Raw genomic sequence first — 72,089 nt, 5'->3', positions numbered from 1 at the left:
AGAGGGAATGTTCCAGGGCAACATTGGCAGATTGATTTCTCGGAACTTCCTAGAAAAGGGGGGTATCGATATTTATTGGTGTGGTTAACTGGCTAGCTGAAAAGGGTCACATAGACATAGTCCAGCTGGCTGGACAAAAATGCACATCGCTCTCAGCTTATCTGAAGTAAAGCAAAAATACACTATCCTTGGCTGTTCTTGTTACACAATAACAGGAAGATTTCGGTGGGAAAAGAATGTTGCAGGTGGGAACAGAAAACTACAGAAGAGAAACTAGGGGCAGGCTTGATATTTAGGCAACTAACCAATAATGAGCTTAACTTTTGTAATATGTATGAGCTAATTATAACAAGGTATAAAAAGTGACTGTAAGGCACAATAAACGAAGTCTGCTGATCACTCATATTGAGTGACTGTGTCTTCCCTCCGTCGCGACATATTGGTACTAACAGATACCTTTTCAGGTTGGCCAGAAGCCTTCCCGTGCAGAACTGCTAAAGCCTGGGAAGTGACCAAAATACTACTCCAAGAGATAATACCTAGGTTTGGAGTCCCAGCGGTAATGTCCTCGGATAGAGGACCACATTTTGTGTCCAGAATAGTGCAACAGATCAGCCACCATCTAGGAATAGATTGGCAATTACATACCCCATACAGACCACAATCGAGTGGCCAGGTGGAAAAGATGAATCATCTAATCAAACAACAGATTGTCAAGTTAGGTCAAGAAACAAATCTAACTTGGCCCCAGTCTTTGCCATTAGCTCTTACACGAATTTGAACTAGACCAAGAGCAAAAGAGGGGCTTAGCCCATTCGAAATTTTATATGGACGACCCTATGGGGTACAAAAGGGGACGTCTTCACAGATTGGTGAAGAAACAATGACTTCCTATATGGTGGCACTAAACAAACAATTAATAAGAGTTGAAAAGCATGTGATGGGAACACGTAGTAGGGGTCTGGATGGACCTGTTCACAATATACAACCAGGAGACTATGTATACGTTAAGTGTTTTACAGATAAAACCCTGGAACCACAGTGGACCGGACCTTTTCAAGTCCTACTCACCACCTACACTGCAATCAAGGTTGAGGGACAGAATTCTTGGATTCACCATACCCGGATTAAGAAAGCCCCTGCAACTTCTTGGAAAGTAACCCCAGATAAAAAAGAACTGAAACTCAAATTTACTCGGACAAATGGGAACAGTGTGGGTGGCAAGTAAGTGAACCTAAGCGGTTGTGGATCCACCATATGGGAAGGGCACCACAACAAACAATATAGAACAAAAGAGTCGGGGACTGAGCCAGTGGCCAGTCTTGCCCAACTTGTTATCAGTAAGCCCCAACTCAAACAAAGATATTTTGATCAAAACAGATTTTATATATATATATGAGAAACGTTTAAATTGTTAAAATGATCAATAGTGGGTTTAAACCATTTGTGTTTTTTGTACCCTCTCTCTTGCCTACAACCAAGAGCCTGATAACTGGCCTTGGAATCATGCCCAGAAAAAACACACTGGGATAATGGGAAAGGTGGACTCAAAGACAAAACTAGCTATGGTGTTTTTTTCTGAAAATGAGGTGTACCAAAGGAATCAATGGGACCGGGAGGATGTACACAAAGTCGACCGATTATGGGGAAAATTAGGAGATAGGATAAAAGTAGGGTGTCAAACATATAATGAAAAGGATAACACCAAGATTTCGGGAGACACCCTGATTAATGTCAGAAAGGTAGATAAGGAATTTACCCTTCTAAATACAACCATGTGCTTTAATTCACGGGAATGTTGGCACAATTTTACCTTAACCAAGCCCATCTTTATAATATGCCTAGGAAAGGAATCCCCAAGAACAGCTCTGACTTATAAGATTAAAGTAACAATCATGCTAACCACTGTTCCTACCACCACCACAGTTACAACAACCCCATTAACGCTTGATCTTAAATTAACTAAACCAAATCCAAAAATTTATACAATTGGACCATATGTAATCAGAAATACAGGTCAGCAACAAATGTTGTTTAACCCAGAATGGTCTCTTAAAAGAATAGAGTTACAAATACAAGTCAATGTTTCTGATGTTAAGCCATCCTGTTCCCCCTTCTTACGGACCTCTTATGAGGGATGGACAACTTGGTTAAGAAAAAGGGGAAATATTTATCGAAACAGAATAGTGAGAGATGTAACTGGAATGTTGGGAACAGGACTCGGAGTATTAAATTCCATAGATTCAGAGGTGATAATGAATAAACTAGCCGCCACCACGGCCGATCTATCAAAACTACAACAACCACTAAAATCTTCATTATTAGCATTAGGGGCACACCAATGGTTGATATCGAAGGTACTCCCCAGGTGGGAACAAATAAACATGGAAGATCATCAACTCATCACTAAGGCGTTAGGTGGTTTACAGGACGACGTCGCCCTGGCTCTAAGTTGTATCCAAGCCCAAATGTGGATGCAATCAATAGCTGCATCCATAATAAGAGAAGGAGAGGAAGGCATATTTCCTACGGAAATTCGAAAGATGGTTTGGGACAATGCTATGGAGGTAGAAAGAAAACTCCAGTCATGGTGGAGTATGGTGAACTTTACCTACAACCCCAACACACACACAATCACAGCTTTTGTATTAACCATACATAATGCAGTAATAATTACCATACACCCCATTGTAGCCCTTGGAATTAACCATAATGGGGTGCTCCTATATCCTTTTGAACATAGAACATGGGCCAGAAAGATAGGTGACAAGTGGCAAACAGTAGATTTAGAATCTTGTATTATACGAGAACAGTAGGGCTTCCTCTGTGAAAGCAATACTATAATGGCTCAGGATACTTGTTTAGATACAGATCAGAAAATATGTCATTTCGAGGCCCGACCAAATGCAAACTTGAAAACAGTAATTATATATGCAGGGAAGGGATGTGCGTGTTTGAGAACTAAGTGTAACACAATAACCATAGATGGGGAGGTAAAGGAGACTGCACAGTATTCAAATTATTGTATTTGTAATTTTACTACTATCACAGGATGCGATTTTAGTTACTCGGCCCCAGTAGTGTCTCATCAATTCTTAAAATCCAACTTTACCCTATCACAGATGATAATTCCTACCCCCATAGGACTAAATATAAGCAGTATAAAAGAACTATTAAAACATGCAGATTTACAACGTATACTGGAAGAAACCAAAGAAAAGGGACACAAAACTCTTCTTATGATCCATCATGATGTAGAGGGGATCAAGAAAGTTTTAAAAACGGTAGAACAGGATGGAAACCATAATTGGTGGGATACTCTCTTTGGCTGGTCACCTTCTGCAACAGGAATTCTTAACACTATGGTACACCCCATTGTGATCTTATTGATCAGTTGAGGAATTTCCTTAATACTAACCATTATGTTATATTTGTGGGTTTGGAGAATGTTTAAAAGGGTAACACTTATGTATGATGCTTTATATCATTCGGGAAGACTGCTTAAGTAAAAGAATTTACTTAGTTTGATAGAAAAGGGGAAATATGGAGAAATAGTGTGAAATGGGGACAATGGACACAGACTGTGATTGTATACGTCTGCTCGGGAATGTGGGTATGGTGACTGGTCATGGGTGCGGTGTCTGCCCTTCCTCCTCTAACAAAGGGGCTATTTAAAAAAGAATGAGAAAAGGATGAGAGATATTCCAATGCTATCTAGAGGGAGGGAGTGCTAAGTCTCCTTGCTGGAGAAGACCGCTCCTTGCTGGAGACGCAAGGAGACGATCAGGATCGGATGGTCACAAGGACATGAATCACCTACAAACTTGCAAGACCACCACATTCCAGGCAAAGGACTGATAAGCTAATTAACATACGAAGCGGGTTTAGGTAACAAATATGTATAGGCGTTAATTGAATATTCATTTGTTTTATTGTATAAATGTGAGATGGTTTGTCACTTCGGGCATGCACGCTTGTGGGAAGCGATCCCCCGTGCATCTGCGCACAATAAACATACCTACTTTATAACTTTCGAGTTATAGAGTCTAATTCCGCACGTCACCATGGTGCTGTGCCTATGTGCTTTTGTACTCCTATCCACGTGCCAGGACCAGAGCGCGCACAGCCGCTCCATCAGCGAACCAGGGAAGTAATGCAATTAAAAATTACATCCTCCCCAGGGACGTGGTAGAGTCCCCATTGCTGGAAATTTTCAAGATGTGATTAGACAGGGTGCTAAATAATCTCATCTAGGCTCCCTTTCCCACAAAAGGTTGAACCAGATGATCTTTCAAGGTCCCTTCCAACCTGGGCTATTCTATGAAAAACCAACCTGGGAGTGCAGTGAGGAGGATTTGTTTTTGATGGCATTGCACCCTTGACCTGTTTGACTATGTGACCACACAGACACTGGTGGCAGCAGAAGGGTAGGGTGAGAAAGCATGGACACAACCAAAGAAAAGGGAGGAGAAACACGACATTCCTGTTTCCCGCTGAAAGGGTTCTCAAAAGGCTTTAGGAGAAACACCATGTGCTAACTCATTCCTGAGTTTCTACAGGAAAATAATAAATGTGCAATCAGGCCTAAATACTGCTTTCACCAAACAAGTTCTCCCACTTGTACTTGCAAAGATGAATCCCTGCCTCCTGCAAACTGTAATTTACTGGGAGGACATCAACCAGCTCTTTGTGATAGGCAGGTGAAATCAATGCCTCACCACTTAATTTCCTGCTTTCCTTCAAACTTAAACCTGGTTGACTAATAGGTTCTCACATGGATTACCAAACCCAAAAGACACATGTTCCCTAGCTAATACATCACCCAGTGAAAAACAAGACACTTTTGGAGGAGTTCCTTAAATTCAAAAGCTTTCATTTGCTTGCTTTTCTAACTGAGCTGAATGACCTGATTCTCAAGAAATAAGATCTTGTCTTTGCCAAGAAAACCTTTATTGCCAAAGGTCTCAATGTGGGCTGAGGAGGTAAGAGTCAGATTAGATGCAGCAAAGGAACATTAACAGCTAATTAATAGGATGCATCTAGTTTTCCTCTTGCAAAAAAGCAAAATCTACGCAGCACAACAGAAAACTCAGTTGCCAAGGCAAGCAGCTCCAGTGCTGGCAGGATCTGCAGCAGAGTGCTTTAGAGTGGTGCACAGGGGGGTTTCCTAAACCGGGGGGGAGCCAAGGGAACTGCCAGCAGCCTGCAGCTCACAGGACAGCAGCTGACAAGACCTGAGCAGGGCCAGGAGCAATGGTGGCCAAGCTGCCCCCCGCCCCCCAACAAAAGAAGCCCCTAGAGAGTGCAAGCAATCAGTGGGCAAACAAGGCACGGCACAGCAGCTCACAGGGAAGGGCATGCAGGAAGGGCACTGAAGCTCTGCCAGCTTGACCAGGGAGCAATGGTATTCACCTGGCAGAAAGCCATGGCCTCTCTAAGCTCTGCACCTGACACAACTGATGCAGCTTCCCAGACAGAGCTCTGGTGGGAACATGTTACCACCCAAGTGCCAGGCTGCAGGGTGTGCACTACTCTTATGCCAGTACTGGACAGCAGTAGTGAGCACACCTGTGGGAGATGTGCCCAGAAAGAGGAACTCCTCAGCTTAGTGGCAGAGCTCTGGGAGGAGGTGAGTAGGTTGAGGATTATCAGGGAGTCTGAGAGAGAGAATACTGGAACTGCACTCTACCTTCCCTGAGACAAGGCCCAACAGGCAGACAGGATGCATGATATGGAGGACTTCCTATCCTCTCTCCACCTGGATAAACACAGTGACTTAAGGGATAGGGGGCAATGGCGACAAGTTCCTGCCCGGTGCAGCAGGCACATCTCCTCTGTGACTACCTTACCTTCCCAGGTGCCCTTGCATAATAGGTACAAGGCTCTGCAAATGGAACCAAACAACGATGAGGACGATGGTTTATCTAGGTTGGAGGTGTCACCAAGGTTAAGTCAGCCCACGCTCTGCATCAAAACTGCTTCCATAAAGCAAAAAGATGGGTCATTATCATAGGAGACTCTCTTTTGTGGGTAACAAGACCCAATATGCAGACCAGACCCACTTCTTAGGGAAGTCTGCTGCCTCCTTGGGGCCCAGGTTCAAGACATGACAAGAAAACTTCCTACCTTGGTACGGCCCTCAGATTATTATCAAATATTGATTTTTCAGGTAGGCAGAGATAAAGTTGCAACAGGAAGTCTGAGGGCTATCAAGAGAGAATTCAGGGCCTCGGGACAACTGGTTAAGGGTTCAGGAGCAAAAGTAGTGTTCTCCTCTATCCTTCCAGTTGCAGGGAATGATGAGGGAAGAAACAGGAAGAACCAGCAAATCAATACCTGGCTCCAAGCCTGGTGTCACTGGCAGAATTTTGGGTTTTTTGATCATGGGTTAGTTTACACGGCACCAGGCCTGCTGGCAAAAGATGGGGTACGCCTGTCTCAAAGGGGGAAAAGGATCTTTGCATGGCAGTTAGCAGGGCTCATTGAAAGAGCTTTAAACTAGATTTGAAGGGGGAAAGGGATAAAATCAGGCTCACTAGAGATAAGCTTGGGGTCACACCAGTGTTTGAGGGATGGTGTGCTAGCAAGGTCCTTCGGTCTGCCATCGCAGTGAAGGTAGGGGATGGAGATCCATTCAACAGCAAAGATGCAAGGGTTATTGATGTGTTAGAAACCATGGAAGCGCCTGAGAATGGTCACGTAGGAATTAGGGCTTCTCCTCCCAAAAAGGTGGCAGGAACAATAGCCCAGCTAAAATGCATCTACACCAATGCACGCAGCATGGGCAACAAACAGGAGGAGCTGGAAGCCATTATGTAGCAGGAAAACTATGACATAGTTGTGATAGACATGGTGGGATGACTTGCACAACTGGAGTGCTGCAATGGATGGCTATAAACTCTTCAGAAGGGATAGGCAAGGAAGGAGAGGTGATGGGGTAGCCCTGTATGTTAGGGAGTGTTTCAACTGTCTAGAGCTTGATGATGGTGATGATAGGGTTGAGTGTTTATGGGTAAGAATCAAGGGGAAGGCCAACAAGGCAGATATCCTGGTGGGAGTCTGTTATAGACCACCCAACCAGGATGAAGAGGCAGATGAAATATTCTATAAGCAGCTGGGAGAAGTCTCACAACAGCTAGCCCTTGTTCTCATGGGGGACTTCATCTTACCAGATGTCTGCTAGAAATACAGTACAGTAGAGACACAGTCCAGGAGGTTCCTGGTGTGGAAGATATTAAAGGAGAAAAATCACACAGATGTGGGTACCACTAGGCTTGCTTTAATCACAACTCAGAGTTGGGCCACCACCACAGTGAGTGACAGAGAACAAAGAAATGAAGCACAGCTTACATACACTAATCAGATTATTAGTCAATATTCAAAGTTTTCAGAAGTTTTTTTTGGTCTTGTCAGTTCTGCAAATCCATCATCTGATCCTATCCCAGTTGATTCATCTATTCTGGTTACAGTCTCTGCCTCAGTTCCAAAGTCCTCCTCAGACCATGATCTTCTTTCTGCCTGTTTTAACTCACACAGTTCTTCAAGTGTAGAAGAATGAAGCTAGGTTAATTAGCATTGATAATATACAACTGTGGGTTGGCTTCAGGGACAGCGGGTTGGCTGATGTAGATAAGGTGCAGGTGTGACTTGTTAAGTTAAGGGGTTGAGAGCCAATGAAGAGAGAGCAGATGAGGAAGAGAAGGTGAGAGAGAAAGAAGCAGAGAAAAGAGAAAGAACATGCACCCTGGATGAGGTAAGAGGAGGAGGTGGCAGCAGCGGCGGGACTAGCACAAAGTGTATACTGGCGTGAGATGGTAAAAGATCTTGTTGTAGCTTAATAGTTTAGAGAGTGCTGTGATACTTGGTGCCCTGCGTGAGGCCCTTCAGATTATGAGACTGAGTGTAACAAGCAGGTATCAGTGGTGATGGCTGTGCCAGGGCATGTTTGAAACAGTAATGGCAGTGACCCAACGTAGCAAAGACAGGTGGGAATAGCCTGTGATCCAGATCACGTTGAGATAGGTGGGAAGAGCCTGGGGATCTGGATCAGATACTGGTGAAGGTGAGCCATTGGGATCAAAGAGAAGGAAGCCTGACTGCTATGGAATTAAGAGACTGAGGGTAATGGGCAATAGCGGTGAAGTACACAACCAGATGTGGCAGCAGTCTGCAGTGGTGGTGGGTTCAGAGCGGGTCCAGCTAGACAGTGGTGACAGCTGTGCCAGGGGAAGGTGTGGGAGCAGTGTGGTGCTGTGAGCGGCTCCTGCTGTTGCTGCTGCTGCTCGGCCTGGTGGTATTGTTGCTAGCATTTATGTGCTCGTTGAAGGTCTTCCCAGTTGAAGAAGAAATGGGCCACCACAAGGATGTTAAGAAGATTTTTCAGGACACAGAATGATGTGTTAGTGCTGTATTCTAGATTTGTTGCTGCTGAAAAATCACTCAGGTTACCGTCCAGTATGATCCAAGAGGCAAAAGGACAAGGCACTATAAGTTCTTCAGAGCCGCCCTCTGAAGAAATCAAAATCCCAGATGCTAAGAAAGCAGATAAGAAGAAAGATGATCAATCTGCAGAAGATGAAAAACCCAAGATGAAAGTGAAGACGGAATATGAGTATGAGTTCAGGGACAAGTTGTCCAAACTGTATGAAAAGTTTATTTGTAAAAAGGTTGTGATGGTTGGTAAAAACATGAGGTATGAAATGTTAAAAAGGAAAAAAAGGGGATTTGTAGAGGAGTTAGAGGACTGTATGAAAAATGTATTTGTAAAAAGGTTCTAATGATTGTTAAAAACATAAGGTATGAATTTTTTTTTAAAAAAAGGGGGGGAAGTGTAGTGGAATGAAGCTGGGTTAATTAGCATTGATAATATACAACTGTGGGTTGGCTGATGTAGATAAGGTGCAGGTGTGACTTGTTAAGTGGTTGAGAGCCAGTGAAGAGAGAGCAGCTGAGGAAGAGAAGGTGAGAGAGGAAGAAGCAGAGAGAAGAGAAAGAACACGCACCCTGGATGAGGCAAGACAAGGAGAAGGCAGCAGAGGGACTGGCATGAAGAGTATGCTGGTATGAGATGGTAAAAAACCTTGCAGCTTGATAGTTTGGAGAGTGCTGTGACATTCAAGCATACTTAGTTTTGAACAAGCAATTCCTATTCATCTATATTACTTTTTCTAAAAAAAACCCTGCATTTCTGAGAGCACCTGTGTATACAAATTGATCATCTATTGTTTCTCTATTGTTCTACTGATTAGCTTGACTGGGTTTTAAACCAATTTTGGATTAGGGCTACACAAGGGCCAAGGTCTGGTTCTGCCATCTAGCAGCTTCAGCACTTCAAATTTCTTAATTCAAAATACATTTTCTTTAACAGAAGTTAACTCCCTGACACAACTGGTGAGTGAGCCAACTAGGGAAGGCACCCTGCTAGACCTGTTGTTTGCAAACAGAGAATGAACTGTGTTTGATGTGGTGGTTAGAGGCCATCTTGGGCATAGCAATCATGACATTATAGAGTTTTTGATTATTGGAGGAGGATGGAGGGGGGTCAGCAGAACTGGTATCTTGCAGTTCTGGAGGGCAGACTTTGGCCTTTTTAGGGGCTTGGTCAACAAAGTCCCTTGGGTTGTAGTCCTGAAGGGCTAAGGAGGCTAGAAAGGCCTGACATTATTCAAGAAGGAGATCTTAAAGGCACAGGAGAAGGCTGTCCATATGTGCCAAAAGACAAGCCAGCAGGGAAGATGACCAGCCTGGCTGAACAGAGAGCTTTGGCTGGAACTCAGGGGAGGGAGGGGGGGAGAGAGTTTATGACCTTTGGAAGAAGGGGCAGGCAACTCAGGAGGACTACAAGGATGTTGTGAGGCTATGCAGGGAGAAAATTAGAAAGGCCAAAGCCCAACCAGAACTAAATCTGGCTACTGCCATAAAAGACAATAAAAAAATGTTTCTATAGCTACATTAGCCGCAAAAGGAGGACTGAGGAGAATCTCCAGCCCTTATTAGATGTGTTGGGGAAACACAGTGACAAAGGATGAGGAAAAGGCTGAGGTGCTTAATGCCGCCTTTGCCTCTGTCTTTAATAGCAAGTCTAGTTGTTCTCAGGGTACCTAGCCCCCTGAGCTGGAAGACAGGGATGGGGAGCAGAATGAAGCCCCTATAATCCAAGGGGAAATGGTTAGTGACCTGCTTCACCACTTAGACACACCCAAGGCTATGGGGCTGGATGGGACCCACTTAAAGGTACTGAGAGAGCTGGTGGAATTCTTCACTGAGTCACTTTCAATCATTTATCAACAGTCCTGGCTAACTGGGGAGGTCCCAGTTAACTGGAGGTTAGCAAATGTGATGCCCATCTACAAGAAGGCCAGGAAGGAGGATTCGGGGAGCTACAGGCCTGTCAGCCTGACCTCGGTGCCGAGGAAGGTTATGGAGCAAATCTTTTTGAGTAGCATCACTTGGCATGTACAGGACAACCAGGGGATCAGGCCTAGGCAGCTTAAGTTTATGAAAGGCAGGTCCAGCTTGATGAACCTGACCTACTTCTATGACAAGATGACCTGCTGAGTGGACAAGAGAAAGGCTGTGGATGTTGTCTACCTGGACCTTAGTAAAGCCTTTTTACACAGTTTCCTACAACATTCTCCTGGAGGAACTGGCTGCTCATGGCTTGGACAGGCATACTCTTCTGAGTTTAAAAAAACAACACCCCCCCCCCCCCCAAAAAAAAAAAAACCAAAAAAAAAAAACCCAAAAAACAACCAAACCTGTCTGGATAGCTGGGCCTAAAGAGTGGTGGTGAATGGAGTTACATCCAGCTGGTGGCCGGTCACACGTGATGTTCCCAGGGCTCAGTATTGGGACCAGTTCTGTTTAATGTTTTTATCAATAATCTGGATGAAGGGATCATGTGCACCCTCAGGAAGTTTGCAGATGATACCAAGGGGGGGGTGTGAAGTGTTGATCTTCTTGAGGGCAGGAAGGTTCTGAAGAGGACAGACTGGATTGATGGGTCAAGGCCAATTGTCTGAGGATCAACAAGAAGTGCCAGGTCCTGCATGTGGGTCACAACCCCACACAATGCTACAGGCTTGGGGAAGAGTGGCTGGAAAGCTGCTTGGCAGAAAAGGACCTGGGGGTGCTGGTTGACAGCTGTGGTGACACAGGTTGAGGTGGACTGAAAAAACACTGTCTGCATGGCTGGATTTGGACAAAATGGCCTTTATTGCTTACACAAAATATTTTTATATCTTAGACAGTACATGTGTCAGACCCTGATAGGCTTTTGTGTTCTTCTTCTTGCTTGCTATTTGCTGTTGCTGTAGGTGCCCGTATGCTGCGGTTCTAAGTTCCGATTCTTCACACCCTGTTTACATACCTGACAATTTGTGGCTGTCTTAAAGGTACATGGCTAAGTCTTTGAAGTCAACTAACTTGTCTGCAGACCCCAACAGACAGCCAGCTGAGCATGAGCCAGCAGTGTGCCCAGGTGGCCAAGAAGGCCAACAGCATCCTAGCTTGAATCAGAAATAGTGTGGCCAGCAGGGCTAGGGAAGCAATCATCCCCCTGTACTCAGCACTGGCGAGGCTGCACCTTGAATCCTGTGTTCAGTTTTGGGCCTCTCACTACAACAAAGACATTTAGATGCTGGAATGTGTCCAGAGAAGGGCAGTGAAGCTGGTGAAGGGTCTGGAGCACAAGTCTTATGAGGAGCACCTGAGGGAACTGGGGTTGTTTAGTCTGGAGAAGAGGAGGCTCATGGGAGACCTTATTGCTCTCTACAACTGCCTGAAAGGAGGTTTTAATGAGGTGGGTGTCGGTCTTGGTTTTAGTTATTGCTGGCCAGTGTTTACACAGGGTCAAGGCCTTTTCTGCTTCTCACCCCACCCCACCAGCAAGTAGGCTGGGGGTGCACCAGAAGTTGGGAAGGGACACAGCTGGGACAGCTGACCCCAACTGACCAAAGGGATATTCCCTACCGTGTGGCATCATGCTCAGCATATAAAGCTAGGGGAAGAAGAAGGAAGAGGGGGAATGTTTGGAGTGATGGTGTTTGTCTTCCTAAGTACTTGTTATGTGTGATGGAGCCCTGCTTTCCTGGAAATAGTACTGAACACCTGCCTGCTGATGGGAAGTAGTGAATTAATTCCTTGTTTTGCTTTGCTTGCTTTTGCTTTACCTATTAAACTGTTTGTATCTTAACCCATGAGTTTTCTCGCTTTTACTCTTCCAATTCTCTTCCCCATCTCACTGTGAGGGGAGTGAACAAGAAGCTGTGTGGTGCTTAGTTGCTGGCTGGGATTAAACCATGACATGAGGTTAACTACATGCCTGTTATCTTGATCATAATACTCGGCAAAATATCTGAGTGGCTTATATAGGTCTAAATGAATAAAGACTTGAGTATAATTATTACTCAGAAAAGACGTTTCCAGAAAACAGATATTGTAATGATATTGTGGTATCTCTTCTTTGAGCGAGTGCTTATTTGATAAAAGTAACTGTGATGTTATATTCTTAAGCTTTGTTTGGCATTTGACCTGGTACAGTAAAAACTTTTAATTAAAAAAGCTAGAAAGATAAAATCAGAATGTCACACAGTAAGTGGACTGAATAATTGGCAGGCCTCAAAACACAGAAGAGGAACAATCAGCAAACACTGGTGTGAGTGATACAAAGATTGGCAGCATCCAAACTCCCTTGCTTTCAAACTGCACTGAAGTGGGAGGCTAGGTGTGGCTGGGTAAGGAGTCTGATATAATTATAACTCAATAACAGCAGACTGCAATAAAGAATACCTTGTTTAATAACGGTGCTGGAGTAGCACTGGGGATAGCTCCACCATAAGTGCTCCGCCAATTTGGCAAACTTTTAGAGTATCATGAAGTTATACATATTCATAAGATTTATGAGAACTCATTTACATATACATGAGATTTCCTGGAACTCATTAACATATGCAAATGTATCATCCATATGTGCAGTCATCTTCCCCTGTGGTCTTAGGGTGGTCGTTGGGGTCTTCAGATGAAGGCTTGTAGTAGTCTTCACTGTACCCACTGATTGACCTTTACTGCTGCCCAAACTCAGTCCTGGGATCAGTAGACCATATCCTTCAAGGCCACTCTCTCGTAACTTTCTTATCTCTGTGGTCCTGTGTATCTGATCCCAAGACTGAGCTGTCTACCATGAGATTATCCAGGTGTCCCCTTATTTTACTCCCACTCCTTATCCCACAACTATCCAGAGCCTCTTTTGTCCAACTAAGTATCTAAGGTACTCACAACATCTTCCTTGTTTTCAGGGCCTTAACCCTTTCACGAGTGATTCAGATCCTCTGGGGATCAGTTTTGTCTGCTATTCTTTTTTTTAACAATGATCTTGAAGAAGCTATACTGAATGATCACCAAGTCAAATTACCAATTTATGCAAGAATTGGGGGTGTAGGAAATAATGGAGTGACTTGGAGCTGTTGGTAAACAGAGTGCACCTACTGACATATATATATTTAGATAAATATTTTATTTATAGCTTAGATATATAGATTTTTTAAATATATATGTATATCTCAATATAGCCAAATGCACTATCCTAATAGTGGACTAAAAAGTGTAGACTATCATTGCATCTTAAGCACCTTTATTCTTCAATAAAATATGCTACCTGGAAACATATATGGGATTTAGCCTTGATGAGTAGTTTTGAGGTTTTTGGGATGCCACGCTCAAAAGGGCTAAAGGTTTGAAAAGATGCCTCATTGACAGCAGAGCTGAGGGACTCCATTTACTGGGTTTAAAGTTGAGCTTTATGTGCTCACCTGAGCTTAGTCAATGTGCATGTGTGTATATATATGAAGGTATATTCCTAGGGGGCTGCACTAACAATCCGACATGGTCTTGTAGCTAAAAATGAAATCAAGCAGACTTAAGGCTGTAAATAAGGCACTTCTTAAGGGAAAAATAAATATTTATTTAAGAGAGCATACTACCCAGTCCCCGGGTTATGCCACAGCAGGCACCCCTTCCCCCCCCCCCCCCCCCCCGGAGTGTTGGATTAACCGTCCTTCACAGCCACAGGTAACGGTTAATAATAATCAATAACAACCAGTACCGCCCGCACTCACTGAGGAGATTGTGAACCCAGGGCTCCCTATCCCTACTTTCTGTTCTACGGAAGGCTCCTCCCGCCTGCGGCCCTTTCCGGTCGTGTGTCCTCACCCCCCCACACACCCCCCTTCCGCCCGGTGCTGCCACATCCTCTGCTGACGTCAGCCCGCGCCGCCATATTGGAAGAGAAGCTGCCTCCGCCAGTTCGTCCGCCGCAGGTGGGGGAAGCTAGTCTCTACTTCCCTGCTTCTGTCTCCTCTGCCGCGGCCGAGCCCCGTTCCCCATGACTCTCCCCGGCCAGCCGTTGCCCTGGTGCGGGTAGGGTGGAGGCAGAAGCGGCTCTCGTCCCTTCTCCCCCCCCCCCCCCCCCCCCTTAGCTGTCGCTGAGTCCTTCTCTCTGTGGCGGGCCTTTACCCTCCCCGCCACCTCCAGCCATGACTTCCCTGACCCAGCGCAGCTCTGGCCTGGTGCAGCGCCGGACCGAGGCCTCCCGCAGCGCTGCCGTCGACAAGGAGCGGGGAGCGGGGAGCGGCCCAGAGGATGAAGGCCGCTGGGACGAGCCCGGCGACGACGAGAAGGGCGACTCCAAGGAAACGCGGCTTACCCTCATGGAGGAGGTGCTGCTTCTGGGCCTCAAGGACCGTGAGGTGCGGCCGGGGCCGTGGCGGCGGGGCTGGGGTGGGCCGAGGTGAGGGGCGCTTGGCAGGGGCTGGCTGAGGAGTCCCAGTGGTGCTAGGGGACCCTGGGGAAGGGGTGCCTGAGGGCACGCTGGTTATTCGGGGGCTTATGGAGGTCGTTGATGGGGAAGGGGAGCCTAAGTGGCGCTAGGGTGTGGGTGGGATGGGAACAAGGACGCAACTGGGTGAGTTGCTGTGGGTTTGGGGCAGAGGCATTGCTGGGGATGGGGACTGCGATGTTGGTAGGGGTAGGGGCATGTGCTGGAACAGGCTCGAGATTTTGGAGGAGGTGGGGAAAGAGCTTGGATATTGGGTGAAAGGGAACCTGGCAGAGATTTTGGATCTCCCTTTGGATGCAGGGTCTATATAGAGGGGCTCTAATATTTGTAGCATCTCAAGGAAAGCAGCATAGAGCTTGGGGGAAGAAGGAAACCTCGAGCTTCTGACAGCATTGGTGGTTGACTTGGAGGCCCTGGTTAACCTGTGATATTTATGTTCCTATACTAGCTCTAATGTGGGAGACTTGTCTACTCCTATATGTTTTGTCAGACACAATTATATTGTATTTATGGGGTTCTCAGGTGCTTTAGGATGCTTAGCAGCCCTTTTTAATAAGACTTTCCAGACTAATGCATGTTAAAAATGTCTTAAACTTCAGGGAGATACGTTTGACAAAAATGGGCCTTGAATAATAAGTGTGTCAAAATGAGGAAATGACATTATGTAATTCTGTGCTTTTGCTGAATTTGTAGCTTAATTGGGTGTCATGATGCTGTGAATGACAGTCATTGAGGAAGGTATACATCTACCAGTGTGCTGGATTTTTTGTTTAATTTGAAAGAGATAATCAACATAAAAAGCATGCACACTGCAGAAAGTCAGTCCCGTCAGTTTAGTTTGATGTGTATGGTGAAGCATGATATGAGTTTATTTTAGATGTATTATATTATAAATTATGTAATCTGGTTTTTTTTTTTGTGTTAACTAAATTAATGAAGCCAGTTTATTGGTTTGGGTGGAAGTCTCTTAAAACTGTGCATGTTCATGAGTGCAGAATAATGGGGGTGGGGAAGCTGCCAAGTTATATGTTCTTTGACTGTACATTGCATCTAAAATAAATTTGCTGGTTGATAAGGAATAGGTTAAAGAGTAGTTTTCCTAGTTAACATTTGCTTTTTAATGTGTGTGGGTATACCTGTATATATACCTCTGCCACAATAACATTTTATTTCTCTCTCATTGTGTATTTTGGTCCATATCCTTGTAATTCCATTTTTTTTCAGATGGAATTTGCCATGGCATCCTAATAAAGTCAGTAGATTTGTGTTCCTCCACCTGTTGAATCTGAAGACTTGTGCGTATGCGTGTTTCTCTTTCTGCATACCTGAATAGTTTCAGGAAAGTAAGTTAGGCATGACAAGATAGGCAGGATTGCCTAGGAGGTCTTGCCTTGAGGAAAGTGGGATAGACTAGGTGATCTTTCAGGCCCCCCCCCGATTGTGTGCTAAATCCTCCGAATTTGTGGGCATTAGGCTGTAGAGATTTCAAGGCAGGGAATGTTCTGTCTGTCTAGAAAGAATATATGGTGCAAGTATTCCTAGTATATTGAAAGTTAAAGAAATTAACATTGGGCTTAAAACTCCAGCTTTGTACTGGTGTGCATCAAAATTGTAAATCATCTGTTTTTGCTAAGTGCAGCAGTAGCAAATGCTGCAGATGATCTAATGTTTCTTTGTATGGAAAAAGGAGCTAAGTGATTACAGTGGCACAGATATTCATGAATCCCTTGAGATTTTGCAGCTGACACCTCAAACAAAAAGAATGATGATGTCATATCTAGGGTAGGGTGCTTATGTACACAAACTGCAGCATACACAGTTTCTGACCTTTGTAAAGACATGAACCTCCAGAGTTTGTATTTTGGTCTTGTGTCTGCTTGTACCCTTCTCTCTTACACTATGTAAACTGCTTTGTCTCCATGGTTTTTCTCCTTTTAAAACTGAAAATAAAATATAGATTCATTTTCAAAGATGATTTTTTTGTTCTCTATTGTTCTAATGATAAGTAAGCAAAACTTAGGTACTTTATGTGTCTGAGAATGCTTTTTATAAAGTTTTTACTTCCGATAGAATTGATTTCATGTAACATTTGTGTGAGATTTTGTCATGACAGCAAGCAGAGAAAAGCAGTGTAGGGTCTGTAATAATTGTGAAACTACATGAAGTGTAAGGAAAAGGCAAAGGCAGGTATGTGAGCTATAAGCTCAGTTGAAAGCCAGTAAACTTAAAGCTGATAATGTCCTTTCTTTTTATTGCAACAGGATAATATAATTTAGTGTTGAGTTTTAAATAAATAGTCTGAATTTGCCTAAGAACATGTTTCTCTAAAAATAGCTTCTTTCTCAGAAAAGTCACTGATAACTGCATTGATAACTTAGTTTGGGGGGTGTTGGGTAATTTTATTCCTAATATTAAACACTGGTGAATATGGCTTAATACTACGTAACTTGTATAAACAAAAAAAACCCCTCCAATGTGAGCTACCATTTATAATTTTTCAGTGAAGTTACCTTTTCTCATAGGAGAGAGTTTCAGGAAGATTCAGGCAGTGATGGATTGATGAGTTTAGTGTTTCTAGGAGATTGTTAGATATTTATATGAATCCTGCTTTCAGGATAGTGCAATTATTGTAATAACCACAGCCCAAATTTTTGAGTTGTTGCCTGGTTGTTGCTGCAGTATGGGTTCAGTGATGGGAATGTCCATCTGCCCTAAAACAAACACAGCACACCACAATCCCATTCTTAATTCTTGAACACAATTAACTGCATTTGCACGTGCTGGGCATGGTCTTCCCCCCCCCCCCCCTTTGCCTAAGTTTGCCTAATTAAAATGTAGTTTATGTATGTGGGCTGGTTGCTCTTTTTTTCCACCAATGGTTCCTCTTCGGTTTGTATCTTCTGTGTATGTATGACTATTTCTGTTTTCCAAGGTCAAGATAGGTTTTAAGGGCTATGTGCTAAAATATGTGCTTGCTTGCATAACATGACAGATGTGGTGTCCTTGGAGGAGCAGGTAATATACTGGAACAAAAGGGGCATCGCAAGAACACCTGCAACTTATTTGAAAACCTTTCAGAAACATGACTGAGAAAGGGAATCATGTTAATCCATTTAGAGTAGAGCAATAGCCTGTTGCTATAAGAATAAAAAAATACTTACTGAAATAAAATACTTTGTTGTATTAGGTTAAAAATAGTATTGCAGTAGGATAGGTCAAAGCCACAGCAAAAGGGAGGTTATTCTGTAGAACTACTGAAGCATCTGAGGTCATCACTCCCAAAAGGAGTGATAAATATTAGGTTAGCTTATTTAAAAATGATAGCTAAGAGATGAGTATGGGCCAGTTTGTTCATTACAGCTCTTCCAGATATCTTGTAACTCAGTCCCATAGAAAACTGAGAGGGCACTAGGTGGCTGTGCTCTATAACTCACTCTATTTAAGCTTTTTGTACATGTAGGGGTTTTTATGGTTGGTTGGTTTGGTTTTTTAATACAGCAATGCACACAGCTGCTCCTGTCCTCTATACAATGTGCCACAACTAAACAAATTAAAGCAATTATCAAGGCACAGCACCTACTTCTGTAGTTCAGATAATTGTTTAATAAGATAAAATACTTATTTGATCTGTAACTAACTCCTTATTTACTGAAAGAAAACTCACATAAAGTATGCTGAAATAATAGTCATGTACTGCAGTCTGCTGCAATAGTAAATATTTCTGGTTTTATTTATGCTTTCATTGGTGAAGACTGAAATGTCATTTGTGAGAGTGAAGGAATGTTAAATCACTTCATTAGGTACAGAAATTCTCTTGGATCTTTGCTACTCATGTTTGGCTTTCAGAAACTTCATTCATTGCTGAAGATTTAGTGTTACAGCATAGCTTTTTGTCCAAATAGTTCATGTGAAGGTCTCCAGTTTATGATACTTTCCATTGTATTGCAATAAGTTATTAGGGAGCTAGTTTGTCTGCTTCAGATGTGCTCTTTTGTGTTGATCAAATTAGTGCTAAAATATAGTTTCCTTATTCTTACAAATCTGAGTAGCTAGATTTGTTACTGCATTTTATATTTCAATCCTAAAGATATTTTTCTGAAAGGTGAAATAAGAATTTTGAAAACATTAAAAATATGGGTGGCATTTTCCCTGATCTTAAGATTTGGCTTTGTGAAATTCATATTATGATGCAGAATCTGGGAATTTTTTGCCTGTGTAACAAATGATTGAGTTTTCAAAAGCCATCTTTGTATCTTCCCCCCCCCCCCCCCCCCAACATTAACTCAAAAGCTCCCAAGTTTTGCTGGAAAATTTCTGGAGACAAATGAATGAAACATGAAGAGGCCTAACTGCCAAGTCTATCACTAAACTATGTCCCTAAGTGCCACATCTGTGTGTCTTAAATACTTCCAGGGATGGTGACTCAACCACTTTCCTGGGCAAAATGTTCAGGGCCTAATAACAACAAAGTATGTAATGTCTGTGATGAAAAATTCTTTTTCATAGTTGCCTACCTTTTTTGGTCCTTTTTTTTTTTTTATTTCATGTCCATGTATAAATTACAGGCTAGCAGAAGATAGGAGGGATGGGAGGAGTACTCAAATTCCATGTGCTATAGAGATGCAGTAAAGTGTCTCTTTACTTACTGTGCTGCTGAGTAAATCCTGCTTTTGGGCTCTTTGGAGGATGACATGCTGATTTGGAAGCAGCACTTTGGATACAAGTTGACTTTGTGTTGAAATGGTGTTTATATTTCATGGTTCTACATGCAGCTAGTGTGGTTATCCCTGCTCTTGCAGCATGGCTAATCTGTAATCTATATTATTTATTCATGGATAACTTCAAGTGTAGTGTAGTCCCTTCTTTCACGTCAAGCTGTCTAGTGTAGGACAAAGGCAAATATATAGTTAAAGCCTTTCTAGTGATACTTCTCAGTTTTTCTAAGCGCTCTTAAACAAAGCTGCAACTCTTTTCCTTCTGTTCTTATTAAAAGTTTTGCATGAAGTATATTTGAGAAAGTATTGCTGATATTTGCCAAAAGGGAAGTAATCATGGAACTGAAAACTAATGTTTTACATTAAAGAAAAAGTGGTGGTATTTCATGTGTTCTTTGATACTCAAGTAGTTCAAGTACTGCAGCATTTATCTCAGTTATCTACATGTAACGGGTCTTCTTTGCAATGCTAAATTGGCCCAGGCCAAGTGTTACAGACAGTATATTCAAGAATTACTTTCCTACTCAAAGAGCAAATAATTACTATGGCACATAATCACTTCTGTGTTGCGTTACTGAGGGAATCATAGAATGGTTTCAGTTAGAAGGGTCCTCCAAAAGTCACCTAGTCCAACCCCCCTGCAATAAGCAGGGACATCTTCCACTAGATCAGGTTGCTCAGAGCCCCGTCCAACCTGATCTTGAATGTTTCCAGGGATGGGGCATCTACCACCTCTCTGGGCAACCTGTTCCAGTGTCTCACCACTCTCATTGTAAAACATTTCTTCCTAATATCTAATCTGAATCTACCCTCTTTCAGTTTAAAAACATTGCCCTATGTCCTATTGCTACAGACCCTGCTAAAAAGTCTGTCCCTATCTTTCTTATAAGTCCCCTTTAAGTACTGAAAGGTCACAATCGGGTCTACTGGGAGCCTATTCTTCTCCAAGCTGAACAACCCTAACTCTCTCAGCCTTTCTTCAGGCCTCTACTCCTAGAGGTGTTCCAGCCCTCTGATCATTTTTGTGGCCCTACTCTAACAGGTCCATGTCTTGTGCTGAGGACTCCAGAGCTGAGCACGGTACTCCAGGTGGGGTCTCACCAGAGCAGAGTAGAGAGGTAGAATTGCCTCCCTTGACCTGCTGGCCACACTTCTTTTGATGCAGCTCAGGATGAGATTGGCTTTCTGGGCTGTGAGTGCACATTGCTGGCTCATGTCCAGTTTTTCATCCACTGGAAAGATGGGAAGGGGAGGCTAGTCTGGAGTAAATGTGTGGCTCGGTTTCCCCTGAATAGACAAATTTCTCATAACTTTTAGTAAAGAAAGAAAATAATAATAGTTGATTTATTGAGTTTTTCCCAGCTTGCAAATAGCTCTTAGATCAATTTCAATAATTTATTTTCTTTCCTTTCAGAAATATTCATAAAATGCTATTTTATTCATAAAATATCACATGCATGATTCAGACCTAAAAATTATGAGGTTACACATAAAATAGTGTACAATTGTTCCCTTCCTTCAAGTGCATTGTATGTAAGCCTGGATGAGTAGGAGCAAATAGGTGTGTATTAATATGACTAAGCTGTTGGTCTGAGTGCAGACTTATTACAGGTCAGGTGTTCCCCACCTCCCCCAGTATATCTTATACTAAAAAAAATACCGCATTTCAACCCTTCCAATGCTGCTTCCCCACCACCACCATCACTTCTGATGGAGCATTAAGATAATAAGATAGTATTCCTTTTAAGTTAGACCTTTGTAATTGGAGAGCTGTTAAACACTCATAGGTCTTTTACTGTTTGTGGATGTGTCCTGGTTTAATGCCAGCTGGTAAGGAGGAGAATTGGGAATGAATGTAAAACTCAAGGGTTGAGATAAGAACAATTTAATAATTGATATAAAATAGAACCAGTAATAATTCTAATGAAAAGGAGGGAGAAGGGGAGAGGAACAAAATCCAAAGGGAAGGGAGAAAAGGAAACAAGTGATGTACAATACAGTTGCTCACCACCCGCCTACCAATGCCCAGCCAGTCCCCAAGCAGCATTCGGCAGGCCCCAGCCAACTCCCTCCAGTTTATATACTGAGCATGGCATTCTATGGTATGGAATATCCCTTTGGCTATTTTGGGTCAGCTGTCCTGGCTGCATCCCCTCCCAATTTCTTCCTGGTAAGGCCTGAGAAAATGAAAAGTCCTTAATTTAGTATAAACATTACCTAGGCAACAACTAAAAAGATCAGTGTGTTAACAACATTGTTCTCACACCAAAGCCAAAACACAGCACTGCACCAGCTACTAAGAAGAAAATTAACTCCATCACAGCTGAAACCAGGACAGAATTCACCCCTTATTCCATACCATTTATAACATGCCACGCTTTCCAATACATTATCACCTTTCCTGTCTTTTAATATAAAGACACAGAAATCATTCCCTTAGTCTATGGACCATCCCTCTAAAGTCCATTGAGTTCATTTAGTCCATGATGTCGGGCTCCAAAGACGGTATGAGGTGCTGGTTTGTTGCTTCTTAAAGTCAGTTCTCATTCTATCACGACTGTGCTGATCTGGTTTCACCAAAGTCATTCTTCACTGGTATGGCAATTGGAAGGGAGTCAGGTTCGGATCTCCAAATCAAGAAGGCAGGAACGAGTGCTGCAAGGTACCCAGTGCAATAATGGGCATATAGAAGTGACAATATACAAAATTATGTAACAACATCACCTAATTCATTGGCTATTTTCACCCAAAATCAAATCCCCTTGAGGCACACATTAAACTTCCTCATCCTCCCACATTACCCATCAAGTGCATCCAGGTCTTTGAGCAAAACCAATTCCATGAATGCTTTTACCTTCGCCCGAGGCAGGAATGACCCAGACTGTTTTCCCAAGCATAATTTCAAGGTGTAGTACAGGAACTTGATCCCCTTCTACAGTATGTAAAAGCTTTGATTGGGCAGGGCCAGCTTGGTTGGCAGATCCTTTAGTATTGACTAGCCAGGTGGCCTTTGCTAAATGTGTATCCCAATGTTTGAAGGTCCCACCACCCATTTCTCTCAGTGTAGTCTTTAACAGTCCTTTACATTGTAAAATTTTCCCAGAGGCTGGTGCATGATAGGGGATACCCACTCAATGCCATGCTCTTTGGCCCAGGTGTCTGAAGTTGTTTCAGAAATTAGTTCTGTTGTCTGATTAAATTCTTTCTAGGGTACCATGTCACCATAAGACCTGCCTTTCGAGGCCCAGGGCAGTGGCATGGGACACAGGATATGTTTCCAGCCATCCAGTGGTTGTTTCCACCATTGTTAGCATATGGCGCTTGCCATGGTGGGTCTGTTTGAGTGTGATATAGTCAATTTGCCAAGCCTCCCCATATTTATGTTCTAGCCATTGTTCTCCATACTAGAGAGGCTTTAACTGCTTGGCTTGCATAATTGCAGCACGTTTCACACTCATGGATTACCTGTGCAATAGTGTCCATGGTCAAGTCCACCCCTCGATAATGAGCTCATCTATATGTTACATCTCTTCCTTGATGGCCTAAGGTGTCATGGACCCAGTGGGCTATGAATAATTCGAACATGTGTTGCCAATCCAGATTCACCTGAGCCACTTCAATCTTGGCTGCCTGATCTACCTGCTGGTTCTTTTAATTTGCTGCCATCCATGAATCAGTATAGAGGTAAAGTATTGGCCATTTCTCTTATTCAGTAATGTCTAAAGCCAGCTGGATAGCTTTCACTTCTGCAAACTGACTTGATTCACCTTCTCCTTCAGCAGTTTCTGTGACTTGTAGGGGACTTCATACAGCCACCTTCCACCTCCAATGCTTTCCTACAATATGGCAGGACTCCTCAGTAAACAAGGCATATTGCTTCTCATGTTCCGGCAATTTATTATACAATGGGGATTCTTCAGCACGTGTCACCTCTTCCTCTGGTGACATTCCAAAATCTTTGCCTTCTGGCAAGTCTGTGATCACTTCTAAGACTCCTGGATGACTGAGATTTCCTATTCAAGTTCATTGTGTGATCAGTGTGACTCACATATTCCATGGTGTGATGTGTAGAGCAGACCCTCCCTTTAAACATCCAGCCCAGCATTGGCAACCAGGGTGCCAGGAGCTGTGCTTCAATACCAATCACTTCTGAAACAGCTCAAACCCCTTCATAAGCTGCCAATATATCTTACTCATTTGGGGTATAGTGGGCCTCTGATTCTCTGTATCCCCAACTCCAAAAGCCCAAGGGTCAACATGAAGTCTCCCCTGGTACTTTCTGCCAGAGGCTCCAGGTAGGACAATGTCCCTGGCTGTGGTATAAGGCACATTTTTTACATCTTGCCCTATCAGGACTAGCTCAAAGGCTACAACTATCTCCTGTTTAATTTGTTCATAGGCTTGTCATGTCTCAGGGCCCCATTTGAAATCATTCTTCTTCCAGGTCACATGATGGAGAGGTCTTACAGTCCTACTGTAATTTGGAACATGCATTCTCCAAAAACCCACAGTGCCTAAGAAAGCCTGTGTTTCTTTCTAGTTGGTGGAGACAGCTGTTATTTTGTTGATCACATCCATTGGGATTTCACGACGTCCATGTTGCCATTTTATTCCCCAAAACCTGGATCTCCTGTGCAGGTCCCTTGACCTTACTCTGTGTTATGGCAAAACCAGCTTTCAGAAGGATTTGGACTATCTTCTCCCCTTTCTCAAAATCTTCTTCTGCTGTATCGCCCCATATGATGATGTCATCAATATACTGCAGATGTTCCGGAGCTTCACCCTGTTCCAGGGCAGCCTGGATCAGTCCATGGCAGATGGTAGGGCTGTGTTTCCACCCCCGGGGGAGTCCATTCGAGGTGCATTGGACACCCCTCCAAGTGAAGGCAAACTATGGCCTGAACTCCGCAGCCAAAGGGATAGAGTAAAACGCATTTGCAATATCAGTAGTGGCATACCACTTGGCTGCCTTTCATTCCAGTTCATATTGAAGTTCTAGCATGTCTGCTACGGCAGCACTCAATGGCAGCGTGACTTCATTCAGGCCACAATAGTCCACTGTTAGTCTCCATTCTCCATTAGAATTTTGCACTGGCCATATGGGGCTATTAAAGGGTGAGCAGATCTGCTGATCACTCCTTGGCTTTCTAGTCAATGAATCAGCTTATGGATAGGAATCAGGGAGTCTCGGTTGGTGTGGTATTGCCGCCAGTGCACCGCTGTGGTAGTGATCGGCACCTGTTGTTCTTCAACCTTCAGTAACCCCTCAACAGAAGGGTCTTCTGAAAGGCCAGGCAAAGTAGAAAGCTGCTTAATTTCCTCCGTCTCCGAGGCAGCTATACCAGAAGCCCACCTTTTGGATCCTTGAGATACCCTCCCCTGAGACAGTCTATGCCAAGGATGCAGAGCCTCTGGGCCAGTCACAATGGGATGAGTTTTTGCCCCTCATTCCCAATGTGGCTTTTTTCAGCCTCCAATACAGTTAGCTGTTGGGATTTCCCTGTCACTCCAGAAATACTAATTGGTTCTGCCCCTTCATAGCTTGATGGTGTTACAGTACACTGTGCACTGGTGTCTATTAGAGCTTTATATTCCTGTGGGTCTGATGTGCCAGGCCATCGAATCCACACAGTCCACTAAACCTGGTTATGCCTTTCTTCCACCTGGCTGGAGGCAGGGCCTCTCTAGTCCTGGTCGTAGGATTCTCCACCTAGGTGGGAAGTGGTGCAGGGTGGATGTAGTGTTTAGTAGTCCTGCCCACTTATGTCTTGTAAAAATGTATTAGAACTCTTTTTCACACGATTGAGAGTAAAATCAGCCCTTTCAATCTCTCTGGGAATCTGCCTTCTGGAGACTTTAGCAGCAACCTTCATGGAAGACTCCCTGTTCGTGATTGTTTTTCCTTGCAATTCACATACCCGTGCCTCCAGGGTTGAGGTAGGTTTTCCATCTCACCTCCTCATGTCCTCTCCGTGGTCCTGCAAGTAAAACCACAGGGTGCCATATGGTGTGTATTTCTTATATTCTCTCTCTTGAGCAGAAGTGTGCTTGCTTTTATATCTGAGATGTGGGTCCGTACTGGTGGGGAGTAGGATCTGTCCTCGTCGAGTCACTGCATCAGTCTCTCCACAGCTGAGATGATGGGAGTAGAGATGCTATCTTCATAGTTCCGGGGTGGTGAATCACTTCATCCGCTGTTGGTGGCACGTCATCTCTGCAGCTCGTTATTGCCAATGAGTTGGCATATGATGATGGTGCGCTCTGTAAAAATTTTCCACCACGTGGGTCATGTGCATAGGATTTCATTGGGATCTGTGGGTAACTGCATTTTTCTGGTCATAATAAATCATCTGTTTCACAGCTAATTCCCTCAGGTACTGGATACGTTTCTCTATTGCAGTCCACTTTCCTGGGCAACATGTAATATCCTCCTTGAAGGGATACCTTTCCTTAATGCATCGCAGGAGTCACCTCCAGAGGCTGAGGACTTGTGTCCCTTTTCCAATTGCCTTGTCAGTGCCCCCTTCCCTAGAAAGTGATCCCAGCTGCTTGGCTTCCCTACCCTCTAATTCCAATCTATTAGCCCCATTATCGCAGCACTGAAGGAGTCAGGTGACAATGTGTTCACCTGGATGATGGGCATAATCTTTCTGCATATCCCGCAGCTTATTCAGGGATAGGGATCGAGTGGTTATCTCTTGTTCTGCTCCTTCCTCCTCTTCCTGTGGTGGCCCTGCTTCATCTTTCTTTGCTGTACGAGCTGTTTTCTGTGTCCGTTTCTTCTTGTGTATAGAGGCAACTGATACTGACATGGGTTGGTCTTCTGCATCAGTTGTTGCAGGGGCTGGAGTAGCCTCTGTGCCCACCATGGAGGCTAGAGGAGTTACAGTTAGTTGCTTAATTCTCAATCAGGTCCAGGAGGTCAAAACCACATTCAGCATTACTAGCAATAAGATCAGGGCCAGTGCTATGCTGGTTCCAACAGCCCAAAGATAATAAGAATTTCCAAAAGTCTTAAATGCTCCAGTAATTAGCCCTGTGGAGAAGGGGAAGGCGTAGCCTCTGAAACAGAAAAGCCAAACGTGCAGTTGTTAGTATTCCCCGCCAGGGGCCACCCGAAGAACAGGGTCGACAAACAATATTGAATACGCAGATTGGATTAGTTTAATGACCAGCGAGTATATCGTATGAGAAGCCAGCACTATATAGTACAACACAATGATAACTGTAGCCCAGGCCCCAAGGACAAAAATTGGCACAACAGGGAACACATAATGCAAGTCAAGTAAATAATGCAAGCCTGAGCATCTTTAAGAGCAAAGAAATCAGCATCATGGCCAGTGATTATTAATCCAAGACAATAAATAGAACAATGTCATTCTAATACACTCTAGTCAGATCTGTTGTTATCTCAACCCTTTGTGCCCCACATTGGGTGCCCCAAAGGACTGTCATGGTTTAACCCCAGCTGGTAACTAAGTACCATGCAGCAGCTCGCTCACTCCCCCCACCTCTGGAGGGATGGGGAGGAGAATCGGGAAGGAATACAAAACTCAAGGGTTGAGATAAGAACAATTTAATAATTGATATAAAATAGAAACAGTAATAATAATAACAACAATTATAATGAGAAGAGGGAGAAGGGGAGAAGAACAAAATCCAAAGGGAAGGGAGAAAAGGAAACAAGTGATGTACAATACAATTGCTCACCACCTGCTGACCAGTGCCCAGCCAGTCCCTTGTCAGCAGGCAGGCCCCAGCCAGCTCCCCTCACTTTAAGTACTGAACATGACATTCTATGGTATGGAATATCCCTTTGGCTGTTTTGGGTCAGCTGTCCTGGCTGTGCCCCCTCACAATTTCTTGTGCCACTCCAGCCTTCTGGCTGGCAAAGCCAGAGAAACTGAAAAGTCCTTGACTTAGTATAAACATTACCTAGCAGCAACTAAAAACATCAGTGTGTTATAAATATTATTCTCACACCAAATCAAAAACACAGCACTGCACCAGCTACTAGAGTAGTAAATTAACTCTATCCCAGCTGAAACCAGGACAGGATGGTACAGGATTTATTTATTAGGCTATTTGGCTTATTGCATATCTTTCTGTTGCTGATATTCCTTTAAGCACTTGTATGCTACTTATTGCTATACGCTTTCTAGTCATCTGTCTTTATGGTCTTACTAGATAGCATCGTGATTGTATTAGTTAGAGTCCTTAACTGCCAGGCTTGGTGTCTTTTTTATACAGGCTGTACCATGAGGTTTGTATTTAGCAAACTTTTGCCCAGCACATTGCACATCCCTTTTTTACATTAGTAGACTCTTTTTTTTACTCTGGCACTTCCATATTTGACGGTCTATGCCACAAGAGAAACATTCCATACATATTATGTTGCCTTTTCAGTATGTATTCTGTATTGCACAGTGGAGAAGGCAGGTATAACATTTATTGTCTAGGTTGAGGTAAATGCCAGATGGATGTTTGTTCTATAATAAACACTTAGGAAGCGCTAATTATAGCTGCTTTGCGTATGCTGGATGTTTAAATGGGACTTCTGCTTTAGCAGCATCTGCAGTCTGTGTATGAGACTTTCAATTTACAGTTAGTACATGTTAAGTACTAAATGGAAGAACTTGTTCCTTTTAATGTGAGAGCAGTGAAATGAGTGGAATTTTTTTTTTTATAGTGAAAATCTTGACATGTCATTATTATGAGATAGTCTGTTTCTTGAAAAATTTTTGCACCTGGATAAGTGAAACCATTGAGAGACCTGTTCAAAAAACAGAAATGAAACTAGGGGAAGTTTAGACAAAGAGAGGAATTCCTATCCATTACGCTTTTTTTTTTTTTTTTTTTTAACACCCAAAACATTATTCTGGAAATCCATCCACATCATTAGTGTGATGCAAATCACCTCAAAATGAAACATTGTACAGCTCCCCAGTTTTAAATTTTAAATTGTAACAACTGTAGAAGAAAAGGTAGAAGAGGGATAGTTGTTGTATTTGGGGGCAGATAAAGTATATTTATAACCCCAGAGGAGGGAATTGTAGTTTTAATGTGGTCTAGTTAAAGTCAGTGAAACTTCCACCTATTCTTTAGTCAGCCAATATTAGACCTCCATTGTCTACATTAGACGGACATACCAGATTTGGGTTTTCTTAACATTTTTAAGAGGAGTGTACTGGGTCTGGCTGGGGAGAGTTAATTTTCTTCATAGCAGCCAGTATGGTGCTAGGTTTTTGATTATTTTTTTTTTTTTTAAGCAAAACAATGTTGATAACACAAAACAGTGTTGATAACACACTCATGTTTTAACTGTTGCTGAACAGTGGTTGCACAGTGTCAAGGGTGCCTCTGTTTCTTACCCTGCACACCCCCAGTGAGTAGGCTCAAGGTACACAAGAAGCTGGGAGGAGGGCCAGCCAGCACGGCTTACCCCAACTGACCAAAGGGATATATGCTGTATAGTGTCATGGTCAGCAATAAAATAGGAGGGGGGGTGTTGGTAGGTTGGTCATTGCTTGGGAACTGGCTGGACATCGGTCTGCATGTGGGAGTGTTTTGTCAATTGACAGGGTCAATACATAGCACACAGACACCAATAAAGAGAATAACCTTAATTTATTGTTTGTTCCAAATTAATACAGAAAATAAGGCAATATACATATACAAAAGGATTAGCTTACAATAGTTCAAGCAACTAAATAGATAAGCAAGGTAATGCACCTAATCTTTATTACTTAAGGTTAGCTATAGTGATTAAGAAAGATACATCACCAATTGCCCTAATACGTTACCATCATCCAGATCCGCAGTCTCTGGGGAGCCCCTGTTGCAGCAAGGATTTAGAGAATCTGTCATGGCAATTGGGAAGTCCTACACAGGGCATCCCCTCATAGGTGAGGTCTCCAAAGTCGCTGCAAGAGGGTCTAGCTTTTATACAGTTGAACAAGCACCTTTCATAATTTCAAGGGCAGGAACATCTGGAGTAACTCCCCCCCGTTGGATTCTGTCCCAAGCCCGGCCAGGGCTCAGGGAGGAGCCCAGAAGAGATATTTTTAACTATTAAAAATTTAACAAAATATCTGGTCAAACCATCTGGGGCGTGTCACAAGACAGGATAATTTCAAGTATGGAAATATCTGGAGGGTCTGGCAACATGCTCCCAGACAAGGATAGACTGTTTCTGCTTAGACTACTTCCTTTATTTGATTATTGTTATTTCAAAATGACAATCATAAGTTTAATATACCAAAATAGCAAAGCTGACACCATATATGCTTAGGCAGGTGGTTAGGTTGTTGAATTAATCTAAAAGCTAACTTTATTCAGGGTCTGTCATGAGGTTCCCAGTACTTCAGGGAGGTGGTGAGTGAATGTCTGCATCACATGGTTTTAGGGTTTTGTTTTGTTTTGGTTGGTTGGGTTTTGTTCGGGGTTTTTTTCCACTTTTCTTCTTCCTATTCACTCCCCCCATCTTGCTGGGAGGGACTGGAGGATCAGTTGTGTGGGACTTAGCTTCCAGCCAGGGTCAACCCATGTTTTGCCAATAGACAGGGTCAGCACAAAGGACACAGACACCTAGTTAAAGAAGTGAGTTTATCTTTACTTACATTTAAAGCAATAGAATAGTAAGTGAAATAAATAGTAAGTGGAATAATACAGCAAGAATAAACCAAGACAAGGTAATGCACCTAATCACTACCACATATGACTGACTATAGTGGTTAAGAAAGATACATCACCGGTTGCCCTAATACTTTACCATCATCCAGATCTGCGGTTGCTGGGGTGCCCTGGTTACAGAGAGGAGTTGGAGAACCTTTCCCAGCAATTGGAGGTCCTACACAGTACATCCACTCATAGGTGAGGTCTCCAAAATTGCTGTAAGAGGGTCCAGCTTTTATACTGTTGAATAAACAAGTTCACCTAATTTCAAATGTGGAAACATCTGGTTTCACTGTCCTCTTAGATCCCACCAAAGCCTGCCCAGGGCTCAGGGAGGAACCAAGGGATTTTCCCTTATCTACTTGATTTTAACCACTGGTTTGCAAACAAGGCTATATATCTGGTTTCATGGCTTTGACCACCTGCCTCTAAGCAAGGAAGGATGCACTATATCTTTGCTAATGATTATATTTTATCCAAGCTACATCTTTCACTAATGATCATGCATATTTCACTAATGATTGGATACTAAAAATATATATATATATATATATAAAAAACGTTCAGTTGGCGGGTTCATCTAGAGGTCAGCTTTGGCTCAGGGCCTGTTGCTCAGGCCTCAGTACTTCAGAGGGTCACAGAAATTTAGATCTTTATAAACCTGGAAGTGAAAAGGTAATGTATTACATGTCACAGTAAAATGAGATGGGGAAGGGGGCTGCAGTAGGAGAGAGAGTATCACAGTTTGGTGGTGGGGAAGTGCAGCTGAAGAGGCAAGGTAAAAGCAGGGAGTAGAAGATAAGGTAGGTTGGGTAACACTGAGACACAGTGCCATTGTTGGGAGATGGACGGTATTTAACATGTGAGAGTTTCAAGTGATTAATGGATAACTGAACAGGAAGACGTGTGAGCTTGGAAGTTGGGTAAGGGGCATGGGAAGAGGAGAAAGTGAAGAAATGCTACAAGAGGTGGTGGAAGAGAAATAGTCTAATGAACATGGATTTTTGGATAACTTATTCTTTAAAGAGGATCTTAGTCTTAGCTCTGTGCTTTGCCATACCTGGGTGGAAAGTCTGAGCTTTGAAAGTTAATATGGTAACAAGTTTCTGTTATAAACCTTATTTTCATTTCCCTTTATGCTTTTATAGCAGAACTAGTTTTTACTTGAAAATTTCTAGGTCAGCTCTGACAAAAAAATGCTTTTGTGCTATCTTTGCATAAATAAGCATGATAGTTGTAAACTTTTTGATCTTTGAAACAATCAATGTAGATTTAAAATTTTGTTTGGTGAGCTATTAATAGCTTAAAGTGCTATTCTAGTGTGATTGCTGTCAGATAGAAATAATTCCCTGCTTAGCAACTTTAATGAAATAAGTATTTAATTGAGTTAGGATGTCTATTAAATTTTAAGACTTGTAATAAGACAGATGTCATGTAAAAGGGGGGGGGGGGGGGAGATTCCCTCAGCCCCGGGTGTTTGATCTGTCTATCAGCGCCCCAGGAAAGCTGAGACCCTTGTGCCTGACCAGTCTGTCAGCGTCCCGTTACAGGGATCCTTCATTGAACAGTCCCACTGGATCAGAGGGTGACTCAACTGACTTGTTCAGGGAAACACAGCAACAGCATCAGGGGGACCCCTCAGTGGGTCTTCCCACTTTATTTGAATGTGTTACCTGCTGCTGATGACTGCTAGTGCCCACAAAGGGTTAACACTAACAGTTTACGGAATAACACTCTTTATTAATATAAAATTGTGACAAATAAAGATTAATGATTGCCAGTGATAGAAACTGTCTACAAAAGCAAGCTTGAAATGATATACAACCAAACTACATATAACTAAACTATAATCACTAATAACAGCTAGCGTGAGTTAGTTATTAAGCATGCATAAGACAAAGTTCTTACCCAGTAGGTGTCCCTATGGGGGAGAAGACAGGTTCAGCCCGTTGACTGATCCCAGAAGTTATGATGGAGTCTTCTCTAACTTTTCCCCTCCTCTGTCCACTTTTTCTACTTTATAGTACATTGCATATTCAGTCATCGTACACAGGATAGGTTACAAGTTTCTTGCTTCTAATGCAAATTAGTATACATCCTCAGATAGCACTACTGAAGTTCTCTACTAACTATGCATGCTCTCCAAGTGGGGTTTTGCCCTCTTTGGGGGGGGCTATTTGAGTTGGAGATCGTGATGTCCCACTACCACTATTTTCTTTGTCCTATTTTCAACTAATTTTCTGTTGCTGTCAATGGATTGCAACACCTTATCATCCTGTTTCCTCTCATAATCAGAACTTTCCTCATTTGAAGGCTTCTTTCTGCATAATTTAGATAATGGTGTTCTTTTCACTGTCTGTTCTTTGTTTCTCATCCTTCCCAAGGCTGACTCCCTTGATTAGAAGTCCTTTCATTCATAACAACTTTAGAGAGTGGGTCATCTTGACCTAGCTTTGTGAACACTGAATCAGTGTGGTAATTCAAAAGCTTAGACAACAGTCCCATCCCCCGTCCCCCCCTTTATTTTGGATTTATTTCAGTCCAAGACCCGTCCATTTTCTTTACATTTAGGTGGAGCTTGAGTGACTCTAGTCATACATATTGTTGTTACTGACTGGTATCATGTGCCCAGTGAGGTGTAGTGGTACCTTGGAGACAGGTAACTTTGAGATGGAGGTGTGCGTTAGTATTACAATGAGATTATTTCATCTGAGGAAAGTAATTTCACCACAGTGGTTGGCTCAGCCACGGACACCTCATGGATTCTTCATGTGACAACTGGTATGCAGCTTATCAGCTGTGTGGTGCCATCAAGTTCCCATTCCTGCAGGGAGCATGACAGAGCATGGCCACGGGGTCTCCACTCTGCTCCATCCTCCATCACTCCTATCAGCATGTGCTGAGCTGGCAGGATGTGTTGCTTAGGGAACTGTGGTGATGTAGATTCCGTGCATGCCAACCATCCTGAAGGTGATACCTGTATTTTACCCTAAAAAGCTTTCTGTAATACTATGTTTCTTTTAGGACCCAATTTTTGTCTAATTCCCCCTGCCCCCCAAAGTGATTTTCCCACAACAGATAAAGCAAAAATATTTGGTGGTGTTTTTGTGAGAATACTAGTGCTATTTAAGAGCATTTAATAGTGGAATAACTTGCATCTATAAATAGTGATAGTTGATCTTCAATCTAAGTGTTTTGAGACTGTTAGGTATTTGGAATATAATATGAGAACAGTGTTAGAAGTTCAAACCAAATCCTTGTTCCGTAATCTGTAACCGGCAATGGTCAGGCCATGTTCAGGGAATATGGAATGACTATTACTCCAGTGTACACTGACTTCAACTGGGTGGGGGCTTCCCAGGCTTCCATTGCTGTCTGTCAAACTTCATTATCAATCTTCTATGAATTTAACTCATTTTTTTAAAGGTGTGGGGTTTTTTAAACTTTTGCCTTCCTATGAAAACGTTTTAATAGAAACATAGAAAAGCAGTTGGCCTTTGACTTTTCCAATTCGTGAGCTAGCTTCATTTACCACCTTCTAGTTCTTATCTGTGGAAAAAGAAAAAAATAATTTTCCTGTGCAAATAGTACATTATTATTCTATATATCTATTCTCCCTCTATGTACATTATTATTCTCTCTACCCTTTTTCTTCACTGTCCATCTATAGCCTCTTTGATAGGCAGTAGTTCTATAATGCTGAGCATTGTTTCTCTTTTGTGCACTTTTTTCTAGTTATGCTGTATGCCATTTAAAGTAGGTGTCAAGGAACTGTTTGCAATGTTGAAGATAAATGACTGCTTCTACTCTGTTTCAGGTACACCAGGAAGTTTGAATTAATTTAAAGGATAATTTAGTTAGACTGTTGTGTGCTAAACTGGCCTTCTATGAAGGTTTCTTCAGTTGTCTGAGGTCTTTGCAGTAAGTGCCAAAACCGATCAGTCTATTTGCCTGAACTATCTGGAAAGAGCAGTTTAATGGATTGAAAACATGTTCAGTATGACACTGACTGTTATAAAATATCTTTTTCCTCACTGTTTAATAGCAGTATAAGCTCTGTATATTTGAAATATGATGTTTCTTCTCTTGTGGATCACCTGCAAACTCAGCCTGGGAAAAAAAAAAGAAAACACCACAAAATAACCAAAACAGAAGGTGAGGCAGAATATGTTCTATGACTTTAATGTCATCTAGCCCACTAGAGCAATCAGTTCCATTTATGAAGTCCATAAACTTTTTGAGCTGACTTTCAAGATCACTTGTTTAAAAGCTGTTAGATGGTTGTGCAATCTCTGTCCTTGGAGGTTTTCAGGACTTGCCTGGATAGAACCCTGAGCAACTTGATTTGACTTCATAGCTGAACCTGCTTTCAGCAGGAAGTTGAACTAGATCTCCTGTGGTTCCTTCCAACCTGAATTATCCTATGATCCTGTATTTCTCTGCAACCCACAGCTTTAGGCCATATATGTTGAATAACTGCTGGAGCAGGGGAGTTTACATGTGGTAATAGTTGCCAGGAGTGGTGTAGTAAATGTCACTTCATTGAAAAATACTCACTTTAAAAATAAATTAAATTTTCATTACTAAACAAGGGAAAAACCTTTCTAGTGCTTGAATTGTTTGTATAATAATATAACACTTTCTGTGAATAGGAAGAAGTGTATATTTATCATGCCACAGCTGTAAGTTTGTCCAATAGATTTTTAGTTTCCATATGTGTTGTCTGATTTCAAAAATAATTTTTATATGAAGAGGCTATTTGATTGAAAATAGTAGAATGTAGGAATCATCTTTGTTTGTTGGGGGGGTGGGGTGGGGTGTTTCATCAGGCAAATACTGCACATTATCTTGCATGGTTTTTGGCAAAGAAATGTCTGGTGCCAACCAAAATCTTAATTTACAGAATGGCTGACATGAGAGTAGCTGATACTCACAAAGTATCAGCTCTGAGTGGAAGGCTGATTAGATAATTTCTCAAATGCCTTTCCAATCTTATATTTATGGCCTTTAAAATAAACATCTGTGACATACTTCAGTAATTACTTTCTAGAGATTCAGAGCTTTTGTAGAATGTTCAGAAGTATTGGACATCTATATAATGCAGCTCTTGAAAATAGCTAAGTGCTAAATGGAAACAAATATTATCATGTTCCTAGAAATAATATTTAATGACATGCATTAGTGACTGGTTTGTGTGTTTAGCAGACTTCAGATGTATGCATCTGATAATGCAAATAAAAGCAGCCAATGTACAGAGAATAGAATAAAACTGTATTGGTTTTGATTTAAGCTAGTCTTTGTTATTGGTTAGAATATATTTTATGAAAGGAGTGTTCTCTGTTCTTTTTCTTGTTTCCTATGGTTTTCTCTAAAGAATCCCAAAGTGGATGTTTTTACAGAGATGCATCACTAGATGAGTTTTGAAAGGTCTTTCAAAGATCATACCAAGTGTTTCCACATTCATTTCTCAAAAGACAAATAATTTCTCAGAAATGTTTTGTCTTTGATATTGTTCTTGCTTGTTTTTTAATATTTAACTATTGACTACTCTGTAATTACAATAGAATCCTTTTTATAAGGTGGGGTTTTTTGAGGTCATAATTGTTGAGCAGTGGAGTACCAAAGTCAAGACGTATTTCTAGATATTGAGTAAATTTATTGGGTCAAATATTCTGTTCTGCCATTTAAGCAGACAGCTGTCAATATAGAAATATAGTTGAAAAAGCATGGTAGATGTGGTGTGGTTCATAGATTAAATGTGGCTTGCTGTTTTGCAGCCTGTATAACAACTGTATTGGGTTTGCATGGCAAGATTTTTGTAGTGGGGGGCTACAGGGGTGGCTTCTGTGAGAAGCTGCTAGAAGCTTCCCCTATGTCCAATAGAGTCAATGTCAGCCAGCTCCAAGACAGACCCGCCGCTGGCTAAGGCTGAGCCAATGGGTGATGGTGGTAGTGCCTCTGTGATAACATATTTAAGAAGGGGGGGGGGGGAAATCTGCACAACAAATTGCAGCTGAAGAGAGGAATGAGAATATGTGAGAGCAACAACCCTGCAGACACCAAGGTCAGTGAAGGAAGGGGACGAAGTGCTCCAGGTACTAGAGCAGAGATTCCCCTGCAGCCTGTGGTGAAGACCATGGTGAGGCAGGCTGTCCTGCTGCAGCCCATGGAGGTTTAATGGTGGAGCAGATATCTACCTGCAGCCTGTGGAGGACCCCACACCAGAGCAGGTGGATGCATTCGAAGGAGGCTTGTGACCCCGTGGAGAGCCTGTGCTGGAGCAGGCTCATGGCAGGACCTGTGAACCCTTGGAAGGAGAGGAGCCCACGATGGAGCAGTTTTGCTGGCAGGGCTTGTGACCCTGTGGGGGACCCATGCTGGAGCAGTCTGTTCCTGCACCCCATGGAAGGGACCCATGCTGGAGCAGTTCATGAAGAACTGCAGCCTGTGGGAAGGACTCGCGTTGGAGAAGTTTGTGGAGGATTGTCTCCTGTGGGAGGGACCCCGTGCTGGAGCAGGGGAAGAGTGTGAGGAGTCCTCCCCCTGAGGAGGAAGGAGTGGCAGAGATAACAAAGCGATGAACTGACTGCAACCCCTGTTCCCCATCTCATCCTTCTGTGCCACTTGAGGGAAGGAGGCAGAGAATTCAGGAATGAAGTTAAGCCTAGGAAGAAGGGAGGGTGTGAGAGGATGGTGTTTTTAAGATTTAGGTTTTATTTCTCATTATCCTACTCTGCTTTCAATGGTAATAAATTTAACTAATTTGTCCGAGTCGAGTCTGTTTTGCCTGTGGCAATAACTGCTGAGTGATCTCCCTGTCCTTATCTCAACCCATGAGCTTTTCATTATATTTTCTCTCCCCTGTCCAGTTGAGGAGGAGAGTGATAGAGCAGCTTGGTGGGCACCTGGTGTCCAGCCAGGGTCAACCCACCACAACAACATGCATCAAGTTTTAGAAGTATATGTTTTCAAAGGATTTAAATGACAAAATAGTAGCTGTTCCAAATATTTGCTTGAAAACTTTTGTCTTTTGGTTTACTATATTCAAGTTGAAAAATGAGTTCTGTGGTTTGTGATGATTGCCACATTTGTGTTTGGACTTTTAATTTCTAATATACTCCATATTTTATATAATATTTATTTTTCAGTTTATTATGACTTCATTAGTGCCATATTGTTTATGGATGTAAAATCATGTTAATATTTCTCAGGAAACTCGAATAAGCCTGTGTGATGTTGGTAATGCCAAATGCTTGATGTCTTAAGAATGTAATAAGTTTATTTTGACTACATATAAATTATACTTTATATCTTGCAGTTCTTGATATCTTGCTGTTTTGTTTTGTATCACTTTCCCGAAGTTTCCCTGCTCTTCAGTGAGCAGAAACTAAGTGTGAAAACTAATAGGGAATGAGGTTTTTTTTTCTCTTTCATGTTTTCAGTACAGGAATGGTAGTTTACTAGTGATGCTACTTCAAAGTGTATGAAAGCTGGAGAATTGCTTAGAGAACCCAGTAAGCCTCTTTTTCTATGTACTTTCAGGTGGAGATGGAAATATCTTACTGTCTGTCATTCTTCACAGGGTTACACATCATTCTGGAATGATTGCATCTCCTCAGGATTGCGTGGCTGTATGTTAATTGAATTGGCATTGCGAGGGCGTCTTCAGTTAGAGGCTTGTGGAATGAGGCGCAAAAGTCTACTAACAAGAAAGGCAAGTGGAGGAAAATGGTCACATTTACTTTTGTGTCATGATCCAGGCAATACAATAGCTATAAATTACAACTGGTTGTAAGAAAAATATTTTTTTTCTTTATATGGGGATAGGGATTCTGAGTAGTGACCTAAGTTAGATAGTTACCTAAAGAGTTAAACCGTGAGCTGAAGTGCCTTGTAAAATCTTCTGTGCTTGTTCACTGCTCCCTTTGTTCTCTTGATGTGTTCCTGCTGCTGTTGGAAGCCTTGCATAAACAGTTGGCAGTGGCTCTGGCCAGGGTGCAGTGGCAGCAGTTGCTGCTGAGAGCCAGTAGCACCAGTTGTAATCTGCTGAAGGAACTGTATTTTGTAATGTTGGCAAGATGTGGGCTGGGGCTGAGAAGGATGGCTAAGTGACAGCCTGCCAGATGTACCCTGCAAGTCACCAGTTTAATTCTGGTTTACACAGTGTTGCAGTTAGTGCTTGCAATGCATGGGAAGGAAACGATCCTTGTACCTTGGGCCCCTGAGAACACAAAACTGTATCTAGTTTAAGCATGTGACCAGTGTGTTAAATTTGTTGTACCCACTGACCTTTAAGATGGGCAAATTTTTAAGGTTCTTTCTTGAATTAGGCTTAAGATTTGAGGCTCCTTAATTTATTACTTTTGCCACTGGATTTTTTTCCTTAGTACAAAATGTGCAAAGTCACACTGAAGAACTTTTACTTCATCAACATTAGAAGATACTTGTAAAATAAGTTTATTGAAAACATGGTAAAATGTCTCCCCATCAAAATAAATTATCTTTTATGAGATGTTTCCATGTCAATATTATCCCTTGCTAGTTTTTTCAAAGGAGAGCTTACAAATTCCCCAACTTTCTCCCAGTTTCCTCCTCTGAATCAAACCTCTGTTTAGACAAACAGCTCCTACTTCTTTTAGCTCCATTTAACCATATCCAGCATTGATTAGTTTGCACAATTATTTTTTTTCCCTCCAAAGCTTTTATGTCTGTATTGGGTTTGCAAGGCAACATTTTGGTAGCAGGGGAGCTACAGGGGTGGCTTCTGTGAGAAGCTGCTAGAAGCTTCCCCTGTGTCCAATAGAGCCAATGTCAGCTGGCTCCAAGATAGACCCACTGCTGGCCGAGGCCGAGCCAATCGGTGATGGTGGTAGTGCCTCTGTGATAACATTTAAGAAGGGGGGGGGGGGGAAATCTGCACAACAAATTGCAGCTGAAGAGAGGAATGAGAATATGTGAGAGCAACAACCCTGCAGACACCAAGGTCAGTGAAGGAAGGGGACGAAGTGCTCCAGGTACTAGAGCAGAGATTCCCCTGCAGCCTGTGGTGAAGACCATGGTGAGGCAGGTTGTCCTGCTGCAGCCCATGGAGGACCCCATGCCAGAGTAGGTGGACGTACAAAGGAGGCTGTGACCCCATGGGAAGCCAGTGCTAGAGCAGGCTCCTGGGAGGACCTCTGGAGAAAGAGGAGCCCATGCTGGAGCAGGTTTGCTGGCAGGACTTGTGACCCTGCAGGGGACCCACACTAGAGCAATCTGTTCCTAAAGGACTGCACCCTGTGGGAGGGACCCATGCTGGAGCAGTTCATGAAGAATCATAGAATCATTTAGGTTGGAAAAGACCTTTAAAATCAAGTCCAACCCTTAACCCAGGACTGCCAAATCCACCACTAAACCCTGTCCCTAAGCACCACATCTACATATTTTTTAAACACTTCCAGGGATAATTATTCCACCACATTCCTGGGCAGCCTGTTCCAATGTTTTAACACCCTTTCAGTGAAGAATTTTTTCCTAATATCTGTAGTAGAATGAAGCTGGGTTAATTAGCATTGATAATATATAACTGTGGGTTGGCTTCAGGGTTGGTGGGTTGGCCAATGTAGGTAAGGTGCAGGTGTGGCTGGTGAAGTTAAGTGGTTGAGAGCCAATGAAGAGAGATCAGATGAGGAAGAAGCAAGAGGAGAGAGAACACATGCCCTAGAGGAGGTGAGATAAGGCAGCAGAGGGACTGTATGAAGAGTATGCTGGTATGAGGTGGTAAAAGACCTCGTTTCAGCTTGGAGAGTGCTGTGACAAATATCCAATCTAAACCTCCCCTGGTGTAATTTGAGGCTGTTTCCTTTTGTCCTGTCCCTTGTTATCTGGCAGAAGAGACCTACCCCCACCTGCCTACAACCTCCTTTCAGGTAGCAATAAGGTCCCCCTTGAGCCTCCTCCTCTCCAGACTAAAAAAAAAAAACCAGTTCCCTCAGCCACTCCTTATAAGACTTGTGCTGATTGTTTCCCTAGTCCTGCTGGTCACATTATTTCTGATACAGGTCAGGATGCTATTGGCCTTCTTGGCCACCTGGGTACATTGCTGACTCATGCTCAGCTGTCTGTTGACCACCACCCCTAGGTCCTTTTCTGTCAGGCAGCTTTCCAGCCACTCTTCCCCTAGATTGTAGCATTACAAGGGGTTGTTGTGACCCAAGTGCAGGACCTGGCACTTCTCCTTGTTGAACCTTATACAACTGGCCTCAGCCATTCAGTCCAGCCTGTCCAGATCCCTCTGTAGAGCCTTTGAACCCTCAAGCAGATCAGCATTTCCCACACCAACTTGGTTGTTGTCTGCAAACTTCCTGAGTGTGCACTCAATCCCCTCATCCAGATCACGAATAAAGATATTAAACAAAACTGGTCCCAATACTGAGCCCTGGGGAACACCACTTAGGGCACCAGCTGGATGTAACTCCATTCATTGCTACTCTTTGGACTCAGCAGTCCAGCCAGCTTTTTACTCAGCAAAGAGTACACCCGTCCAAGCCATGAGCAGCCAGTTTCTCCAGGAGAATGCTGTGGGAGCCAGTGTCAAAGACTTTGCTAAAGTCTAGGTAGACATCATCCACAGCCCTTCCCTCATCCACTAGGTGGGTCACCTCGTCATAGAAGGAGATCAGGTTCATCAAGCTGGACCTGCCTTTCATAAACCTAAGCTGACTGGGCCTGATCCCCTGGTTGTCCTGTATGTGCCGTGTGATGGCACTCAGGATGATCTGCTCCATAACCTTCCCTAGCACCGAGGTCAGGCTGACAGGCCTGTAGTTCCCTGGATCCTCTTTCTTGCCCTTCTTGTAGATGGGTATCACATTTGCTAACCTCCAGTTAACTGGGACCTCCCTGGTTAGCCAGGACTGTTGATAAATGATTGAAAGTGACTCAGTGAAAATTCCACCAGCTCTCTCAGTACCTTTGGGTGGATCCCATCCAGCCCCATAGACTTGTGCATGTGTAAGTGGAACAGCAGGTCACTAACAGTTTCCTCCCAAACTGTGGAGACTTCATTCTGCTCCCCATCCCTATTTTCCAGCTCAGAGGCTGGGTACCCTGAGAACAACTGTTAAAGACTGAGGCAAAGAAGGTATTAAGTACCTCAGCCTTTTTCTCATCCTTTCTCATTTTCCCCAACACATCTAATAAGGGCTGGAGATTCTCCTTAGTCCTCCTTTCATGGATAATGTATTTATAGAAACATTTTTTATTGTCTTTTATGGCAGTAGCCAGATTAAATTCTGGTTGTGCTTTGGCCTTTCTAATTTTCTCCCTGCATAACCTCACGACATCCTTGTAGTCCTCCTGAGTTGCTTGCCCCTTCTTCCAAAGGTCATAAACTCTCTTTTTTTTTTTTCTGAGTTCCAGCCAAAGCTCTCTGTTCAGCCAGGCTGGTCTTCTTCCCTGCTGGCTTGTCTTTCAGCACATGGCGATGGCCTGCTCCCATGCCTTTAATATTTCCTTCTTGAAGAATGTCTGGCCTTTCTAGCCTACTTTGCCCTTCAGGACTGCCTCCCAAGGGACTCTTGTCAACCAGGCCCCTAAACAAGCCAAAGTCTGCCCTCTGGAAGTCCAAGGTAGCAGTTCTGCTAACAGTTCTTGTGCTGTTACAACTCTGGAGAGAGTTAACCAAGACATATTCATTAATTAATCCTCCTTCAAGAAAGAGCAGATCCATGAGCATAGGAGAGAGGTGGCTGGGCTTCCCCTTTTGCCTGTCTGCATGTGCTGGGAGAGGGAGGGGAAGAGAAATACAGTGGAAGTGTGAATCAAACTGCTTTTGTTTGAGGGGAAGGGTAATCAGAAGAATCTGTTCAGTGAATACGCAATATAGCAGAGAAGTAAGAAGAAAGTGCTGTATGCCTGGCTGCAGAGAATGGTAAATTTAGAAGGAAAATTGCTGTGTATTGTGGCTTCCTAAAAGCTTATGGAACCCTGACTGAGTTGAGTGGGAGAGTCTATGCTCCTTACGGCTCTTTCCTCTAAATGCCTGTCATGGTGTATTATGTTCAGACTAGCTTCTTAAACTTCTTTTTAGTGGTAGAAAAAAGTATCTTGCCCCCAAATAAATAAGAAAAACTGTTTTCTAAACTTTTTAAAAAAATTTTTACTTTAAGAAATGCTTTTAATTCTAGGATATATCTCTTCAGTGAGTTGTTTGCTTGCTTGCTTGTTTAATAAAACAGCTCAAAAAGACGACTTCACATCTTGCCTGTTAAAGGGAGATGGTGACTAGTAGGTTACCAACTGCAGCAAGCTTGAGTGATCCAGTGTAACTAAGGTTACTGTGAAACACATCATATGGGACACATCAAAGAAACTAAAATATTGCTGGAACATAGTTTTTAAAAAGAAGTAAAGATAAAACTTATTTACAGTTAGGTGTTTTTAGGCTGATTATTAAAGGAATATCTGAATGGGTGGCTATTAATAGCCAAATCTAGCAGCTTAAAAAAACAATTTGAAGTATGCACCTGTATAATTAGACTTAAAAAATTCAGAGTCTTGATATAAAACTGGAAGATATGTAATATCATTATATGTGGTTAATAAAGGTTTTGAGTGACGCTATGGTGCAAGCTCATAAATCAGAAAGATAAATATGCATTGTTGTGTGTTTAGTTTCAAATAGGGATTGTCTGGATCAAAACGTATTTGTGTTCTTAAAACCAAATATCTGAGATTTATGGTTGGAGTGATCTCCAGCTTCCAAAAGTGAAGATCTGGACAGTATCTCAAGAGACCATTTAACCTTGATGCAGTAACAGAAAATCAGGTTTCTCTGGTCCCTCCCTGGAAGATGTTTAGTCTTAAAATTCTCCACTGAATGCAATTCAACAACCTCCCTGGATGTTTAATTTGCCTGTTGAAGTTTTTGATAATACATCCTGTATCTTCCATATATCCAGAATAAGCTGGTATATTTTATTTTTCCCAAAGAAGACATCCTAAACTACTGTTTGATACCTTCTTTGTAATAATATCTTACATGCTTCTTTTTAGATCTAAACAAATGTCATTCTTTTTAGCCTGGCATTGTGGATGGATTAATTTTTGCTGATTTTAATTAAAATCTTAGTTTCTGTGCTTTAAAGACACCATCTAAATTGGACATAGTATTCCAGATATGACCTGTTAGGTATTCACAGAGATCTCTCCAACAATTTCCTGGTAATACAGCTTAGTATGAAATTCTTACTTTGTCAAAAGACTTGGCTTTTGTTGATTCGTTTGGTTCATAGTCTACTGCTAGAATTACTAGATGGATTTTTTTGCCATTCCTGACTATAGTCATTTATTATATCTTTCATATTTGTCATCTGTTTTCTCATCCTGACTATACTGCTTTGCATTTCTTTTTAATTTCATCTCATTGACTTCGTACACGTCTTCAGTTTGGGATCATCTTGCCAGTATTGAAGCTGTCTTACTATTGCAACTCATTTCAGTGTCATCTACAGACCCTATGAAAATGTATTGTACTCCTTTATTGTTTGTTGTAAGGATTATTAGAACTACGGAACAAAATTGAACTTGGCATATATTTCAGTAGGATACTTAAAGCTTTTCCAGGACACCTTTCTTACTACTGTGAAGCTTTATTAAAAATAAGATCTTTCACCTGATGCTTCTCTTGTATACATGGAAATGTTTGGATGTATTAGTTTTTCTGTCAATTGCCTGTTATCTTTTTACCTGATGCTCATAAAGTTCTAACTTGTAAAACTAAATGGCCAGATTTAATCATTATTTTGAGAAATAGCTTTGAAAAAGTAGTAATTCCTCTTTTCCTAAAGAAAGATAGAATTTTGTTGTTGTTTTGCTTTTATTCAAACATTGACTTGGGTTAGTTAAATCTGTGGTTTAGTTTGGTGCTCTTGTTTTCCTAACCAGAAAAAAATAGTATTTGTACATGGTTTATATAACTACTTATACTGGTAAACAAGCAATTACTCACATTCTTAAATTTTATTATGTTACTGTGAATGAATTTATTTCCCTCTCTCCTATGCTCTCTTGGGGGAAGATCTCAAATAATTTTACAAGTTATTAAATAACAAACTTAAGTGATATTGCATTTATTATTGCATATTATGTACATACAATAAACTCCTTATTTTGCCTAATATGTGTATTTTAACTGTTAGTGGATGGAATGTAGTGTTGCTGGTCAACATGTTCTTCAGAGTTGTAATACTTACAGATGTTGTCTTGAACCTATTTTTATCCATCAGTGTATTGAAGAAGAAAACCAATTTTCCTGCTTTTTCACTTTCTAATTGATTTCTCAATTTCATGTGTCCTAATTGTTTAACTGCAGTATTCTGAATAAATTGACTTGCAGCAATAAAATTGACTGTCATCAGAGAGCAATTTAACACTGTAGTATACTTTGTTTTGGGGAGGAAGTGAAGGACCTGGCCAGGTTAGTGGATTATCTTCCTTAAAAAATTAGGTATTAAGCATGTTATTAATACTATAGTTTTAGTCAATTAAGGTTAATTTAGGTTATAGATAATTTAACACTTAATATAGCTTTGTAATTAAAATCCAAAATAGTATTTTTTAAACAACTAGGTATTTTTTAAACTTGCATATTCTTAGAGAATATTCCTCACTCCTTAAAATTTTCCATAGTTCTGATAACAGGTAAATTTTTCCAGGTTTTATTGTTGGATATTTATGGTATATGAATTAAGTCAAATTATTGACTGCTTTTTATTCTATCCTAGGTGATTTGCAAGTCAGATGCTCCTACAGGGGATGTTCTGCTTGATGAAGCTCTGAAACACATAAAAGAGACCCAACCTCCTGAAACAGTACAAAGTTGGATTGAACTGCTTAGTGGTAAGCCTTGAACATAACGTATTTGCTTTTTTCTCCCTCAATAAAGCTAATTATCTGGCATCACTAGAGATTATACTGTAAGATTCTTGGGGAGATAGTATGCAAGAAAAGTTAATTGGTCTGTCCTCTAAAGTAGTCTCTTATTGATTCTAGCATTTAAACCAGGGGTCCTCAAACTACGGCCCATGGGCCGGATACGGCCCCCCAGGGTCCTCAATCCAGCCCCTGGTATTTACAGAACCCCCCCGCCCCCCCTGCCGGGGGTTGGGGGGGGAAACCAAGCAGTCGCAGATGACTGCCTGCCACTTCATCCGCGTGCCGGCCCCCTGGTTAAAAAGTTTGAGGACCCCTGATTTAAACAAATGTAAGTAACTTGCTTTTTACTTAACTTGGTACAGAAAGGATCGAGATGGAAGTGTCAGAGAACATCTCTACTCTGTGGAAGAGGTGTCTTCCACTGACTGAAGTAAATCAGGACTGCATCCTGGAGATAAAACTGCCTTTCTCTGTAATTGGAAATGAGGGTTAATGGAAGTTTAGAGTATAGCTGTATGGATTCAGAATTCATATATTTGATAAAGAAAGGCAATAAGGAGCTCACTGTTCAGATGTAAAAATTGAGGGTGATTTGGCCATTAATCATAAAGAAACAATAAAGAATCAGGACTTCTTTCTATTTGTCCATTAACTGGAAAAATGTAGCAAATATTTTCAAATATTAGATGCTTCTAGTTCTTCAAAACAAAGTCTTCAAGATGTACTTTGCACACAGCTCTTCCTGTAAAGCTAATAAATTGTTGCCAAAAAAAATGAAATGTCAATTAGATTTCATCTTTACAACTGCAGTTAACACTTTTCATGTACCTCACGAATGTTTGTATTCTCAGGCTGCATAAATTAAACTGGAATTAACAATGACCATATTTTAACATGTAGTGCTTTTATTGGGGTGTCATGGTTTAACCCCAGCCAGTAAATAAGTACCATGCAGCTGCTTGCTCATACACCACCACCCCAAGGGATGGGGAGGAGAATTGTGAAGGAATGTAAAATTCAAGGGTTGAAATAATGTCCTGGATTCCGCTGGGATGGAGTTAATTATCTTCTTAGGAGCTAGTACAGTGCTGTGTTTTGGCTCTGATGTGACAACAATGTTCATAACTGATACCAAAATTTGGAGTTTTCAAGCCCCCTTGCTTTCAAGCACTCCTCGCTGAAGCGGGAGGCTAGGTGCGGCTGGGCCAGAATTCCAAGATAAAACTCAACAACAACAGAGTCGTTGTTAATCAGGTATTCTTTATTTGCAGCACAGGGTGTATAGGGGATTGCTCCTCCTAGTATGCACACCTCAGCTCTGGTTCTCACTATTTTTATGCTGCAACCTAATACATATGCATAACATTTCCTGGAAAACTAATACATATTTAAACTATTTCCTGAAACGTTTTACATATTTTTCCACCTCCACACATAGCAGTTCATTTCTGCTGACTTAAAACTTCTTATCTTATTGTTCTGACACACACCATCCTGTTCTTTAGTTAAAGAAAATGTATCTCTTCCTTTGTAGTCCTCGTTTATCATTGTTCAAGGTTATTTATGACATATCCTTATGGTTCTACATCCCCTTATCTAAACTCCCAGACCACAAATAGGTAGCAACTAAGTATCTTCCCTACATCCTATGAAGGTTAGTAAACCCCTACCGACTCACCAAAGTTGACCAATCTCTTGTTCTTTTAACCCTTATATATCATAGCACACTGATGTTTTTAGTTGCTGCTAGGTAATGTTTATGCTAAGTCAAGGACTGTTCAGTTTCTCAGGCCCTGCCAGCGAGAAGACTGGAGGGGCACAAGGAATTGGGAGGGGACACAGTCAGGACAGCTGACCTGAACTAGCCAAAGGGGTATTCCATACCATGGGATGTCGTGCTTGGTATATAAACCCAGGGGGTTGGCTGAGGCAGGGCAGATCGTTCCTTGGGGGACTGGCTGGGCATTGGTCAGCAGGTGGTGAGCAGTTGCATTGTGTATCACTTGTTTCTTTCTTCCTTTCCCTCTGGATGTTATTCTTTCCCTCCCCCTTTTCATTATAACTGTTACTGTCATCATTGTTATTATTGTTCTTTCATATTTATTCTATTTCAACTATTAAATTGTTCTTATCTCAACCCTTGAGTTTTACGCTCCTTTCCGATTCTCCTCCCCATCCCTCTGGGTGAGGGGGGAGCAAGCAAGCGGCTGCGTGGTACTTAATTACCAGCCAGGGTTAAACCATAATCGTCCTTTTTGGCACCCAACGTGGAGCATGAAGGGTTGAGATAGCAACAGGTCTAATCAGACTGCATTAGAATAAAAATTGTTGTCAGTGTTCATTGTATTGGATTAATAATCATTGGCTACAATGCTGGTTTCTCTGCTTTTGAAGTTGCTGCTCATGGTCCCAGGGTTGTGTTAGTTTACTTACAGTATATGTTCCCTGTTGCATTGTTTGTTTCCTCTGGGACCTGGGCTAAAGTTATTATAGTGTTGTACTATATAGTACTGGTTTATGATATGATAGACATGCTGGTTATGAAACTAATCTGGTCTGTGTACTCGGTGTTGTCCCCTCTGTGTATCTGGCGACCCCTGGGGGGGAATGCCAACAATTGTACCTTTGGCTTTGTTTTCCCAGAGAGTCAGCTTATGGGTGGGGTCCACACCTCCCCCTTTCCCTTAGGGCTAATTAGTGAAACATTTAGGATTTAGGATATCCTGAGTATCTTTGGTCAGCTGGAATCACCAGAGTGCAGGTCCTGACCTTAGTGATATGAATACTGAATGTGCTTTTCATCTCCTGGGCTTGCTGGAATTTTAAGTGACTAATTACTACTCTAGCCTACATGGCGGAAATAACAGCTGCTCTAGTCCCTGCGGCAGGTGCTGCAACTGCTCCTTTCCTCGCTCCAGTCCCCACTCCAGCTCCTGCAGGTGCTGTAGCTGCTCCAGCCTCTGCGGCCACTCCAGCCCCCGTGGCAGGCATTGCAGCTACCTCAGTCCCCAAAATGAGTGATGCAGAAGACCAACCTGGTCAGTGTCAGTGGCTCATGTAGATAAGAAGAAATGGAAACAGAAAGCAGCTCATTTGGTAAAGGAGAATGAAGGAGCAGACCCATCACAGGAACAAGATGAAGAAGGTGAACAAGAGGTAACCTCCCAATCCCTATCTCTGAGTGAACTGCGGGATATGTGGAAAGATTATGCCTGTCAAACAGGTGAACACATTGTCACATGGTTGCTTCGATGCTGGGATAATGGGGCTCATAGTATAGACTTGGAGGGTAGGGAAGCCAAGCAGCTGGGATCACTTTCTAAAGAAGGGGGCATTGATAGGGCAATTGGAAAAGGAGCGCAAGTCCTCAGCCTCTGGAAGTGACTTCTGTCAAGTGTTTAGGAAAGGTATTCCTTCAAGGAGGATATTACATGTTGCCCAAGCAAGTGGATTCCAATATAGAAGGGTATCCAGTACCTGAGGGAATTAGCTGTGAAAGAGATGATCTGTTATAGCCTGGACGACCCACAGGCACCCATAGATCCTGATCAAGTCCAATGCACACGACCCATGTGGCGGAAATTGATACAGAGCGCACCATCAGTATATATACTCATTGGCAGTAATGGGTTGGTCAGACACTGTACCACCAGTGGTGGATGAAGCGCTTCGTCATCTCTGACACTATGAAGAATGCGTCTCTATGTCATGGTTTAAGCCTTTCTGGTAATTAAGTACCACGCAGCTGCTCACTCACTCCCCCCTCACCCAGAGGGATGGGGAGGAGAATTGGAAAGGAATGTAAAACTTGAGAGTTGAGATATGAATAATTTAATAATTGAAATAGAATAAAAACAAAAGAACAATAATAACAATAATGACAATAACAGTTATAATGAAAGGGTGGGGGGGAAAGAATAAAACCCAAAAGGAAAGGGAGAAAGAAAACAAGTGATACACAATACACCTGCTCAGCACCTGCTGACTGATGCCCAGCCAGTCCCCAAGAAATGGTCTGCCCTGCCCCAGCCAACCTCCTGCATTTATATACCAAGCATGACATCCCATGGTATGGAATATCCCTTTGGCTAGTTCGGGTCAGCTGTCCTGGCTGTGTCCCCTCCCAATTCCTTGTGCCCCTCCAGCCTTCTCGCTGGCAAGGCCTGAGAAACTGAACAGTCCTTGACTTAGTATAAACATTACCTAGCAGCAACTAAAAACATCAGTGTGTTATCAACATTGTTCTCACATCAGAGCCAAAACACAGCACTGTACTAGCTCCTAAAAAGAAAATTAACTCCATCCCAGCTGAAATCAGGATACTCTACCTCCATCATCTCATCTGTAGAGAGACTGGACCAGCGGCTTGAGGAGAATATCTCCTTCTCTCCACCACTACAAGCCCGCATCTCAGGTATCAACTGTAGATGACCTTCTCTTTTGAAGTGAGAATATAGGAGATAGACACCACAGGGTATGCTCTAGTTCTATCTGCAAGACCATGGACGGGACATGAGGAGGAGGGATGGAAAACCTACCTCAGTCCTGAAGGCACAAGTGCGTGAACTACAATGAAAAAAACAATCACAAACAAGGAGTCTTCCAGGAAGGCTGCTGCTCCAGTCTCCAGACAGTTTTCCAGATGGAGTGATAGGGCTGACATTACTCTTGGCCCTGTGAAAAGGAATTCTAATCCATTTTTATAAGACATAAGTGAGCAGAACTACTCCATGCTATGTCCACGTGTTGTGGTTTAATCCTGGCTGGCAACCAAACACTACCAGCAACCAAACACCACGCAGCCACTTGTTCACTCCCCACAACCCGGAAAGATGGGGAGGAGAATCAGAAAGGAATGTAAAACTCGAGGGCTGAGATAAGAACAATTTAATAATTTAAGCAGAATAAAAAGATAAGAACAACAGTAATAACAATAACAATTAGGAAGGAAAGGTGGGGAAAAAGGGTAAAATCCAAAGGAAGGGAAAAGGAAAACAAACCAAGTGATGCAAATTACAGCTGCTTACCACCCACTGACCGATGCCCAGCCAGTCCCCCAGCAATGATCCCCAGGCCCCAGCTAACACTCCAAGTTTATATACCAAGCATGATGTCCCATGGTATGGAATACCTCTTTGGCTGGTTCAGGTCAGCTGTCCTGGCTGTGTCCCCTCCCACTTCCTTGTGCCACTCCAGTCTTCTCGCTGGCAAGGCCCAAGAAACCAAAAAGTCCTTGACTTACTATAAACATTACATAGCAACAACTAAAAACATCAGTGTGGTTATCAACATTGTTCTCACATCATAGCCAAAACCCAGCACTGTACTAGCTACTAGGAAGAAAATTAACTCCATCCCAGCTGAAACCAGTACACCACCTCATACCACTTCCTGTCCTAGTGGGGAGCCCTATGACCAAGATTAGAGGGACCCTGCCTCCAGCCAGCTGGAGGACGGGGATAACTGGGTTTATTGGACTGTGTGGATCCAATGGCCTGGCACATCAGACCCACAGGAATATAAAGCTCTAGTAGATACTGGTGCACAGTGTACTCGAATACCACCAAGGTATGAAGGGGCAGAACCAATTAGTATTTCTGGAGTGATAGGAGGATCTCAACAGCTAACTGTACTGGATGCTGAAATGAGCCTGATTGGGAGTGAGTGGCAAAATCATCCCATTGTGACTGGCCCAGAGGCTCTGCATCCTTGGCATAGACTATCTCAGGGGAGGGTATCTCAAGGATCCAAAAGGTGGGCTTCTGGTATAGCTGCCTCGGAGATGGAGGAAATTAAGCAGCTTTCTACTTTGCCTGGCCTTTCAGAAGACCCTTCTGTTGAGGGGTTACTGAAGGTTGAAGAACAACAGGTGCCGATCACTACCACAGCGGTGCACTGGCGGCAATACCACACCAACCGAGACTCCCTGATTCCTATCCATAAGCTGATTCGTTGACTAGAAAGCCAAGGAGTGATCAGCAGATCTGCTCACCCTTTAATAGCCCCATATGGCCAGTGCAAAATTCTAATGGAGAATGGAGACTAACAGTGGACTATTGTGGCCTGAATGAAGTCACGCTGCCATTGAGTGCTGCCGTAGCAGACATGCTAGAACTTCAATATGAACTGGAATGAAAGGCAGCCAAGTGATTAATAAATCCTGTACCATCCTGTCCTGGTTTCAGCTGGGATAGAGTTAATTTACTACTCTAGTAGCTGGTGACAGATAAGAAAACAAATAGTTGAAATAAAATAAAATAAAACCAATAAAAATTATAATCAAAAGGAGGGAGAAGGGGAGAGGAATAAAAAACAAAGGGAAGGGAGAAAAGGAAACAAGTGATGCACAATATAATTGCCCAATATCCGCTTACCAGTGTCCAGCCAGTCCTCAAGCAGCGATTGACAGGCCTCAGCCAACATTCAAAGGCTTGTTGTTACTCACGGACCCATTTGAAATCATTCTTTTCTCAGATAACTTGATAGAGAGGGTTTACAATCAGACTGCAGTTTGGAATGTGCATTCTCCAAAAACCCACAGTGCCTAAGAAAGCCTGTGTTTCTTTCTAGTTGGTGGAGACAGCTGTTATTTTGTTGATCACATCCATTGGGATTTCACGACGTCCATGTTGCCATTTTATTCCCCAAAACCTGGATCTCCTGTGCAGGTCCCTTGACCTTACTCTGTGTTATGGCAAAACCAGCTTTCAGAAGGATTTGGACTATCTTCTCCCCTTTCTCAAAATCTTCTTCTGCTGTATCGCCCCATATGATGATGTCATCAATATACTGCAGATGTTCCGGAGCTTCACCCTGTTCCAGGGCAGCCTGGATCAGTCCATGGCAGATGGTAGGGCTGTGTTTCCACCCCCGGGGGAGTCCATTCGAGGTGCATTGGACACCCCTCCAAGTGAAGGCAAACTATGGCCTGAACTCCGCAGCCAAAGGGATAGAGTAAAACGCATTTGCAATATCAGTAGTGGCATACCACTTGGCTGCCTTTCATTCCAGTTCATATTGAAGTTCTAGCATGTCTGCTACGGCAGCACTCAATGGCAGCGTGACTTCATTCAGGCCACAATAGTCCACTGTTAGTCTCCATTCTCCATTAGAATTTTGCACTGGCCATATGGGGCTATTAAAGGGTGAGCAGATCTGCTGATCACTCCTTGGCTTTCTAGTCAACGAATCAGCTTATGGATAGGAATCAGGGAGTCTCGGTTGGTGTGGTATTGCCGCCAGTGCACCGCTGTGGTAGTGATCGGCACCTGTTGTTCTTCAACCTTCAGTAACCCCTCAACAGAAGGGTCTTCTGAAAGGCCAGGCAAAGTAGAAAGCTGCTTAATTTCCTCCGTCTCCGAGGCAGCTATACCAGAAGCCCACCTTTTGGATCCTTGAGATACCCTCCCCTGAGACAGTCTATGCCAAGGATGCAGAGCCTCTGGGCCAGTCACAATGGGATGAGTTTTTGCCCCTCATTCCCAATGTGGCTTTTTTCAGCCTCCAATACAGTTAGCTGTTGGGATTTCCCTGTCACTCCAGAAATACTAATTGGTTCTGCCCCTTCATAGCTTGATGGTGTTACAGTACACTGTGCACTGGTGTCTATTAGAGCTTTATATTCCTGTGGGTCTGATGTGCCAGGCCATCAGATCCACACAGTCCACTAAACCCAATTATCCCTGGCCTCCACCTGGCTGGAGGCAGGGTCCCCCTAATCCTGTTCATAGGATTCTCTACCATGGCAGCAAGCAGTGCAAAGCAGCTGTACTGTGGAGCAATTGCGATCTTGCCTATTTATGTCTTGTAAAAACTGATTAGAATTCCTTTTCACAGGATCAAGAGTAAAATCAGCCTTTCCACTCTGGGAAACTGCCCACTAGATATTGGAGCAGCAACCTTCCTAAAAGAACCCCTATTCACAATTGTGTTTCATAGAATGATTTAGGTTGGAAAAGACCTTTTCCTTGTGATTCACATACCCGTGCTTCTAGGACTGAGGTAGGTTTTCCATCCAACCTCCTCATATCATGTCTGTGGTCCCACAGGTAAAACCACAGGGTACCCTGTGGTGTCTATCTCCTATATTCTCCCTCTCAAGCAGAAGGGTTCTTGCTGTTAATAGCTGATATGTGGGTCCATAAAGTTGGAGAGTAGGATCTATCTTCTTTGATATGATGAACTACTACCCCCACAGCTGAGATGAGGGAGGTAGAGATGCTATCTTTGTAGCCCTGGAGATGGCGAATCACTTCACTGTTGGTTGTGCATCAGATTTCCAGCTAATTATTGGCAATGAGTTTGCATATGACACTGGTGCACTCTCTACAAATTTCCAGCACATGGGTTGTGTGCATAGGACTTCATCAGGATCTCTTGGTAACTGTGCATTGTTCAGGTCATAATAAATCATATCTAGCATGGCTAAATTCCTCAGGTACTGGTTACATTTCTCCATTGTAGTCCGCTTGCCTGGGTGACATGTAATATCCTTCTTGAAAGGATACCTTTCCTTCATGCTTGACAAGAGTTGTCTCCAGAGTCTGAGGACTTGTGTCCCTTTTCCAATTGCCTTGTCAGTGCCCCCTTCCCTAGAAAGTGACCCCAGCTGCTTGGCTTCCCTACCCTCTAATTCCAATCTATTAGCCCCATTATTCCAGCACTGAAGGAACCAGGTGACAGTGTGTTCACCTGGTTGATGGCTAAAATATTTTTGCATATCCTGCAGCTCGTTCAGGGATAGGATTAAGTGGTTTCCTCTTGTTCTGCCTCTTCCTTCTCTTCCTGTGGTGGCCCTGCTTTATCTTCCTTTACTAAATGAGCTGTTTTGTGTGTCCATCTCTTCTTGTGTATAGGAGTGCCTGATACCAGCACGAGTTGGTCCTCTTCATCGCTCGTCGTGGGGTCTGGAGTAGTTGTAGTGCCACTTGCTGGGTTTTGATTAGCCAAGATGCTTATAGCCAAGTTTAAGTAGCTGCAATGCTTGTTGCAGCGGTTGCAGTAGACACAGTACCTATTGCTGGGGTTTGAATGGCTTCAGTGCTTGTTGCAGGGGTTGGAATTGTCACAGCTAGTTGCTTAATTCTCAACAAGGTTTGAACCACATTCAGCATTCCCAGCAATAGAATCAGGGCCACCAATATTCTGGTCTCAACATCCCAAGTATATTCAAAATTTTCAAAAGCCTTAAACACTTCTGTAATTGGCCTAGAGAAGGGGAAAATGTAGAATGATAGATTGCATAATTGACTCTCCAAAAAGGAAAAGCTAAGGGTGCACTTATCAATAATCCCCACCAGAGGGCGCCCGAATAGGGGCGACGGCAATACTGACTGAGTACACGAGATTAGTTTCATGGCCAGCGAGTCTATCATATCAGAAGCCAGTACTATAAAGTATAACACAATGATAACTTTAGCCCAGGCCCCATGGATCATAAACAGCATCACAGGGAACACATACAGCAAGTAAAGTACATAATGCGACCCTGAGATCATGAGCAGCAACTCTGAGAACAAAGAAAAAAACACTGTGGCCAGTGACTATTAAACCACTACAAAGAATATTTATAACAATTTTGTTTTAACACACCCTAGTCAGACGTGTCATTATCTCAACCCCTTGTTCCCCATGTTGGGTGCCCCAAAGGACTGTCGTGATTTAACCCCAGCCAATAACTAATTACCACGCACGCACGCACGTGTGCGCACGCGCACACACACACACACACACAGAGGAGAATCGGGAAGGAATGTAAAACTCAAGGGTTGAGATAAGAGCAATTTAATAATTAAAATAAAATAAGGGGGGAAACCAAACTATAATAGTAGTAATAACAATAATAATAATGAGTTGTAATGAATAGGAGGGAGAAGGGGAGAAGAATAAAATACTAAGGGAAGGGAGAAAAGGAAACAAGTGATGCACAATACAATTGCTCACCACCCGCCCTACCAATGCCCAGCTAGTCCCTTGTCAGCGATCGACAGGCCCCGGCCAACCCCTCCCCCACCCAGTTTATATACTGAGCATGGCATTCTATGGTATGGAATATCCCTTTGGCTATTTTGGGTCAGCTGTCTGGCTGTATTCCCTCCCAATTTCTTGTGCCACTCCAGCCTTCTCCCTGGCAGGGCCTGAGAAACTGAAAAGTCCTTGACTTAGTATAAACATTACCCAGCAACAACCAAAAACATCTGTGTCTTATCAACATCATTCTCACACCAAAGCCAAAACACAGCACTGCACCAGCTACTAAGAAGAAAATTAACTCTGTCCCAGCTGAAACCAGGACATGGGTTGTTTTTTCATTTGGGGTTCTTTTTTTAGTTTTTTTCTGTAGACAGAATTCATCACTGAGGTTTGTCTGTTTTTACAAAAAACACAAAATGCATTTTCCCTGGAGTAGGTCAGAGCTGTACTTAGGTGTGCAAACAGTACAGGAAAAAAACCCCACTGTTTTGTCAACAATATGACTTTTGGAGGTAAGAGGTATCGAGACTTGAATTTGTCTATCTAAATATATTTGTTACTTGTAATAAGAGTATAAAAATGAGCAAAATCCCTCCAGCTTCCTCTGCCTTCATTTTCGTTATGTTCTTCCCATTTGTCCTGTACCACCAGAAGCAGACGTCCTTGCATATTCACATACAGTTCATGCTTGGTGCCCTTGCCATCCCTCCCCTCTTGCTCCTTGATGGTCAGACAGAGGGGGGAGAGAGGAGAATAAAGCAAGGGGCACCTTGCAGTCAGTAAGGGGCATGGCTGCTGTGTAGCCTTGCAGTTTATTTCTTGCTCAGCTCTCTTCCACTTTTACAGACTGCAAAAACAATTTTTCTTGTCCAAATTACATAATTTGTGCTGACATTTCACAGTGCAGAGCAAATCAAGTTAGTACTGATTCAAAAAAGGTCAGCTAATGAATGAACAATGTTGTAAGTTTTCCTTGAGCTAAGTTAAGGTTTTCCTGACCCTGCTAAGTATTTGGCTCTGGGAAGAGTTATTGTCAGTGCTGTGGCTGAGACTTAGATCAATCATTTTTATTTACACATGGGTATTTAATTACTAATTCTTAGATGGCATTAGGGTTGTTTGCATTTCCTATAGTTTAGAGAACTTCCCTTTGAAAAAAAATATTTTGGTGGTTTATTTTGGGTTTTGATAAACTCTTAGAATTTTGCTTTAGGTCCTGATCCTGGAAAATAGTGACTCTATCCATAATTATCAGTGATGCAAAGAATGCTGATTGAAGTTAGTATTCAAAGACATCATGGAAATATTTATATGGACATTTAAGGTGATGTTTGCCAGGCTGATCTTGTTTATAAGATAGCCTCTAAGGGAAGCAAGTACAGAGAAAACAGATGTTTGGATAAAAATGTCAGGTCTTCCTGTAGATGTAACAAACATCTGTCTGAACAACGTGACTGTGTAATTGAGGAGATTGGTCACAAGATGTCACCACAGTACTGATTTTTATTATTGTATAGCCACATCTACCTAACAAATTTGGAAACATCTAGGAAATTACTTTTGCCCTGTGAAACAGTGTAGGGAGATTACTATTATTTTTGTGTGTGTGTGTGTCTGTGATAGCTTCATTGATGGTCAAGCAGGGGGAATCATATTCAATGAGAATGTGATTCTTACAGGGACTTATGGAGTTCAGGCCTGGGTGGGTTCTCTACCTTTCACTATGCAGTTGGTGTCACCTCATTTGTTTACTTGTCTGTTACTTGGATACAGTGTCACCTTCCATCACAATGGGAAAAACCTTAAAGTAATCTGTGTATTATTATTATTTGTTAACCAATGATTTTTTTTAAAAAAACTTTCTGATATAGAAATTCTCACATCATTTATGGGGAAACCCCCCATCTATGTAAGAAATACTTTATGCTGTTTCTTCCCTTGCCTCTTAAGTGCATAGGCTTTCTATATGAAGAGGGGATTTGAATACTTACAATAAATACTTAGGTAAGCTGGACCTAAAATTGTAGCTTGTTAAGTAAACTCTTGGGCAAAGATGGATTTCTCAGTGCTTAGCAACTTTAGCTTTCTCAGTAGCTGTTGATGCTGATTTTGTGTTTTTAAAATTCCCTCCTCTAAGCGCACGTGCATGCATGTGCGCACACACACACACTGAAGTGCCTAGTTCTCCTGCCTTAACAAAAAAACATTAGAAATAATTTTTATAGAAACATCAAAGCCCCTGCCCAACATGTGCCAATGTGTAATGCACACACCCACACTCACACAGTGCATGTCACTGTTTCACCTGGTGGGGGCAGGAAGGGAGAGAAGAATGTAAACCTGAAGAAATAGAGAAATAAGGAGGACATATAGGGTAGGTGTGCATTAGTTTATCTCTGTGGCAGAAAGAATGGCAATGACGCTTCTTCCAGCTTCTGAATTGATAAAATGCTGGAAGTAGACAAATGGACAAGATTGGAGGAGATGCTTATTTTCATTTTTATTAACTCTTTCTTCATGTCTGTGTTTGGTGTTTTGTTTGGTGGGGTTTTTGGGGTGTGTGGGGGGGTTGTTTTCTTTTTTTTTTTTTCTTCTTTTCCTTCAGTAAAAGAGTGCTTATTTGTCATATCCCTAATCAAGATATGGCTTAGCTAGCATTTCACCAAACTTTAAATTTACACTGAAACTCCTCAAAGAGGCTCTCATGGTCTCTGTCTCTATGCATATATCTGGGTAGGTCAGAGATCAGATAAATGCTGACATGAGCACAATATCTTAGTGTAATAGTCAGCTATATGAATTTGACAGCTCATTCTGCAGCGGCGGGGAGAATCACTGTAATAGTACAGCTTAAACTTTGTCTGACTCTTGACTTTTTGGCTTGTTTTTTTTAGGTGAAACATGGAACCCATTGAAGTTGCACTACCAATTGCGAAATGTCCGTGAACGGTTAGCTAAAAATCTAGTCGAAAAAGGTATACTGACAACAGAGAAACAGAACTTCCTTCTTTTTGACATGACTACGCATCCCCTCACCAACAACAATATCAAACAGCGCCTCATCAAGAAGGTTCAAGAAGCAGTTCTTGACAAATGGGTGAATGACCCTCACCGCATGGACAAGCGCTTGCTGGCACTTGTTTATTTATCCCATGCTTCAGATGTTCTGGAGAATGCTTTTGCCCCCCTTTTGGATGAGCAGTATGATTTAGCCACAAAGAGGGTGAGGCAGCTTCTGGATTTAGACCCTGAGGCTGAATGTATGAAAGCCAACACAAATGAGGTTCTGTGGGCTGTTGTAGCAGCTTTCACAAAATAATTGCATTCAGACTGAAGTGTTCTCTTTTCTTTCATGTAAACTAGTTGTTTCTCTTTTATTGACTATTCATGTTTTCTGTAATTTGTAACTTCTCACATGATGAATCAGCTCTGGTTTAATGGCAATTATAAGTGGTGTATTCCCTCCTCCTCTGTGTATCTGCATACAGGAGTCTGCTGGTACAGGAGGCCTTCCTGTTTAAAAACAACAGAAAAATGTTTTACTGCCATATTGGCATTCTATTTCCTATTCAGTTTGAGTTATCTGAAATACTTTGTTTAATCTATTTTTCATCTTACTGTTATTGAAGTTATTTAACATGAAAAGTACCTCAAGAAGGAAATGTGCATGCTGTTGGATCACTAGTCTCAGCTGACACAGATGTGTGCATGCATCAGTACTTCTGCAGTACAACTCATAATAGATCAAAAAAGGCCTTTTAAAATCACCAAAGCTCCATGTTGAAGTGTCTGTCAGGACATTTTATACACAGATGTTTCAATTATATCTAATAAAATTACTTTAAAAGCAGAAATGCCATTAAGCAGCTTTGTCAATAGTTCCTGTAAAATGCACCATAAATTTTACTTTTCACACAAGTCTCTTGTGTACTTATGTTTTCATTAGAATGATAGCTGAGTCATAAGGCTACTTGTAGAAAGGTCCATTTGTTTCATAAACCATTTTTGGAATGGGATGCATTCCATTATATTGTATATATAGTTCAAATTATATATTAACAACTGCCCCATCTTAGTATTTTGCAAGATCTACTTAGTTGTACACCTGGTATCCCTTATTTGCTATCAGCCATTGCCATTTGATGGAAAGAAAGGCCTCCTATAAAGAGCATGTATGTGAAAGCTGTTTGTTTCCAGTGTCTGCAGTGCCATCCAGGTATTCTCAGTCTATGCATTGCCTTTGATAATTAGTGTATAGAGACCGCTTTCTATCATTTTTTGTACTTTTTTTTTTTTCTCCTCCTGTATGGAAGAGGCTTGTGACCAGTATAATTCTTGAGTGCAGTTTTTAATTTTGTTTGTACACAAATTAATGTTTGCTCTTAAACCTCATAATCTATTTTACACTTTAAATCAAAAAGTCAAGTCAGTCCTAGCAGGTGTTGCATGTAAATGGTTACCGAGTAATGACTGCAGTTCAGATGATTTAAATTTCTGTAATGAGATGCTTTGCTATATTTTAATTTTTTATATACAATTATGCTGATTAGCACACTACTGTAAAAAAAATAAATAAAACTTTGGATTTTTAAAACTTATTGCCTCTTTGACACTGCTTGTTATCTCCCATTGGTTTTACAGTGTAAATAATATGCATTGAACAAATTAAGCATTGATTTATATCTTTTTTTTCCTCATAACAATGAGGATTTATAGTGGGGCTTACAGCTGTTTAGAAACTTTTTTTTTGGTGAACATTCAGAGAAAGAATACTAGATGGTATATAACTGTAGAGTTGAAATTTAAGGGATCCCTTAATCTGTATATTAGCTTTTTACCTACAGTAAATAAACTATGATCTTAAAAGTGCCTGAAACAGAGCAAGCATGTAATTTTTATTTTTTTGTTGCTAATTAGAAAGGTTTTATTGCTTAACTGAAAGCTTTAGTTAATATCCTTATTAGAAAGGGAGCGTTTATATTAAGTAGATCAAACTGACCTAATCAGCGGTGTCGCTCAGATCTGCAGGATTCATGGCTGAGACAGACTGAGTTAGCTTATGAGTGTGCAGCTGTGCCTGCCATGGGTAGACCTCTTCTATCTTGAGCACAACTCTACAGCCTCATCTGTGACTGGACTTCCAGTTTTGCACTTAATTTTAAATCATTTAGATACTTAAGTAGTTGACCTTAAAATACAACTTAAATTCATCATACCTATATAACCTTTTTTTAATAAAGATTTTTAAAATACGGTCCTTAACATTTAGTGGCACACTATTGTTTCAGTTTTTAAATGATGTTTCTTTAGAAAAATTAAATTAAAAGTATATTGTAAGGTATTTCAAACTTTGGTTTACAAATAAAAAGATAAATGGTGTTCTCCCACTTGTAAGATGCTGTGTTTAAAACTTTGAGGAGATGGGGCATGAATTTTGGCCATTTTCTTTTAAACATTTTCAAAACGCAGTTGCTTTAAGTGGAGGAAAAATGAAAGTTGCTGTGTTGCTTTTATATTTGACAGCTTACAGAATACTTTCTTTACTTGATAGTATATGCTAACTCACTGCTTTCATTGTCTCTCCTGTGATCTGTTTTCTCATTTTCTGTTGCTCTTTGAGAGGAGAGGAAATTAATTAGGTGGAAAAGTCAGAAAAAATAGCGGAGTATTCGGGAGCAAGTTGAGTGCACAAAATTCTTAAAACAGCTTTGAAAATCTAAGCTACTTGAAACATACTTCAGACTGAAAGTATCTTTCATAGTCCCTTTTCTGTCCTCTCATCTTCATTCTGTCAGTATTTTTCATGTTCCTGCTGTTTTCATGTTACATTGTGGAGGATATTGGGTTTTTGTCACCCTTACAGCCAACATGGTTTAAAAAAAAGTCACCGTTCTTTAATTCCTTCCAGAGAGGGTTTGTTGTTTTGGTTTTTGGTTATTTTTTGTTTGTCTGTTTGTTTTTTCACATAGAAGATAACTGCCTACAGTATTTATCGGCTTTATTTTGCTTAAAGATAGAACCTCTGTCTGTGATGGGGAGAGTTTGTATTGGGTGTATCAAAGAACTTTGATGTAAGCAACAAAGGGTTTGTGAAGAATGACAGTATCTTTTGCTAGACCACCTGGCATAAGCCTCAGTGTGTGGGGAAAATAGATGAGCTTTTGGAGTCTTGAGTCCTATGTTGTGCTTTAAAAAATCCAAAGCCTCATAAATGCTACCAGACCTTATATCTAACAATGAAGGTAAGTTTAGTAGGTTAACAGGGACTGATTTGGCAAACATCCTTGCCTTCATTGCTATTTCAGGTTCTAATAAAATGATTAAACATGGGAAACTGCTTTATTCTGCTGAGATTCAGGTACCATTCTTCCTATTAGCTGCTACTGCAGCTCACATAGACCTGGAGACCTGGTTTTAAGACAATTTTGGCTGCTCTGGGTCCTCAGATCTTAATGGCTACTTAAAGTGAAGATTGCTATCATAACCTGAACTTGAACCTGTGCCTCAAGGAAGAACATACATTATTCAGGGACTCATTCTTTTAAAACAAACTTTCAAGTTAATGTCAAAAATGATTCTGAAAGATAAATCCACAAGCAGTATATATCATTTTACAGTCCTTGAAATTTACATCCTCCTCTCCTGTGTTTCTAGAGATGATGTTACAGTGCTCCTATATAGTGAAACCTGTGTGTCATACATGATGCTTTAGAGGCAAAAGTTGCATAAATTGGTCATAAAAGGCTGGTGACTGAGTGCTCATGTCTCCTACAAAGTGAATATATGTTAACTAATGTGTTCTCTGTGAACTGGACTGAATCTGTACCAAAACAAAATAAAGCACCCTTTCAAGCTATGATCTGCAAATGGTTACTGTGTATCATAGGCATGCAATACTTAAAGGAAGTTTTTTTCATTTTCTAAGTAATTTCCAATTTTTCCTAAGGCTCTGGTCTTTACCAGTTTGGGAAACAGAACTTTAAGATCAAGCCTCAGTTCTGCCTAAACTGGGCTTCAGGCACTTTGGGTAGTCAAAGCCTGTTATATCCTAGTTTCCTCTGTTGTGTCCATCTATTTTTCTATACGGAAGGGTGTTTCCAGATTCAGAGAAGTACAAATTTATTGAAAAAATAACTCATTTATTCTGTGGTAATGTTTAATGTACACAACAGTTTAATTAATTAGCATCTCATTTCCTGTCAAGTGCTTTGTAAGTGTCAAATATAAAATGTGATTTCGGGTGTGTGTAAGAGGTGGCCTTCTTGGGCAGGAGTGGAGGATCTTTGGATGAGGAAGAAGCATGGTCAGAGCTACTGCCTGTGTTAATCTCTGAATAAGATCTGGAGTCTCCTCCCATTGAGTCTTGTTTTCTCTTGCCTGCACAAAGCCTGTGAAAAGCTGATGGTAAGAAATGACTTCTGACTTGGGAGGAGAAAGAACTTCTGTAGAAAGTGAGAAGAAAAGCTGGTTCCTAAGACAGCAGAAAAGAATAGGGAAAGAAATGCTGATGAGGGTTTTTTTTGGCTTTTTTTCCCCCTTTACCTTTCTGTACTTCAAAAAATTTTACTGTTTTGGCTTTTTTCTCTCTCTTGACTTTGGCCCCTGGTCTTCTCTGTTTCTTCTTATTTCCCTGTTGCTTGGTGAATTCCTTTTTTGTGATCATGAACAATCTGTACTAATTTCCAACCTTAGATGTTTCCACTCTTGCTTTTTTTATTACTAATCTTTTATTGCTTTTAGTTTTACAGTCAACTCAAGCTCAACTCTCCTTTACCCTAGCCTTGAAGTTGCTTTCCCCTCTGTTCTGATTCCCTGCTGATGTCTTGTCAATACTAGCTGCCCAAGTGGCTGAACTGAGGCAGCTGACTCCCTGCTACAGCTTATAACAAACACATGGTTTGTTAAGGTGAACAAAACCTGATGTTAATATACCTCGAAACTTCTTTTTGCTTACTTCAAAAGCAAGCAGTTGTCCATGCAGCAGGGAGGATTTACAGCTGAGGATCATGATTTTGCCAGTTCTCTAATCTAAGTAGATCTTGTTCCCAAGTCAGTGCTCTAACAACTTGCTATCTCTTACTCAAGCTTTTCCTACAGTGAGAGCATATATACAAAAGTAATTTTCCCTTTGGGGCTCTCTGCTTGTTAAAAAAACACCTGAGTTTGTGTTGCAGCTCTAAAAAGCATCTTCTCTATTCAGCCATTTATTTTGATGGAAGTTGTAAGCACTTAAATTGTTTGGAAAGTTTCTTCACTTCTATTTCATTTGATTAAGAGAGTCAAATAGGAGAAGAAAGAGGCACATATACTTACAGTGTGATCACATAAGTCCTGTTTTCCTGGCAAAGTAGATTAAAATATTTTACTTTTCCATTTTTGCTTTCTTCACTCCCAGTACATCACTCGGTTCTTTCCCATCTGGTGCATTTGATGTCTACTCAGGAAGGATTTGCCATTATATAATGTACTAGTCTTTCAGCATCTATCATGTGTTGCCCCTTCCTTTTGTACATTTCTTCAAATCTTGGGGTGTGTTTTTTTTCCTTTTTCCCTGGGATTGATCTTGAGTAGGTGTTGGGAGAAGACTTTGGTGGTTTGTTGTAAGAAGACTTTGGTGGTTTGTTGTAAAGTGAAATGACAAGCAGTTCATAAGCTTTCTTTGCCACTGCCAGAGTATCTTTTTAGGTCCTTCTTTGTTTCCTGTCTGTTCAAATAAAACCAAATCATGTTTCAACCAGCTTTTAAAATCCTGCTCTGACTCCTTAAGCTGCTGAGGACCTCAGTCACTTCTGAAAATAAGATTTAGCTAAGTCATGTATAAGTTTTGCAATGTTAAATAGAACAATGCTTACACACCATTAAAAATCTCAGGCCCTGTATTCAGAGGACTTGCAGAAGAAATTTAGCAAAACCAGGTCATTTCTCCAAGCAGCAATCTTGCAGTAACCCACTTCAACTGTGACAATAAGCAAAACCCTTGATGGGAAAGTTATGCTGATGCCTGAACAAAAAACAGTCCAAGGGAGCTTCCTCTCCTGGAAAGGTCTGAGATTCCTGTGTCAGTTAATCTCTTGCAGTGTTCTTAATGACATTTCAAAAAGATCTTGTACTGATTGTTTCATTACTGTTTTTTCCCCCCCAGTGAAAGTGGAGATGGCTGTGGGTCAGAGGCTAGGAAGACTTGCTGCCTCTCAGGTGATGTGGGTGCTACTCTCCATCTGTGTTGCAAGTAAAAAGCAGGTGCAGATCCCTCAGGGACAAGGCACACAACACTCAGCAAGTGAAAGCTTTGGCTTTATTGAAAGCATAGCATTACCATGGTGGGAGCCCCAGGACACCAATGCTAATCAAAATAGGGATTTGACACAGCGGAGCCCTACTCAGGGGTGAAGCTCAAGGGAAAGCAACTGCAGGAGTGGATAATAAAACTTGCTCTGATTAACATATCATACATATGCAATGTCCTGTTTTGTTCATTAGTGAACTTGCTGATGTAATACAGGTCCTGTTGTCCAAATTCTGAGATCTGCAGCTGGCTGTCATGTAGGTGCCTGTGCAAAAGTAGGTACAGATGGGGAAGGAAGTGAACTATACTGTTACCATGACAATGAGATAAAACATGCTTGGGACTCTACATACTCGGATGGGAAGAAGCGAACTATCCCAGGTGTAGTGGGTTTGCATGGCAAGGTTTTGGTAGCAGGGGGTCTACAGAGGTGGCTTCTGTGAGAAGATGCCAGAAGTTTCCCCCATGTCCGATGGAGCCATGCCAGCTGGCTCCAGGACAGACCTGCCGCTGGCCAAGGCCAAGCTAATCAGCGATGGTGGTAGCACCTCTGTGATAGCATATTAAGAAGGGAAAAAAATTAAAAAATCTGCACCAGTGAGAGGAGTGAGAATATGAGAGCCACAACTCTGCAGACACCAAGGTCAGTGAAGGAGGAGGAGGAGGTGCTCCAGGTACCAGAGCAGAGATTCCCTTGCAGCCCATGGAGGACCCCACACCAAAGCAGGTGGATACCCGAAGGAGGCTGTGACCTGAGGGAAGCCTGTGCTGAAGCAGGTTTGCTGGCAGGACTTGTGGACCCACAGGGGACCCACACTAGAGCAGTCTGTTCCCGAAGGACTGCACCCTGTGGGAGGGACCCATGCTGGAGCAGTGTGTGAAGAACTGAAGCCTGTGGGAAGGATTCACGTTGGAATAGTTCTTGAAGAACTGTCTCCTGTGGAAGGGACCCCATGCTATAGAGTGGGAAGAGTATGAGGAGGAAGGAGTGGCAGAAACAATGTGTGATGAACTGACCATAACCCCATTCCCCGTTCCCCTGTGCTGCTTGGGGGGGGGGGGGGGGGGGGGGGGGCGGGGGGCGCGACATAGAGAAATCAGGAATTAAGTTAAGCCTGGGAGAAGGGAGAGGTGGGGGGAAGGTGTTTTTCTGATTTGAATGGTAATAAATTAAACTAATTTTCCCCAAGTCTGTTTTGCCCGTGACAGTAATTGCTGAGTGATCACCCTGTCCTTATCTCGACCAATGAGCCTTTTATATTTTCTCTCCCCTGTCTGGTTGAGGAGGGTAGTAATAGAGCGGTTTTGGAGGGTACCTGGCATTCAGCCAGGGTCAAACCACTACACCAGGTTCCCATAACAAAGTCTTCTCGCACCCTACACTACGTCATGTGGGTGAATGGTTGTACTTGAAACAAGGGAGTGCGTATGACCTCCATAAACTGGAATATGTACAAATAAAACAGGCCTGAAATAAAATGCAATTATAAATGCATTTGGAATAACAACTGAGGTCTGTTTGTTGGATATGCTGTAAACAGGAAATGGAGCTAAATTCACTGCATTAATAAATGGCTTACTGCAAATATGTTGCCTGATGTTAGGCACTAGCTATTGAGAGCTTCCTTCTTAGATACAGCTGAAGATTTACACGCATTTTAATATACCTAAATCTGAGATGCTGTGGTGAAAATTTATTAAATTGATTACTGCTTATGAAAAAGCCTTTGTCTTTAATTAGGAATTGTTTAACTTGAACAGTGAGCTCAGGAAGCTCAAGGACAACTTTAATGAGCAGGTGGTGTTTGTCTTGAGCTTCCCAAACAAGCAAGATATGAGCAGGACCATCCAGACAATAAATATTGTGTGCAGCTGTGACATGACAGTAACCCCACCACGCTCAAGTGTCTGGCCAACGTCCCTGGTGTGTGTGAACCTTACAAATCATGAGACAGCGCATGCCTGACTTAGCCTAAACTTAAAAGTTTGCATACACTAGGTATGTAAACTGTTTTTGTTTTTCACTGAGTATAAAAGTGGGCAAACCCTGGGACTTGGCCAGAAGCCTCACCTACAGGTAGATGCACCGCATAGGAATTTCCCAGTTACCAAGAGACTCCTGGCACCAGCCACAACAGGGCTTCCCAGCCAAAGTGTGGGCCTGGATGATGTTAAGGTGGTAATTGGTGATGTATCCTTTTCTTAGTCTCTGTAATGCTTTGCAGTAATGATTTGATGCTTCACTCCTATTGCTCTTCTATCATATTGTGCATAATAACTAGTACTGCTTCCTTTTATCATATTGCATGCTATTTTTCCTTTATTATAGTGTAATATAATAAACTGCATTTATTCTTTTTTTTTTTTTTTAATTCATTTTTGCTTGGTATCCAGTCAATCAGCAAAACAGACACTCAGCCTGTCATACAGAATCCCTTCTGTATGAGCAGCACTGACATGCAGGGGAATTTGTACACAGCATTTATAGACATTTAAGCTAACTACTTACTTTTTTCTTTAAGAGGTAGCAAAGCCATATTTTGATCATACTAACATAGGGGTTTTTTTCATTTTTTCTTCTGTAGAGAATGGACAGGACCTGCTGCCAAGATCACATGGCTGACAGTCAGCACAAGGTTTAAGGGTTTGTGAGACATGAACAGTAGAAATGTCTTTATTTCAGTGAAGCTTTCAACACCATCCCTACAGCACTCTTGGAAGGAAGCTGTGAAAGTACAGGCTGGAAGACTGGACTGTTAGGTGAGGTGAAAACTGACCGGACCACTGGGATCCAGTAGTAGACTGGGGCTAATATTGTTCAGTAGCATCATCAGCTACCTACATGAGAAGACAAGATGCATCCTCATTGTGGATGATAATAAGTTAGGGGAGAGTGGTTGACATGCCAAAAGAAAGAGCTTCAATTCAGAGGGACACAGAGAAACTTGAAACTGGGACAACAGACATCTGAGGAAGTTCAGCAAGGAGAAGTGCAGAGTCCTGTGCCCAGGGTGGGAAAAAATCAATGTACTAGTGCAGGCTGGGAGCCAAGTGGGAGCAGTGCTGCTGGAAAGGACATGGACCATGTTGAATATGAGCCACCAGGACACTCTCATCACAATATGAAGAAGGTGGGCAGCAGTTTGAGCAAAGTTGTTAGCCTCCTCTTCCCTGCACTATAGATCACATCCACATCAGGAATACCATGCTTTGGGTCCCCTGGTTCAAAAAGGATGTTGAGAAAATAGGGTCCAGCAAAGAGCTATCAGGATGACCACGGGCCTGGGGGACATGGTCTACAAAAAGAGGTAGAGGGAGCTGGGATTGTTTAATCTGAGGAAGAGGAGGCCTAGGGCTCCACAACTACTTGGAGGGAGTTACGAAAATAACAGGGACCAACTGATCTCAGTAGTAGCAGATAGTATACCAGTGGGTGATAGCATCAAACTGTACCTTTGGAGTTTTAGACTGGAAAATTTCTTCAGGGTGGTGCAGCCCTGGAACAGACTAACTAGAGGCATTGTGGTGTCTCCATTCTTGGAGGTCTTACACACTTGTCTAGACAAAGCCACAGCTGACTGGATCCAGTGTTGGCAAAAACCCTGCTCCAAGTGGTAGGTTGAGCTGGATGGCCTCCAAAGATCCTTCTCAGCTAACATTTCTGTAATCCTGTGATCAGCTTTGCTGCTTTGACTGTGACTGCTAAAGTTGGATACTCCAACAGGCTTCCCATTCAACAGGCTGATCACATAGCAGAGGGAGTGATTGAGGAATAGAGCACTATGGTAGTCTGCTTTTGTTTCATTTGAGCAGAAAAAAAAGCAGTACTCACAATATTATTCAGCTTTGTCCTGAATGCCCTAGAATTTTACATATGCTAGAAACATTATTGAGTTCTTTCATGGAACTGGATTTAGATGCATATTTTTATTGTCTAATTTTACTGATTGATTGGAGATATTGCCAGCCAAACTGCCAGCATCAAGATTTCTTTTGCAAGATTATGTTGATATCAGGCAGATAATGCACAAAGGTGGTCTCATCCAAGCAGAAAACCCCAAGCAAGGCACCAGACCTGCCTGTAGCACAGCATGGGGAGGGGGGAGAGGCTCTGCACCTCTGGCCGTTGCTGTCAGAATAGCTTGGGCTAAGAGGGTTTTTTGAGCTTCTGCAAAGTCCTGCAAGTCCACAGGTGTTATTTATAAAGTTGTTTCACTACTTCAAACATTTGTTTCCCACATTAAAAAGATCCTTATTGTGAATACTTCAATTAAACAAAAGGAAGTGAGAAACTATTTTGCAAAAACATTAATTTCTGGGATATTTTCAGCAAATACATACACGTTTCACTTTCTTCAAAGACAGGATTGCATATCTGCACTGGTGAAATACTTGCCTTTCCTGATTAATATCCATCCATATTTGTGAATGAATCTCAAGGAACTTAGTGGTGCAGCATGAACTTGTTTTCCCTGTGGGTGTCTCTCCTACTGTACCAGTATGTATAGTAAGAGACCCGCTCATTTACACCATGGTTTTCAGCATAGGTTCTTGGCATCTCATTTTTCAATTCAACCTCATTTAAGGCCAATAAACAAATTGCCACCTCCATCCAACCTCCCTCAGGAAGAGAAAAAGGCTAATGTCACTCCAGAAATGAACAACAGCCTGAGCACCTACCAAATAGCTGCCTTTCGTTATTCCACTGTAAGGAGAAACATCAGCCAGGATCGTTTGCAGACAATCAACAAAAAAAGGAGTCAAAAATCAAACTCAGCTGCAATTCCAGTTTGCTAAAGAGTTGATTCATATCATAAATTGTGGTAATTCTTTTTTTAAAAATTTAATTAAGTGCACACATAGCTATGTAATTAAAAACACATAGGCATTCTAGAATTCTTTAGGAACTACCCAGCACTTTTGGTCTTCCTCTCTGTCTGTTTTGGTTACAGGGGATGTGAACAACCTTTCTGAAGAGTATTAAAATATTTGGGGGGGGAAGTTTTAAAGCAGGTGTCCCATGTTAACGTAATGAATGATTTAGACCTGCTACTAGAAACTGGAAGAGCTCTCCCTGCCCTCCCCCTGGGGAGGGGAAGGGACACGGGCACGGGCACTGGCACCTCAGCACCCAGGGAAATCAATGGCTCTGCAAGTGCTTGTTGCCTTTGAAAGTCAGTTTGTTCTTTTACTGACTTTTTTTATGTGGATGTGTGGTCTCTTATAACTGATTAGCTTTTATCATAGGTGTCCTGGTTTCAGCTGGGATACAGTTAATTTTCTTAGTAGCTGGTGCAGTGCTGCGTTTTGGCTTTGGTATAAGAACAATGTTGATAACAAACTGATGTTTTTGGTTATTGCTAGGTAATGTTTATACTGAGTCAAGGACTTTTTAGTTTTTCAGGTGTCATGGTTTAACCCTGGCCAGCAACCAAGCACTACGCAGCCACTTGCCCACTCCCCCCTCACCCAGAGGGATGGGGAGGAGAATCAGGAGAAAAACAATTTCATAGGTAAAGCAAAAGCCGCACATGCAAGCAAAGCAAAACAAGGAATTCATTCACTACTTCCCATGGGTAGGCAGGTGTTCAGCCATCCCCAGGAAAGCAGGGCTCCATCATGTGTAACAGTTACTCAGGAAGACAAACACCATAATGCCGGATGTCCCCCACTTCCTTCTTCTTCCCCCAGTTTATATACTCAGCATGACATCATATGGTGTGGAATACTGAAAGGGTTAAGGCCCCAAAACCAAGGAAGATGTTGTGAGTACCTTAGATACTTAGTTGAACAATAGAGGCTCCCGATGGTTGTAAGATAAGGGATGGGTATAAAATAAGGGGGCACCCTGATAATCTCATGGTAGACAACTCAATCTTGAGCAACAGATACACAGGACAAAAGAATGGCAACAATAGCCTCAAAAGATATGGTCTACTGATCCCAGAACTGAGTTTGGGCAGAAGTAAAGGTCAATCAGTGGGCGCAGTGAAGAAGACTACAAGCCTTCATCTGAAGACCCCGACGACCACCCAAAGACCACCAGGGAAGATGACTACGCATGTGGACCATGCATTTGCATATGTTAATGAGTTCCAGGAAATATCATGTATATGTAAATGAGTTCTCCAAATTCTTGTGAATATGTATAACTTTATGGTATATAGTCTCTAAAAGTTTGCCATACTGTTGAAGCACTAATGGTGGAGTTATCTCCAGTGCTGCCCCAGAAGTGCAGTAAAGGATGCCTGTGGCAATGTATTTGGAAGAAAAGGGACATGTGGCCTATAAAAACGCACTCTCACTTTAGCAGCTTGACATGATTAAAGGCTTTGCCTGCTCAGCAAGGCCACAAGGTTGTGAGAAAGACACTGAGAACAAAGAAAACAGGATCTTTGGCAGTCAAGCAGGCAGAAAAACAGGAGCTGAGTTGGGAACTGATAACCGCAGGAATGTCAACAATTCTAAAAATGGGACTGATCGTTTGTATGCTTTTAACCAATTAGTATCTGTATAGCAGCATGTGAACAGCATATGTAACCAATAGAATTAAGGTGTGACACGTGTACGGATATGAAATCATGACACCCAGTGACTGTACTTCGCTAGCCAGATTGCTTCTTACACCAGCACAGTTCCCCGCGCCCCGCCAGCGTGCCGTGCCGTGCCCCACGGCTCCCCCCGCTCGCCCGCCCACCCACTGCCACGGATCCCCCCCAGCTGCTGGCAAAAAGGGGAGTCCAGAGTTCGGTGTAGAGCTGCAGATTGCACCCCCGACGGTGGTAAGACCGCGTAGAGTAAATCGCAGCAGGACTCTACGCTAAATTCCTCTCTGTGAGGGGGGGGGGGCACTACGGAAGGCCGCAACGATTAAATCGCAGCAGGGCTTCTCCGTGCTGATATCCTTTCTGTGAAAGGGGAGAGCTCTGAGAAGACCGTGATGGAATTAGACGCGGCAATTAAACTGTTAACTGGCATCCTCCTTAAGAGAGGGGAGGGCATTAAAGAGACAGAAGTGGAGACCTTAGTTCGCCGGGCACGAAAAAAGGATAAGATCCCGGAGCCTGTGTTATTGTTTAGTATTGCGGAATGGAGAGAAGTGGGAAATTGCCTCTGGGGTGGCGGTCGATAGCTAACACTCTGGAAATTATGAAAGCAAAAAAAAAAAAAAAAAAAAAAGTAGCGGCAGCAGCCATAGAAGCTTGGGGAGAGATGTGTAGAAAAGCCGGTGGAGCAGAAGGGTGATTCACCTAAGCCTTCTCTCTTGGCTACGCTTTTCGGAGTTGGGCATACGCGTCCTATGAAGGGTATGTCCGCCCCTGAGTGTTCGACAGTGCCGGAGCTTTTAGATAAGACAGCGGACAAACCAAAAGTTCCTCCTCGTCCTGAAACATCATCGGACGGGTTTGAGGAAGAAGGCGGGGAGAAACCTTGTGATAACAATACAGAGAAATCCATACAGGAAGTAATAGATAAATTAAGAAACCTGGTAAAGCGAGTTGAAATGAACCTGCCTACTACTTCAATACCTGTAATTCCTCCAGTTAGCCCAACTACCCCACCGATGCTGAACTCGAGAAAAGATCCAATTCTATAGCATTGGTCTGGTGTTATTCGTGATACTATTTTGGAGGGAGAATGGCAGGTGATCAGCTCGTTAGCTTGTCCAGTACTGATTAATAATCTTGATGCA

At 42.2% G+C, this 72,089-nt stretch overlaps 1 protein-coding gene across 6 annotated transcripts; it reads left to right on the top strand.

Moving 5' to 3' along the window:
* The first annotated feature begins 14,252 nt into the window (after positions 1 to 14,252).
* LOC129783020 (Golgi phosphoprotein 3-like) lies at positions 14,253 to 59,708 on the top strand. Of its 6 annotated transcripts, none has more exons than XM_055792646.1 (5): positions 14,254 to 14,409; positions 14,555 to 14,744; positions 37,805 to 37,936; positions 44,988 to 45,102; positions 58,005 to 59,708. In XM_055792646.1, the coding sequence occupies exons 1-5, from the start codon at positions 14,381 to 14,383 to the stop codon at positions 58,427 to 58,429; spliced, it is 891 nt and encodes a 296-aa protein (XP_055648621.1). In that variant the 5' UTR covers positions 14,254 to 14,380; the 3' UTR covers positions 58,430 to 59,708. The 6 variants fall into 6 exon arrangements, with proteins under 6 accessions (XP_055648625.1, XP_055648621.1, XP_055648620.1 ...); XM_055792645.1 differs by having other exon boundaries at positions 14,254 to 14,415; XM_055792649.1 differs by having other exon boundaries at positions 14,259 to 14,415; positions 14,530 to 14,744.
* The last annotated feature ends 12,381 nt before the right edge of the window (positions 59,709 to 72,089 follow it).

Source organism: Falco peregrinus, chromosome W, assembly GCF_023634155.1.
Source record: "Falco peregrinus isolate bFalPer1 chromosome W, bFalPer1.pri, whole genome shotgun sequence".
Lineage (NCBI taxonomy): Eukaryota > Metazoa > Chordata > Aves > Falconiformes > Falconidae > Falco > Falco peregrinus.
Note: the sequence above shows the minus strand (reverse complement) of the source record. Positions and strands in the feature narration are given on the sequence as shown.

Coding starts and splice junctions, on each gene's coding strand:
- LOC129783020 (XM_055792645.1), top strand. CDS start 14,381: ATGACTCTCCCCGGCCAGCCGTTGCCCTGGTGCGG. Junction 14,745..37,804: donor TGGGCCTCAAGGACCGTGAG/GTGCGGCCGGGG, acceptor CATTCTTCACAG/GGTTACACATCATTCTGGAA. Junction 45,103..58,004: donor TTGGATTGAACTGCTTAGTG/GTAAGCCTTGAA, acceptor TGTTTTTTTTAG/GTGAAACATGGAACCCATTG.